This window comes from Ranitomeya imitator, chromosome 4 (assembly GCF_032444005.1).
Source record: "Ranitomeya imitator isolate aRanImi1 chromosome 4, aRanImi1.pri, whole genome shotgun sequence".
In the NCBI taxonomy this organism is placed as follows: domain Eukaryota; kingdom Metazoa; phylum Chordata; class Amphibia; order Anura; family Dendrobatidae; genus Ranitomeya; species Ranitomeya imitator.
This window is the reverse complement of record NC_091285.1, coordinates 87,348,366-87,420,454: the sequence shown is the minus strand read 5'-3', so window position 1 is coordinate 87,420,454 and position 72,089 is coordinate 87,348,366.

Sequence of the window (72,089 nt, the reverse complement as noted above, 5' to 3'; positions counted from 1 at the left end):
ATATGGTATTTTGGAATTTTGGGCAATCTTTTGGTCACTGCACAATTTTCATTTAGTTTTTGTGTCATTTATTTCGAACTGACCTCTCCTTTCAGCCTGCCTGGACATGTCTCAGGAGCTAGCCTCAGGTCTACTCAGGTCAACAATATGATCCTTAAGCCCATCATGCAGTCTACCTGCACACTCTTCCTCTCTATGGGTAAATTGTGCCTCTTTATAAAATATCCTCAGTATGGTACTACTAGCAATATATTACAGTGCTTAGTATGACATTGCACATCACTACATCATTATCTGTTCAATCAGACCCGAACTGATGCCTGCACCTTTTGATGTAGGGTGGCACTCAGGAAAGCTACCGTTCTCAGCTCATAGCTATGCTGACAGAATAAGCTGTTTGCCAGCCCTTCTATTATGAGTTAAAAAAGCACTCCTCTCATCACAATTTTCATTCCTTTAACATATTACAATCATAATATTATATGACACTGTTTACTTACAATTGCTCATTGTGCCCTCTACCCTTTTATTTTCATTAGGTTTATGTCATCATGTGATTAAAAACAGGCTAGCGCAATCCTTGTAAACTTTTATGTATAAACAGGAAGTCTCTTTTCCCTGCATGAGTCCCCTTCTTCAACTTCAGACCCAGCTTCCTCACTCCATCCCCCGCCAGAGATTTTGCAGTGATGAAAAAAACTTCCCTGCTTAGAAGGATTTAGCTAGTCAGTTTTCAATCATATGATGTCATAGACCTAATAGAAAAGAGAAGAATTAACTGTATACAAGGGAAAATGAGTAATTGTAAGTACATAGTGCTATATAATATGATGATTGCAATATACAGTATTAAGAGGATAACATTTTTGATGGGGAGAGTGCTTTATTTAACAACCACCCACAGAGTATACACATAACAATGACAATGTAACAACAATGTTTCTCTTAATGTGACATACACAGTTTTAACAGAAGAGGGGAGAATGTGAACTTCATTCATTACACTTATTGGGAGGTGGACAACACAATGTCATAATTAGTGACTAAACTTCATCCACCTTTAGGTAACCCTGTCTCCAGCTATGGGAGTATGGCCAGCATTTGTGAAGGGGATACAAAATGGCACCAAACTCTTATTTCTGTTACAAAACTAAATGCATATGCAGCGCCCCAGAGATCTGGTCGTTGCAGTATGACACTCTGCCGCTAAGGGGAGTGATGGTACGTCTGATGGCACTGAAGGAGTTCTCCTGACCAGGTATCACCAGCACACATTACACTTCACACTCCGGCCACTAGGGGGAGAAAAAGGCTTTATTTATTGGGCCACTCCTCACACTGGTAAAACTAGGGGCTGGATAGAAAGTTAGTCAGAAGCTGACTGAGTCGGAACCGGGCAACATCCCGTGAGAGGGGGTGTTGCAGGGAGAAGATTCAGGGGGGTGCCTGTCAGGCGTGGGAACCTGGCAGGTACCTAGCGAACAGAACAGAACGTTACGGAACCGCGCCTGCACTACCTTGCGGCGGTATCCTAAGAAAGAGACATGAAGCGAAGGATATTGTGGAACAGTGAGAAACGAGATCAAGCACAAAGGAGAGCCAGTAGGAGTCATGCCCCGAGAACGGCAACATCCTACTGAGGCGCGTAGCCGGTGGCCGGAACACCGAGGAAGTAACTGACTCTATGCCTTACTTCAAACTCCGTAGGACAGTTAATTATAGGTTGGCTGTCTACCTTAAATTTCCTATGAAGACATAGGGGGCAACGCGTGGAGAGGGGCATCTCTAGGGTCCCGGAAGAGCTCCGAGCCTTCCCGTCATATGGGTGCGTCCTAGCCATAACATACCTGGGGGACGAGAAATTAGTAACATCTGGAACGAAATAGAAAGAAAGAGAAATAACTAGAAAGAACGAACGAACTAGAACAGCAGTTGTGAGGACTATCCCGATTGCTCAGCAGGGTAGCACTACAACACACAGGCGCTATTGGTAGGCAACGATTTCCACCTGCAAAGGGAACTCTGGATGTGCCTTCGGACTGTCCGGTCTCAGACAGCCCTGTTAACTGTGCTCTGGATTGAGGATCCTGAAGTCTTCAGTAAAGAGGTAAAGAGACTGCAACCCTGTGTCCTCGTTATTGTCTGCACCTCACACCATCACCATCCACCTTACTGGATAGCCCTGGGGACATACTTCACCTGTGGGAAGGTATACCATCTAGCTGCCATTTCATCACCCCAGCGGACCCCACAGCAGCGTCGGTCACCCTGACCGAACACCACAGGTGGCGTCACGAAACCTTGACAGACTCCTATCACCTTTTATTGGATGCCCCTTAGCAGGGTCACGGACCGGGTCCAGCCACCGTGACAGCCCCAGAACTGAGACAGAAAGGACCGGTACCGAGTAGCCTGTGGCCCTGTGTCTGGGGGCGATTCACATACACAGTATGGACTTCCCTAAACATTCTTCTTCATAACGCTTTCAGAGCTGTACTTCTCTCAAATAATCTGTGTTTATAAAGGTTGCTTTAGCTCTTAAATGCAATCTCCATTTGCTTTGTATCCAAATATCTCCCTCCAAAATAGTATTTAACATGCGGTATGTGTCAACAATAAAAGGTTGCCGTAGATAAGTGCTTCATATTTGTTATAGACACGCGTCGTTCTCAAGTAATATAGCTATGTAATTTCTACTTAATATGTTACTAAAGTCTAGAAAAAACCTTAATTGTTCTGTAACAACTTGAAGATTCTTTATGTTAGATTGCAAAATAGTAAAATCAATTACAACTACTTGAAGGTGCCAGACTTGCTTCTATCATAATAGTAAAATAAATAATGGAAGTATAGGCTTGGTCTTTTCAACTCAAGGGCTAATAAGTAGTAAATGGATTGTTCAATATGTAAAGGTCAGCATTGTATACAGTAAATCGTTTGTTCTTCAGGTTATTGGTACTTAGCTTTAGTTTGCAAATCTTTCATTGAAAAAATAATTTATCAAATTTTAGATCATTTAAGTACATTTTTACAAGACTTATAGCTTCCATCAACAGTTTGAAAGCAGTGTTACAAATTTCAAGTATATGCTTCAGATGTGAACGACAATATGATCAAAAAACATAGGTCCAAATTTATAAAAAAAAAAGATTTCTAATGCAAATTTATTTAAAATGTTGCAAAATTTAGTGCAACTAAAGGTACCTTCACACATAACGATATCGTTAACGATATCATTGCAACATCACGCTTTTTGTGACGTTGCAACGATCCCGCTAACGATCTCGTTATGTGTGACAGCGACCAACGATCAGGCCCCTGCTGGGAGATCGTTGGTCGTTGGGGAATGATCAGGACCTTTTTTTGGTCGCTGATCACCCGCTGTCATCGCTGGATCGGCGTGTGTGACGCTGATCCAGCGATATGTTCACTTGTAACCAGGGTAAATATCGGGTTACTAAGTGCAGGGCCGCGCTTAGTAACCCGATATTTACCCTGGTTACCATTGTAAAAGTAAAAAAAAAAAACACTACATACTCACATTCTGATGTCGCCCGCCATCAGCTTCCCTGCATTTTCATAAGTCACCGACTTTTGGCAAATTCGGGTTTCATGAAACCCGACCCGATCCCTGTGTGGGGTCGGCCATGCGGTACGCGACTTTCGCGCCAAAGTCGCGTTTCAATGATGCGAAAAGCGCCATTTCTCAGCCAATGAAGGTGGACGCAGAGTTTAGGCAGCGTGATGACATAGGTCTCAGTCCCCACCATCTTAGAGAAGGGCATTGCAGTGATTGGCTTGCTTTCTGCGGCGTCACAGGGGCTATAAAGGGGCGTGCACGCCGACCGCCATCTTACTGCTGCTGATCTGAGTATGGGGAGAGGTTGCTGCCGCTTCGTCAGAAGCAGGGATAGCGTTAGGCAGGGTACATTAACCCCCAAACCGCTTGTGCTGTAGCGATTTCCACTGTCCAACACCACCTTTTGTTTGCAGGGACAGTGGAGGCTAAATTTTTTTTTCCTCAGCGCTGAAGCTCATTGGGCTGCCCTAGAAGGCTCCCTGATAGCTGCATTGCTGTTTGTACGCCGCTGTGCAAACCAACTGCTTTTTTCAAAGCACAAATCCTGTTGCTCCTTCCTTTCTGCACAGCTATCTTGTTTGTTTGTCCACACTTTTGACTTTTTTGTGCTTTGACTTTTTTGTGCAGCAGTCCACTCCTTGTTATTGCTGCCTGCCATACTTTGCTGAGATTACTGCAGGGAGATAATAATTGTAGGACAGTACCTTTTTTTTTCATTATATCTCTTCAAGCCACTTTCTGCCACAGAAAATATACTCTAATACAGTGGCCCAGATTTATTCACTAGTCTCCCTGAAGAAAAAAAAAAAAATAAAGGTGCAGATTAAAATTGACAAATCTGCATCAGTGGCAGTCCTGTGTGTGGCATCTGTGTCTCATTTTCTGGCACAGAAAACATACAGTCTAACAGGGGCCTGATTTCTTGCCAATTCTCACATAAATAAAAAAAAAATTAGTGGGAGATTAAGATTGGCATTTCTGCTTCGGTGCCAGTGCTGTGTGTGGCATCTGTCTCTAATTTTGTGCCACAGAAACCCTAGTGTGTAATACTGGGCCAGATTCTTTTTAAATTCTCCCAGGAAAAAAAAAATAGTGGGAGATTAAGATTGGCATTTCTGCTTCGGTGCCAGTCCTGTGTGTGCCACCTGTCTCTAATTTTGTGCCACATTAAACCTAGTGTGTAACACTGTGCCAGATTTCTTTTAAATTCTCCCGGAAAAAAAAAATAGTGGGAGATTAAGATTGGCATTTCTGCTTCGGTGCCAGTCCTGTGTGTGCCACCTGTCTCTAATTTTGTGCCACAGAAACCCTAGTGTGTAATACTGGGCCAGATTTTTTTTAAATTCTCCCTGGAAAAAAAAATAGTGGGAGATTAAGATTGGCATTTCTGCTTCGGTGCCAGTCCTGTGTGTGCCACCTGTCTCTAATTTCATGCCACATTAAACCCAGTGTGTAATACTGGGCCAGATTTCTTTTAAATTCTCCCTGGAAAAAAAAATAGTGGGAGATTAAGATTGGCATTACTGCTTCGGTGCCATTCCTGTGTGTGCCACCTGTCTCTAATTTTGTGCCACATTAAACCTAGTGTGTAACACTGTGCCAGATTTCTTTTAAATTCTCCCGGAAAAAAAACAAATAGTGGGAGATTAAGATTGGCATTACTGCTTCGGTGCCATCCTGTGTGTGCCACCTGTCTCTAATTTTGTGCCACATTAAACCTAGTGTGTAACACTGTGCCAGATTTCTTTTAAATTCTCCCGGAAAAAAAAAATAGTGGGAGATTAAGATTGGCATTTCTGCTTCAGTGCCAGTCCTGTGTGTGCCACCTGTCTCTAATTTTGTGCCACATTAAACCTAGTGTGTAACAGTGGGCCAGATTTCTTTTAAATTCTCCCGGAAAAAAAACAAATAGTGGGAGATTAAGATTGGCATTTCTGCTTCAGTGCCAGTCCTGTGTGTGCCACCTGTCTCTAATTTTGTGCCACATTAAACCTAGTGTGTAACACTGGGCCAGATTTCTTTTAAATTCTCCCTGAAAAAAAAAAATAGTGGGAGATTAAGATTGGCATTTCTGCTTCGGTGCCAGTCCTGTGTGTGCCATCTGTCTCTAATTTTGTGCCACATTAAACCTAGTGTGTAACACTGGGCCAGATTTTTTTCAAATTCTCCCTGGAAAAAAAAAATAGTGGGAGATTAAGATTGGCATTACTGCTTCGGTGCCATTCCTGTGTGTGCCACCTGTCTCTAATTTCTTGCCACATTAAACCTAGTGTGTAATACTGGGCCAGATTTTTTTCAAATTCTCCCTGGAAAAAAAAATAGTGGGAGATTAAGATTGCCATTACTGCTTCGGTGCCATTCCTGTGTGTGCCACATGTCTCTAATTTTGTGCCACATTAAACCTAGTGTGTAATACTGGGCCAGATTTCTTTTAATTTCTCCCTGGAAAAAAAAAATAGTGGGAGATTAAGATTGGCATTTCTGATTCGGTGCCAGTCCTGTGTGTGCCACCTGTCTCTAATTTTGTGCCACAAAAAACCTAGTGTGTAACACTGGGCCAGATTTCTTTTAAATTCTCCCTGGAAAAAAAACAAATAGTGGGAAATTAAGATTGGCAATTCTGCCTCAGTGCCAGTGCTGTGTGTGGCATCTGTCTCTAATTTTGTGCCACAGAACATATACTGTATAAGAGTGGACCACATTTCTTCAATATTCTCCCAGAAAAAATAAAAAGGGGGAGATTTTAATTGTTAGTGTCTGCATCAGCGTCAGTCCTGTTAGTGGCATATCTGTCTGCCACTGAAGCTGTGTACTGTTATACATTGGGCCTGATTTTCCCTGCAGTCTCACCCACCTATAAAGGGATATATAAATCCAACAGAAGTTTGAGTTCACCTTGTAACTGGTTTTACAGTAACAAATACCGTTAGTTTGGTTACGTTTTTCAAACAATGAGGAAGTCTGGTGGAAGAGGTCATGGCCGTGGGCGGTCATTGCCAGCTGGTAATGATGGTAGTGGTGGTGGAGCATCAGGTGGTCGTGGGAAAAGCAATATAGCACCTAAGTCTCGATTTGTTGAGCCAGGTTCGTCGTCTGGCTACACAAGGCCTCGAACGCTCCCTTTTCTGGGAGTAGGAAAACCGCTTTTAAAGCCGGAGCAGCAAGAACAAGTTTTGGCTTTCCTTGCTGACTCAGCCTCTAGCTCTTTCGCCTCCTCTTCTGAAACTGCTAAATGTAAAAGCAGCGCGTCGTTAGTGGATGTTCACGGTCAGGGACAAGTCGCTTCCTTGTCTTCTTCACCAAGAACAACAGAGAAGGATGCGTCAGGTGACACAACGGGTCACTCCATGGAGCTCTTTACACATACCGTTCCTGGGTTAGAAAGTGAAACAGTTAACAGGCCATGCCCATTACAAGTTGAATCGGACATAGAGTGCACAGATGCACAGCCACAGCCAGATTACTATGCTGTTCCTTTGACTCAGAGCAGAACATTGCCCTCGCAGTGTACTGATCCAGAATCAGACCCTGATGAGACTATGGTGCCCCATCTGTTATGGACCTGGTGGTTAGGAGCACCCGGAACGACCTGATGGTTAAACTCACACAGGACAAGCTCTGGGAAGTGGGAGCTCTGCTGACCGCAACCCCTAATCCTATCACACAACTAGAAATAGCCATGAAGCATACCTAACACGACCTAGACGCCTCTTCACAGCCTAAGAGCTAACTAGCCCTAAAGATAGAAAATTAAGCCTACCTTGCCTCAGAGAAATTCCCCAAAGGAAAAGGCAGCCCCCCACATATATTGACTGTGAGATAAGATGAAGTCACAAACACAGAAATGAAACAGGTTTCAGCAAAGGGAGGCCAGACTTACTAATCAGACTGAGGATAGGAAAGATATCTTTGCGGTCAGCACAAAAAACTACAAAAGACCACGCAGAGTGTGCAAAAAGACCTCCGCACCGACTCACGGTGCGGAGGTGCCACTCTGCATCCCAGAGCTTCCAGCTAGCAAGACAAAATCATGATAGCCAACTGGACAAGGAAACAAATAAATAACTAGCAGGGACTTAGCTTCTGCTGGAGTAGACAGGTCACCAGAAAGATCCAGGAGAAAACTGAACCAGTACAAGAACATTGACAGCTGGCATGGAGTAACGATCTGAGTGGAGTTAAATAGAACAGCCAGCCAAAGAATAAACTACGTCACCTGTGGAAGGAACCTCAGAAGCAGCAGCTCCACTCACAGCCACCAGAGGGAGTCCATGGACAGAACTCGCCGAAGTACCATTCATGACCACAGGAGGGAGTTCGACATTGCCTCCGTCTCCGGGAGAGATAGCGGATAGACCCGACCCCGGGGAGGCTCAGCACCAGGCAAGAGATCAATAGGACAGTCATAGGGGCGATGGGGCGGAAGGATCTCCGCCGCCTTTTTGGAGAACACGTCTGCATAAGACCAATACTGCTTGGGGAGAGAGGAAAGATCTGCGGGTACCTCTGTAGTAGCAACCTGAACGCACTCCCTCTGACACCTACCCCCACAAGATTCGCCCCATCCCAGGATTCTGCCAGAGGACCACTCGATATGAGGAGAGTGGTACCGTAGCCAAGGTATTCCCAACAGGACCTCATCAATTCCCTCAGGAATGACGAGCAGAGATATAATCTCCTGATGAGATGGCGACATGGACAGAGTGAAAGGGATGGTCTGGTGTGTTATCTGTGAGGGCAGTGTCGACCCATTCACCACTCGTACCGTTACTGGTTGAGCTAGCATAACCAGGGGTATTGCGTGACGTTGGGCGAAGGCAGAAGACATAAAATTGCCCTCCGCCCCAGAATCCACGCAGAGCTCTACCGAGTGGGAGAATGATTATGGAAACAGGAACACATGGGCTACTTGCACAGTGAACAAGTCTGTATGATCATGTTCACACACCACCAAGAAACCTGAAGACACAAAAGAGAGTAGTAAAACCAAAAACACTCAGTTTGAAAAAATGTTGCAGTAATCCGCAAGTGCTAGTAAAAGATGTAAAAAACAGGGTATTTGGTTGATATGTTTTTTGCAAAAAATGTATACTAAGCTGCTCTACCAATCTTCACGGTATACCCTTATCAGAGCAGTCCTAACTAATGTATGCAATCCCTATCTGATGTATTTAAAAACCTGATCATCTGTATATAACCTGTGTGAACAGGGTTCAGAGAGGAAAAATCCATGTGTGCATACAGGGTAGAACAGCATTTGTGCAGATAGCCCAAGAGGAGTGGTGGAACTCCCCAGTCTTGTAGACACAAGAGAACAATTATGGAAACAGGAACACATGGGCTACTTGCACAGTGAACAAGTCTGTATGATCATGTTCACACACCACCAAGAAACCTGAAGACACAAAAGAGAGTAGTAAAACCAAAAACACTCAGTTTGAAAAAATGTTGCAGTAATCCGCAAGTGCTAGTAAAAGATGTAAAAAACAGGGTATTTGGTTGATACGTTTTTTGCAAAAAATGTATACTAAGCTGCTCTACCAATCTTCACGGTATACCCTTATCAGAGCAGTCCTAACTAATGTATGCAATCCCTATCTGATGTATTTAAAAACCTGATCATCTGTATATAACCTGTGTGAACAGGGTTCAGAGAGGAAAAATCCATGTGTGCATACAGGGTAGAACAGCATTTGTGCAGATAGCCCAAGAGGAGTGGTGGAACTCCCCAGTCTTGTAGACACAAGAGAACAATTATGGAAACAGGAACACATGGGCTACTTGCACAGTGAACAAGTCTGTATGATCATGTTCACACACCACCAAGAAACCTGAAGACACAAAAGAGAGTAGTAAAACCAAAAACACTCAGTTTGGAAAAATGTTGCAGTAATCCGCAAGTGCTAGTAAAAGATGTAAAAAACAGGGTATTTGGTTGATACGTTTTTTGCAAAAAATGTATACTAAGCTGCTCTACCAATCTTCACGGTATACCCTTATCAGAGCAGTCCTAACTAATGTATGCAATCCCTATCTGATGTATTTAAAAACCTGATCATCTGTCTATAACCTGTGTGAACAGGGTTCAGAGAGGAAAAATCCATGTGTGCATACAGGGTAGAACAGCATTTGTGCAGATAGCCCAAGAGGAGTGGTGGAACTCCCCAGTCTTGTAGACACAAGAGAACAATTATGGAAACAGGAACACATGGGCTACTTGCACAGTGAACAAGTCTGTATGATCATGTTCACACACCACCAAGAAACCTGAAGACACAAAAGAGAGTAGTAAAACCAAAAACACTCAGTTTGAAAAAATGTTGCAGTAATCCGCAAGTGCTAGTAAAAGATGTAAAAAACAGGGTATTTGGTTGATACGTTTTTTGCAAAAAATGTATACTAAGCTGCTCTACCAATCTTCACGGTATACCCTTATCAGAGCAGTCCTAACTAATGTATGCAATCCCTATCTGATGTATTTAAAAACCTGATCATCTGTATATAACCTGTGTGAACAGGGTTCAGAGAGGAAAAATCCATGTGTGCATACAGGGTAGAACAGCATTTGTGCAGATAGCCCAAGAGGAGTGGTGGAACTCCCCAGTCTTGTAGACACAAGAGAACAATTATGGAAACAGGAACACATGGGCTACTTGCACAGTGAACAAGTCTGTATGATCATGTTCACACACCACCAAGAAACCTGAAGACACAAAAGAGAGTAGTAAAACCAAAAACACTCAGTTTGAAAAAATGTTGCAGTAATCCGCAAGTGCTAGTAAAAGATGTAAAAAACAGGGTATTTGGTTGATACGTTTTTTGCAAAAAATGTATACTAAGCTGCTCTACCAATCTTCACGGTATACCCTTATCAGAGCAGTCCTAACTAATGTATGCAATCCCTATCTGATGTATTTAAAAACCTGATCATCTGTATATAACCTGTGTGAACAGGGTTCAGAGAGGAAAAATCCATGTGTGCATACAGGGTAGAACAGCATTTGTGCAGATAGCCCAAGAGGAGTGGTGGAACTCCCCAGTCTTGTAGACACAAGAGAACAATTATGGAAACAGGAACACATGGGCTACTTGCACAGTGAACAAGTCTGTATGATCATGTTCACACACCACCAAGAAACCTGAAGACACAAAAGAGAGTAGTAAAACCAAAAACACTCAGTTTGAAAAAATGTTGCAGTAATCCGCAAGTGCTAGTAAAAGATGTAAAAAACAGGGTATTTGGTTGATACGTTTTTTGCAAAAATTGTTCTCTTGTTGTTCACACAGGTTATATACAGATGATCAGGTTTTTAAATACATCAGATAGGGATTGCATACATTAGTTAGGACTGCTCTGATAAGGGTATACCGTGAAGATTGGTAGAGCAGCTTAGTATACATTTTTTGCAAAAAACGTATCAACCAAATACCCTGTTTTTTACATCTTTTACTAGCACTTGCGGATTACTGCAACATTTTTTCAAACTGAGTGTTTTTGGTTTTACTACTCTCTTTTGTGTCTTCAGGTTTCTTGGTGGTGTGTGAACATGATCATACAGACTTGTTCACTGTGCAAGTAGCCCATGTGTTCCTGTTTCCATAATTGTTCTCTTGTGTCTACAAGACTGGGGAGTTCCACCACTCCTCTTGGGCTATCTGCACAAATGCTGTTCTACCCTGTATGCACACATGGATTTTTCCTCTCTGAACCCTGTTCACACAGGTTATATACAGATGATCAGGTTTTTAAATACATCAGATAGGGATTGCATACATTAGTTAGGACTGCTCTGATAAGGGTATACCGTGAAGATTGGTAGAGCAGCTTAGTATACATTTTTTGCAAAAAACGTATCAACCAAATACCCTGTTTTTTACATCTTTTACTAGCACTTGCGGATTACTGCAACATTTTTTCAAACTGAGTGTTTTTGGTTTTACTACTCTCTTTTGTGTCTTCAGGTTTCTTGGTGGTGTGTGAACATGATCATACAGACTTGTTCACTGTGCAAGTAGCCCATGTGTTCCTGTTTCCATAATTGTTCTCTTGTGTCTACAAGACTGGGGAGTTCCACCACTCCTCTTGGGCTATCTGCACAAATGCTGTTCTACCCTGTATGCACACATGGATTTTTCCTCTCTGAACCCTGTTCACACAGGTTATATACAGATGATCAGGTTTTTAAATACATCAGATAGGGATTGCATACATTAGTTAGGACTGCTCTGATAAGGGTATACCGTGAAGATTGGTAGAGCAGCTTAGTATACATTTTTTGCAAAAAACGTATCAACCAAATACCCTGTTTTTTACATCTTTTACTAGCACTTGTGGATTACTGCAACATTTTTTCAAACTGAGTGTTTTTGGTTTTACTACTCTCTTTTGTGTCTTCAGGTTTCTTGGTGGTGTGTGAACATGATCATACAGACTTGTTCACTGTGCAAGTAGCCCATGTGTTCCTGTTTCCATAATTGTTCTCTTGTGTCTACAAGACTGGGGAGTTCCACCACTCCTCTTGGGCTATCTGCACAAATGCTGTTCTACCCTGTATGCACACATGGATTTTTCCTCTCTGAACCCTGTTCACACAGGTTATATACAGATGATCAGGTTTTTAAATACATCAGATAGGGATTGCATACATTAGTTAGGACTGCTCTGATAAGGGTATACCGTGAAGATTGGTAGAGCAGCTTAGTATACATTTTTTGCAAAAAACGTATCAACCAAATACCCTGTTTTTTACATCTTTTACTAGCACTTGCGGATTACTGCAACATTTTTTCAAACTGAGTGTTTTTGGTTTTACTACTCTCTTTTGTGTCTTCGAGTGGGAAAATGAGCCTATAGTAATTGTCCCCTTAAAGGACAATTTAGAGGCAAACGTCGCCGTGTCTAGTGTACCTCCACCTACTACCACTAGACGCTGACGTTTCCTCGACCGCTGAGAACATCTAGTGGCTAGATGTCCTGACTGCTGGCAAACATGACAGACCTTGAGTGCACAAGCGGTCCGGGACTTAGATCCCGCTTGTGACACTTCCCTCGCCTCATGTGACTCAGGAACCAGGACCGGAGATTCCAGAGGTTTGGCGAAGGTAGGAGCCAGCCGAAACCTCTGCCTACACTGGGCTCGCTCTAACCTCCGCTCGTTAAAACGGAGGCCAATTCGAGTGGAGACAGTTATTAACTCCTCCAGTGTGGCAGGAATCTCCCTAGTGGCCAGAGCGTCCTTAACGTGGTCAGCCAGGCCCCTCCAAAATATGGGGATAAGAGCTTTATCCGACCAATCCAGCTCAGAAGCTAAAGTGCGGAATTGGACGGCAAAATGACTGACCAAGGACTCACCCTGAGTTAATGCCAGCAGTTGGAGCGCAGTATCATGGGTGACTTGAGGTCCTAAAAAGACCTGTTTCAGAGTGCTCAGAAACAGCGGAGCACTCTGCACCACATGATCGCCACGCTCCCACAGCGGCGTAGCCCATTCCAACGCCCTGTCCGACAAGAGAGACACTATAAATCCCACCTTAGCCCGCTCTGTGGGAAAACGTGCAGCCAGGAGCTCGAGGTGAATAGAGCACTGACTCACAAATCCCCTACAAAATTTGCTATCACCAGAAAATTTTTCTGGCAGCGGGAGGCGAGAAAATGTCGGAGCAGGGGTGGCAATGGACAGGGTTGCTGCAGCCACGCTAGCAGCCTGTACAGCAACTGCGGTAACATCCACAGCTGAGGTTGCGCTCTCAAGAGCCGCCAACCTACCCTCCAGCTGCTGGATATACCACAAGGATTGCTGTTTGTCCGTCATTACTAGCCAGACCCTGGCGCTAGTGTAATGTTCGGGCTAGCGGAACGCACCAAATAATAAGACAGATACAGTATGGTGCGTTCGCAGCCCGGGGTCCACCGTGCAGAGATGGAACCTGCTGCCAAGTAATGACGGACTATATGGCGGTACTCATAAGAATACACACGTGGGTTAAACTTCACCCAGCGTGAAGGAAGCGATCCTGTTGAGTCACAGGATCGCGGTACCGCACATAGAGCGCGAGCAAGTAGTCAGCGAACTCAACCCCAACTAGGATTGAAGTCCGATTAGACCCTTGCTGGCACAACACCGCAACTGGGTGTGTAAGGAAGCCAAATAACAATATTAGGGCACAAAAGTGCATGCGGTGCCGCACTGACGAACGCCACTAACCACCCAGGCTTGGGTAAGGAAAGCACAGAGGAAGTGCACGGCGCCGTACTGGCGGTCACAGCAACTGGACGCTGTAATGTGTGATTCGTGCTGTAGGATAAGTTGGGAGCTAGATAGCAACCATACACCTTCCGCGAACAGACATTCAATAGGGAAGGGGTATCCAAGGACGACTTGCACTCACAACAAACACACATATGCAAATGTACACTAGCGCATGGCCGTGCGGTCATGCGCAGTTTATATAGTTGCAGCACAGGAAGTGGCCACAGAAACTTTGCCCTTCCAAGACCTGCCAAGAGGACCAATGGAATGTGCAGCAGGGCCTGAGCACATGACCCTCGATCTCCAACGGGAGATCTTGCCCTGGGCATGCTCAGTGTGTGCAGACAAGGACTTAGTCCCAGAGAAGTCCGCTCGCTGCTGACCAGCACTGGCTTTAATGGCAGAAGCTGAAGAAGCAGCAGTAACTCTCTGTACAGAGTGAGAGTGAGCAAGACGCTGGGACCGACGTCCCTGCTGAGCAGACTCCACTGTGGCTGGATAAGAATGGGAGACCGCAGCGGAGATGGCTCGAGATTCCCCCTGTGCAGAAGCGGGAACTCGAGACCTAACAATATCCTGAACCACCCAGATATCAAGAGGAAAAAAAAAGACAAACCAAAGCACAGAAAAAAAATGGTTCAGAACTTTCTTTTCCCTCTTTTGAGATGCATTTAATTCATTTTTGGCCACTTGTACTGTTATGATACGGTGGTCTAGGCGCAACATGGAACGAGCTCTGAAGGACATGGTAACTGTACTGACCGCAGTCCCTAAGCTCAACACAACACTAGAAGCAGCCGTGGAATACTCCTAACTCTCCCTAGGCATCTCGTCACAGCCTAAGAGCTAACTACCCCTAAAGAAAGAAGCAGGAAAACTATCTTGCCTCAGAGAAAATCCCCAAAGGATAGATTAGCCCCCAACAAATAATGACTGTGAGTGGAGAGGGAAAAGACATACACAGAATGAAACCAGGATGAGCACAGGAGGCCAGTCTAGCTAAATAGATAGGACAGGATGGAATACTGTGCGGTCAGTATAAAACACTACAAAAATCCATGCAGAGTTTACAAAAAATCTCCACACCTGACTAAAGGTGTGGAGGGCAAATCTGCCTCCCAGAGCTTCCAGCAAGACAGAATTAATTCACACTGATAAGCTGGACAAACATAGAAAGCACAGAATGGATAAGTCCACAATCTATGGACACAAAAGAGCAAGCAAAAACTTAGCTTAGCTGAACTGGTCAGGATAACAGGGAACTCCAAAGAGATGTGAATCCAACCAGGAACCATTTACAAGTGGCACTGGCTGAAGAAAGTGCCAGACCTAAATAGCCGAGCAGAAGAGACGATAAGTGGAGACAGCTGATGACAGCTAACTCAAAGGAGCAGCCATACCACTAGAAACCACAAGAGGGAGCCCAAGAGCAGAACTCACAAAAGTGCCACTTACAACCACCGGAGGGAGCCCAAGAGCGGAATTCACAACAGAGCATTGTCTGTTACATCTGTAAATGTTTTACAAGACATGCAGCTATGTGATTGTCTGAATGCATTCGGTGTACAGTATTTAAATCTTGTTTACAAATCGTCATTTCTATATTCGCCATTTGTACATTTGAGGCAGCCAAAGTTATGGCTCTCAAGGAAAGAAACTCATATAGTGGACAAATGTATATTTTTAATGAAGTACAGAGCCAAACTATCAGCATTGCTTTATCAAATTTATATGAAGTGTATTGTGTCCTATTTGAGCAGGCAGCATAAAGAGGAGCTTTTCAAGTGAGCTCTTTAAGGTACACAAAGGTGAAGTGTTTGCCATCAAGGATGTGGTTTCACCAATGGGGGGTACCTTATATAAAAATATACTATTGCCATCACAGCCCCCCTTGCCCAAACTTCACAGGCCTATAACAGTACAAAGCATGTTCACCCAGGTCATGTTATCGGAGATAAGGAAGAAACATTGCAGGAGACAGAGTTAAAAATTAGGGCAAACGTAGTGGTGTGGGTCTCTTAGACTTGTAGTGCAGTGCATGATCTGCCAAACAATTCCCCAATGGGGTACCTTATTTAAAAATACACTAGTGCCATCGCATGAACCTAGCCCAAACTTCAATGGCCTATAACATTACTGAGCACGTTCACCCTGGTGATTTAGTGGCAGGTACATTTTAGATTGCAGGAGACCAAGTTAAGAAGTCAGCCCAATGAAATGTCATGACCAATTCTACAATGTGGGTTCCTTTTTTAAAAAAATAAAAGCGTGCCGTCACAGCCCCCTTGTCCAAAACGCACCATACAGAGGCACGTTCACCCTGGTGGTCTACTGGCAGGTACAGGACAGATTGCATGAGACCGAGTTAAGAAGTAGGCCCAATGTAATGTCATGCCCAATTCCCCAATGTAAAATCCTTTTTTAAAAAATAAAAGCGTGCCAGCACAGCCCCCTTGGCCAAAATGCACCATACAGAACACGTTAACCCTGGTTATCTTCTGGCAGGTACAGGATAGATTGCAGGCGACCGAGTTAAGAAGTAGGCCGAATGTAATGTCATGCCCAATTCCTCAATGTGTTGTCCTTTTTTTAAAAAAAGTAAAAGAGTGCCATCACAGCCCCCTTGGCCGAAATGCACCGTACAGAGTATGTTCACCCTGGTGATCTACTGGCAGGTACAGGACAGATTGCAGGAGACCGAGTTAAGAAGTAGTCCCAATGTAATGTCATGCCCAATTCCCCAATGTGTTGTCCTTTTTGGACTTAAAAAAATAGTGCCATCACAGCCCCCTTGCCCAAAATTTACTGGCCTAAAACAGTACAGAGCACGTGCACCCTGGTGATCTTCTGGCAGGTACAGGACAGATTGTAGGAGGCTGAGTTAAGAAGTAGGCCCATTGCAATGTCATGCCCAGTTCCCCAGTGGAAAATCCTTTTTTTTTCAATAAAGGAGTGCAATCACAGCCCCCTTGGCCAAAATGCACCATACAGAACACGTTAACCCTGGTTATCTTCTGGCAGGTACAGGATAGATTGCAGGCGACCGAGTTAAGAAGTAGGCCGAATGTAATGTCATGCCCAATTCCTCAATGTGTTGTCCTTTTTTTAAAAAAAGTAAAAGAGTGCCATCACAGCCCCCTTGGCCAAAATGCACCGTACAGAGCATGTTCACCCTGGTGATCTACTGGCAGGTACAGGACAGATTGCAGGAGACCGAGTTAAGAAGTAGTCCCAATGTAATGTCATGCCCAATTCCCCAATGTGTTGTCCTTTTTGGACTTAAAAAAATAGTGCCATCACAGCCCCCTTGCCCAAAATTTACTGGGTGCACGTACAGAGCACGTGCACCCTGGTGATCTACTGGCAGGTACAGGATAGATTGCATGCGACCGAGTTAAGAAGTAGGCCGAATATAATGTCATGCCCAATTCCCCAATGTGTTGTCCTTTTTGGACATAAAAAAATAGTGCCATCAGAGCCCCCTTGCCCAAAATTCACTGGCCTAAAACAGTACAGAGCACGTTCACCTTGGTGATCTACTGGCAGGTACAGGACAGATTGTAGGAGACCGAGTTAAGAAGTAGGCCCAATGTAATGTCATGCCCAATTCCCCAATGTGTTGTCCTTTTGAACTTAAAAAAATAGTGCCATCAGAGCCCCCTTGCCCAAAATTCACTGGCCTAAAACAGTATAGAGCACGTTCACCCTGGTGATCTACTGGCAGGTACAGGACAGATTGCAGGCGACAGAGTTAAGAAGTAGGCCCAAAGTAATGTCATGCCCAATTCCCCAATGTGTTGTCCTTTTTTATAAAAATAAAAGAGTGCAATCACAGCACCATTGGCCAAAATGCACCGTACAGACCACGTTCACCCTGGTGATATAGTGGTTCAGGATGAGGTGGATGAGGATAAGGAGGAGGATAACAACAAACAGACCAAATCTGGAAGTGTATACCCATGTGTGGTTGTGAAGAGGTGCATGAGAATACACCTCCCCAAAAGAGAGAATGTATTTGAGGTTATGTTTCGCTGTTTTCACTTGGTGGTGAACAAAAGTCTTTCCCAATCCAGGCCTTGTTCATTTTTATAAGAGTCAGCCTGTCAGCATTTTCAGTTGACAGGTGGATGCGCTTATCTGTTATAATTCCACCAGAGGCACTAAAAACCATCTTTGACAGAACGCTAGCAGCAGGGCAGGCCAGGACTTCCAAGGCATAGAGAGCCAGTTCATGCCACGTGTCCAGCTTGGATACCCAATATTTCAAAGACACAGAGGAATCACGGAGGACGTTTGTATGATCTGCAAGGTACTCCCTCACCATCTTCCCAAACATTGCACTTCTTGTGACAGCACCACTTGCCTCTGTGCCACCACGATGGGAGGGTCTGAGAAAACTGTCCCAGAACTTGGCCATTGTTCCCCTGCTTGAGCTGGATTGTACTTCTGTCTCTCTTGCTTGGAGTCCTTGGTTGTACAACAAACTCTGACATCTGCTGCCAGCATTCTCACATGGGAATTTTCCAAGTAATTCCTCTACAAGGGCCCTGTAGTACTGCAACATTTTAGTACACCTCTCTGCCTCAGGCAGAAGAGATTAAAAGTTCTCCTTGTAGCATGGGTCTAGAAGTGTCACCAACCAGTAATGAGTGTCACCCAAAATTTTGATAATCTGAGGGTCACGTGAAATGCAGCGCAACATAAAGTCAGCCATGCGTGCCAGACTGCTAACAGGCAAGACTTCTGTGTCCTCACCAACAGGAGAACTGACGATGCTGTCCTCCTCCTCCTCAGCCTCATCCTCCTCCTCCCTGTCCTCAGGCCATCCTCGCTGAACAGAAGCTAATACAGATGTGTTTGTAGTACCGTCTATAGCACATGAATGTAGCTCCTGTACTTCCTCCTCCTCATTGCCGACCAATCCACATTGAGAAGACATGAGGCTGGGCTTAGTGTAATCCCCCTGTATGTTTCCTTGCTCCATGTCCTCGTCCTAGTCCTGCAATGCATCCTCTTTGATTGTGAGCAGAGAGTTTTTCAGAATGCTGAGAAGCGGGATGGTGATGCTAATTATGGCATCATCGCCGCTTACCATCTTAGTGTAGTCCTCAAAGTTTTGGAGGATGTTACATATGTCTGACATCCATGTCCACTCCTGAGGTCTTATGTGTGGAGTCTGACCTGAAATTCGACTGTCTTGTTGATGTTGGTAGTCAACAACGGCCCTCTTCTGCTCACAAATCCTTTCCAACATATTCAGCGTAGAGTTCCAGCGCATGGGGGCATCACACAACAGTCGGTGAGCTGGAAGCTGAAAACGCTGCTGAAGCACGGCAAGGGCGACTGAAGCTGTAGCTGACTTTCTAAAATGGGCAGAGAGATGGCGTACTTTCACTAGCAGATCTGGCAGCTTCGGGTAGCTTTTCAGAAAACGTTGAACCACGAGGTTAAGCACATGGGCCAAGCAAGGTATGTGTGTGACCTCACCTTGCCTCAGAGCCGCCACCAGGTTACGGCCATTGTCACACACGACCATGTCTGACTGTAGGTTCAGCAATGTCATCCAAACATCTGACTGCTCTTTCAGCGCTGTCCACAACTCTTCTGCATTGTGCGGTTTGTCACCCTTGCAGATTAGCTTCAGCACAGCCTGTTGCTGCTTGGCTAAAGCACTGCTGCAGTGCTTCCAGCTTCTAACTGATGTGTTGATTTCAGTATGCGTGTGTTGTCAGGCACGTGTATACCTGCAGAAAAGCATCACACAGCTAAGCATACAGGCTCCTCATTTATTTCAACGGCCGGGAATTAACATTCATCTCCTCTATTCACACAGGTACAATCTCTGCTTCTTGTCAACTGCTGTCTATCATCCTGCAACATTCCTCTTTAATGGTACAATCTCTGCTTCCTGTCAACTGCTGCCTATCATCCTGCAACAATTCCTTTAATGTGCCTGCTGAATGTTTGCTAAATTAATTTGCTGTATTGTATTAAATACTTACTGCTGCACATCCATGCTGGGGTCACAGGAGATACTATCTTGTGCAAGGAGGTGTTAGAACATATGGTTGTAGCCAGGCTCAGTGCCTTTGATCATGTAACCTCCCCCGGGGTGTTGACCAATTGCTAATTTATCCCCAATCAGGTCCCACAATCCTTCTCACCTGATCCTTTACTCAGTCCTATAAATTTAGTAGCATCTTAAGGGGTGCACGTGTGTGGGGTCAGCACACGCATCCCTGCAGCAAAGCATCACGCAGCTAAGCATACAGATGCCGCAGTTATTTCAACGGCAGTTAGTCATGGCAGGTGTCAGGACCCCACTCTACGTATCTGTCTCTTTTGGGTATGTCCGCTGAATAACTACTTCTTATTACTTGGATCTAGCTTTTCTATTAACCCCTTAGTGACGGGGCCAAATTTTTTAAATCTGACCAGTGTCACTTTATGTGGTAATAACTCTGCAACGCTTCAACAAATCCCAGTGATTTTAAGATTGTTTTTTTCATGACACATTATACTTTATGATAATGGTAAATTTAGGTCAATATGTTTTGTGTTTATTTATAAAAAGTATCAAAAATTTTAGAAAAATGTTAAAAAATTTGCACTTTTCTAAATTTGAATGATTATCTCTTTAATCCAGTTGGTCATGACACAGCAAACCATTAATAAATAACATTTCCCACATGTCGGCTTTATATCAGCACCATTTGTAAAATGTTATTTTATTTTGTTAGCATTTTACGAGGTTTAAAAATGAAGCATCAATTTTTCATATTTTCAAGGAAATTTACAAAATTTCTTTTTTTAAGGACTTATCCATGTTTGAAGTGAATTTAGGGGTCCTATATATTGGAAAACCCCCAAACGTGATACCATTTTAAAAACAGTATCCCCTGACATATTGAAAACTGCTGTCAGTTAGTTTGTTAACCCTTCAGGTGCTTTACAGGAATTAATGCAAAGTGACATGACAGAAATTAAAATGTGTATTTTTACCACCTAAATGTCTTTAACTTCTGAACAGATTACTACAGCAGTCAGACTCTAAGGCCACTATTTGGTCATGAATTGCAATGGCAAACATCTGGACCACAAAATCATGATCTGAGGGCACCAATTTGGATCAAGAGGATCTGTTAACCCTTTATAATGATGTAGTCACTATTGACAGCAGCATCTAAGGGGTTAAACAGATTTGGATGGTGCAAACACTGATCGTGGCTGATAGAGCAAGTTTTCAGCTATAGTGTACAGCTGACAGCTGCTGAATTGTCACCTGTATGGGGAAGCTATTCTCTTATATCTCTGGTCAGTTAAAAGAGGTATTGGCTGTCATTAAGGAGTTAACCCATCTTACTCGTTCATCGTCTTTACATATGCCCTTATAATGTTTGCTCCACTAATCCTCTCTCTCCTTCACTATCCACAAACCCCAGCACCCTCTAACCAACTAACCATCTCCACTGCACTTTTACCTCCCCACCTGTCCTCCTTTGCTGACCTGCTCCTCAACCATAAACCTGTCCTAATAAAATACAAAACAAGCCGGCCACTATCCTCCTCCCACCTTCTCTCCCTTTCTCTGCTTCTCCTCACTGCTGGCGACATATCTCCCAACCCTGGCCCCCCACAGCTCATACCTCCCATGACTACCCCCTCCTCTCGTTCCCTATCTAATACGAACTACCGCAATCTTTCCAACATTAAACCTGTGGCCCTGACGCTCACCCCCATGCTCCCTCTCTCTGGAGCACTCTGCAATGCCCGCTCAATCTGCAATAAGCTTCATGTGATTCATGACCTTTTTCTCTCTCAAAAGCTTGCCTTCCTTGGCCTCACAGAAAGATTACTAACACCCTCTGACACCGCCTTCCCTGCTGTGCTGTGTTACGGCGGCCTCATATTCTCCCACACCCCTCGCCTCTGCAACAGACATGGTGGAGGAGTGGGTCTTCTCCTTTCTTCTATCTGCACCTTTAACCCAATCCCACCTCCACCCTCCCTTATCCTCCCCTCTTGTGAAGTCCACTCTGTCCGCATCTACTCTCCCTCCAACCTCTAAGCGGCCATCATATATCGACCTCCAGGCCCAGCCACTGCCTTTATTGACCAATTCTCCACCTGACTTCTTCACTTTCTCTCTGCTGACATTACCACCATCATCATGGGCAACTTCAACATTCCCACTGATACCTCTCAGTCAACAGCCTCCAAACTTCTGTCGCTTACTTCATCTTTTAGACTTACTCAGTGGTCCTCCGCAGTCACCCACACAGACGAACATACCCTAGACCTGGTCTTCACCCATCTCTGCTCTCTATCTAACTTCACCACCTCTCCACTCCCTCTATCAGACCACCACTTTCTCATCCCTGTCCTCCTCACCAGTCACCCATGTCCAGCAACATGCGCACCCCCTCAGAAACCTTTCACACCTAGACTCCCACACGCTCTCTGACTCTATCCTACCACTGACATCCATATCCTCACTCCACGACACAGACACTGCCCTGCTTTCTACAAAGCCACTCTCGCATCAGCTATTGACACGGTCACCCCTCTCATTTATGGCAGAGTGTGACATATCAATAGACAACCCTGGCACAATAACACCACTAAAAAGCTCCGGCAACTGTCCAGGGTTGCAGAGCGGCATTGAAAGAAAACACATTCGCAAGACGACTTCACTGCATTCAATCAGGCAACACTCGCTTTTAAATCTGCTCTCACTTCTGCTAAACTGGCCTACTTCACAACCCTCATATCCTTCCTATCCTACAACCCCAAACAGTTATTCAAAACCTTTAACTCCCTCCTCCGCCCCCCACTGCCCCCTCCAACCTCCCTCATCTCTGCTGAGAACGTTGCCACACACTTTAAAAATAAGATCAACCAAACAAGGCAAGTCTTCATTGTTCAACCATCACAACCCCTTTGTATAAAAGACCAATGCCCAAACCCCATAACCTCCCTCTCCAAGATCACTGAAGGGGGGCTTAATTGTCTCCTCTCCAAATCGCACCTCACCACCTGTGCGCTTGATCCCATCCCATCCCACCTCCTCCCCAACCTCACCATCACACTTATCCCATCCCTAACCCACCTCTTCAACCTATCACTAACTTCTGGCACCTTCCCTTCTGCTTTCAAACATGCCACAATTACGCCTATCCTTAAAAAGCCAACCCTCAACTCAACAGCTATGTCCAGCTATTGCTCAATATCGCTGCTCCCATTCACTTCCAAACTCCTGGAGCAGCACGTCCATGCTGAACTTTCCTCCCACCTCTCATCTAAAGGTACCGTCACACTAAGCGACGCTGCAGCAATACTGACAACGATCCGGATCGCTGCAGCGTCGCTGTTTGGTCGCTGGAGAGCTGTCACACAGACAACTCTCCAGCGACCAACGATGCCGGTAACCAGGGTAAACATCGGGTTACTAAGCGCAGGGCCGCGCTTAGTAACCCGATGTTTACCCTGGTTACCATCGTTAAAGTAAAAAAACAACCACTACATACTTGCCTACCGCTGTCTGTCCTCGGCGCTCTGCTTCTCTGCTCTGGCTGTGAGCACAGCGGCCGGAAAGCAGAGCGGTGACGTCACCGCTCTGCTTTCCGGCTGCCCGGCGCTCACAGCCAGAGCAGAGAAGCAGAGCGCCGAGGACAGACAGCGGTAGGTAAGTATGTAGTGGTTGTGGTAGTGGTATGTAGTTGTTGTCACCCAGGTCCCCCCGCTGACACACGCAGTGCGCATGCCCAGGAATCCCAGCCCTGCATAATGCATAACACAGTGCGGGGCAGGGATTACCGAGGTGGGTGGCCGCACTGCCAGCACAGGCGCAGTCTGCAAGCCTGGCTGGGACCTCAGACCGCCAGAGCTTACTGCGCCTGCCCCACAAATATTTACACAGCGCCGGCGCCAGATTTGAAAAGAAAACAGCGCGCAGGGGGCGGCGACCATCGCCCCAGAAGAGATGAGTGACGGCAGTTGGGCGCTTCACAGAGGAGGCTTCAGACCCGCCTCCATGGACAAAGACAGGTATTTCTGCAAAGTTTCAAACTGCTTTATTTTAGTAATACCTGAACACAAAACTAAAAGAGCCACCTTGTTAGAATGTGGCATTACTGCTGCACAAGGTGGCTCTTTTAGTTTATAACGGCTGCAGGGGGGTGACAATGGCCCTTTAAGACAATAGAAACTTTCACGAAGTCCTCAGGGACAGTTTCTTCGCAAAGTCTTCTTTCTTGTAAAACCAGTAGAGAGCACCCTTAAGAAGGTGCAAACTATGTACAAAAAAGTTCTAATCATGCACAGTTCATGATTCCAATGTTCTTTGATATAAAACAAATACGAAAACTTGTGCAAAACTTGAAACAATAGGGATCCCGGGTAAACAAAGGGACCCCTTTAAATGTTAACCCTAAACGGGTTTGAGCAGCAAAAAGAGAATGTTTTTAAACTATGTACAGTTTTTCAGGGCTCCGAGGTTTATTGGAGTTCTGGGGGTAGTACCGGTGGGGGTAGCCCTGTTGGGTATCGGCTACCACCGGGTACTACATAGAGTGCATCCTCACTCCGGATTGGGGTCTGTGTGCTCACGGTTCTCCTGGCCACGGAGGTCTGAGTGCACTTTGAGCACATGGTGACCGGTATAGGGGTCACCTGTTCAGTTGTGGAGTAGTAGGGCGATGATACAGTGATTTTGGGTTTGTACTTGCGGACGTGCAGAGCATACCACCCCTTATCACCCCAATGCTGCGTGTACCTGACACGATCACCCGGGTACAGATCCCGGCCTGGGTGTCCTTCAATGAGGTACGCCTCCACATCGCGCCGATTCACAAAGAGTTTGAGGGCGAGGCCACGCTCATTTATGAAGCCCCAACTCCCTTGCATACGGAAAGTCACCACGGTCCCATAATGCTGTGGGCCCCAGTCCTCCTCAGCCATCTGCCTAGCCTTTGCTTTGGCTTGCAGGTCCCTCTCACGGTCAGCCTGACGTCGGAGCTCCTTCTTCCTAGCCCACTCCTCCTCCTGCTGACGCAGCTGCTGGCGGTATTCATCTGGGCGATTTCCGCCAGACTCTCCCTCCCTGGCTGGTCCTCCCCAGGGAACCCGATCAGGTTGGTGGTGGCGCGGGTCCACTGAAAAGTCACCACCTCTCCCTGGAGGTCCACTTTCTGCCTGAGGGGCTGCAACGGAACGTCCGAGGTCTTCATAGTCTCCCATGGCCTCTCCCACTCTAAGCGACTACTCACCCGGCCGGGTGGTAGTAGTGGGGGTAAATCTATGTCCACTAGCAGGGATCCCTCGGCTACCGGGGCAGGGTTGGTGTCGTTACCTGCCTCCGTGGCGTCTCCGGTGCCGACCTCCTCTGCCACAGGCTGGGGCTCGGACGGTCGGCTGCATGGTTGCTTCTCAGGGCCGGTGGTTGCACGTTGGTACAGGTTCCAGAGCTGCCGACACAGCTCGTCGACTTCCGCTCCCAGATCCTCCTGGTTTGTGCGTCCTGACAGGGTTCCGCTCAGCTCCCATTGGCTGGAGCAGCGATGGGTGTTCTCCGCCTCTTCCGGACTGCCTCCGCTCGCCATGATGCCAACCTGGTTCTGCCAAATGGCGTCCAACAGTTCTTGCTCCTCCTCCTCTGGAGGGTGGTTCCTTCTTCGTCCTCTACCATCCCAGACTAAGAGGCGGACCTTTTTCGTTGATGGGCATATTTCCCGGACATAGTAGTATCTGTGAGGGGCTGGCTTTACTTTCGCACCGTTCTTCCATGCTACGCCCACGATGACACGCCCCACTCCTCCAGCACGCCACATGGTGCTGCAATGGTGGCGGTTTTGGTGGGAATCTTGGCGGCAAATAGCAATACACAGTCTTTAAGTAATTCACAATTCCAATACGATTCTGACACAGTTCTTAGGCGCACATGACCCGATTATTCAGGCTCAAGTAGATCCTGTTCGTGACGCCAAAATTTGAGTCGCCCCCACGTCAGGGCAATGGGGTACTCGGTACCGGGTCCTTCAGTTCCCTCAGCGAGGATGTCACGGACCGTGGCCCTATGAGGGGCGCCCAATAAAAGGCAGAGTTCGTAGATAACGGTAGTGTTCGTGACGCCACCTGTGGTATTCGGTCAGGGTGACCGACGCTGCTTAGGGGTCCGCTGGGGTGGTGTTATGGCAGCTAGATGGTGTACCTTCCCACAGGTGAAGTATTTCCCCAGGGCTTCCCAGATGGATAGATGATGATGGTGGATGATGTAAGGCATGGCGAATAACGAGGACACAATGGGTGCAGTCTCTTTACTTTTACTGCAGACTTGAGCATCCACAGTCCGGAGTGCCAGATAACAGGGTAGGAAGGGTCCGGCCGGTCTGATTACAATTCCAGAGTCTCCTTATCCAGGTGGAAATCAGTAATCTTCCCCTTGCGCACAGTAATGTAGTAGGTCCCTACTTGCATTAGCTACCATAAGGTCCTCACTCTTTTAACTTCTCTCTCTGTCCCCCAGATGGATAGGACAAACCCATATGACGGTGATGGCCTGAGGCTATTTTATAGGGACCCTAGTGACGCCCCTCCTCCGCAGTTGCCATTGTGTCTGCTTTGGAGTTTAGGTCGGACAGTCAACTTGGTATTCACTGCCCTGCCCGTCTCTGAAGTAAAGCGTAGAGTCTATTACTCCCTCGGTGTTCCAGCCATCGGGTCTGCGCTTCAGCAGGAGACAGCCTGCTTCTAGCTGGTCTCCCACCGATGTTTCACTCCTGTTGCTACGACTTCTTTTCTCACTCACTACAGCACACTTCCTTTCTTGTCCTTTCTTAGGATGCTGCCGCATGGGTTGCAGGCGCAGCTCCGTGTCCTTCTTTCCTTCTTCCTCAGACTTCAGCCTGGATGTGACCAGGGATCACCCCAGCCAGCTCGACGGGGAGACCTTTCCTCATCAGTCCCCAGCCAGGAACTCTCCTCTCCTCTCCTGAACTCACTCTGTCTAACTTCCTCACCAACCCACCAGTTTTACCCTATGTATGGAGTGGCCTGGTCGATAGAACCCTTAGCTCCCCCTGGTGGACTGGAATGTGAAGTGTGTGTGGCTGTGATACCTGGCAAGGTGAACTCCTTTGGTGTCATCAGACGTAACATCACTCCCCCTGGTGGAAGAACGATATTACTGCAATGACCAGGACTCTGGGGTGCTGCAGTCCCATATAATGCTCCATGCAGTTATGGCCCCATAGATGCCCCATATAATGCTCCATGCAGTTATGGCCCCATATAATGCTCCATGCAGTTATGGCCCCATATAATGCTCCATGCAGTTATGGCCCCATATAATGCTCCATGCAGCTATGGCCCCATATAATGCTCCATGCAGTTATGGCCCCATATAATGCTCCATGCAGTTATGGCCCCATAGATGCCCCATAGACACTCAAGGCAGTTCTTGCCATGCATTGTGCCACATGTAATGCTGCTGCACTAAAAAAAAAATGACATACTCACCTCTCGTCGCTGCTCCTCAGCGTCCCGTTTCTCCGCAGTGACTGTTCAGGCAGAGGGCGGTGCGCACACTAATACGTCATCGCGCCCTCTGACTTGAACAGTCACAGCAAGAGGACGGGAAGACGGAGCAGCGCCCAGCAGGTGGAACGCGGAAAGGTGACTATGACATACTTACCTGCTCCTGGTGCTCCTGACGAGGTCCCTGCATGTCCCACGGTCTTCGGGAGTGGCAGCTTCCTGTAGTGAGCGGTCACATGGTACCGCTCATTACAGTAATGAATATGCGGCTCCACCCCTATGGGAGTGGAGTCCATATTCATAACATATTCATAACTTTAATGAGCGGTACCAGTGACCGCTGAACAGAGGAAGAAGCTGCAGGCGCCCGAAGGCCGTGGGACATGCAGGGACCGCGTCAGGAGCGCCGGGAGCAGGTGAGTATTTGACAGGCGTCGCTCCCCCTCACCCGCCGACCCCCCCGCTTTCCATAACTCGAGTATAAGCCGAGAGGGGCACTTTCAGCCCATTTTTTGGGGCTGAAAATCTCAGCTTATACTCGAGTATATACGGTAAGTGTTGAAAAAAAATTGTGCCATTTTCTGATACCCGTAGCGTCTCCATTTTTCGTGATCTCAGGTTGGGTGAGGGCTTATTCTTTGTGTGCCGAGTTGACATTTTTAATGATACCATGTTGGTGCAGATACGTTCTTTTTATTGCCCATTATTGCATTTTAATGCAATGTTGCGGGGACCAAAATAACGTAATTCTGGCAGTTTTACTGTTTTTTCTTGTTACGCCGTTTACTGATCGGGTTAATTCTTTTTTTTATATTGATAGATTGGGAGATTCTGCATGCGGCGATACCAAATATGTCTATGTTTGAATTTTGTATTGTTTTATTTTGAATGGGGCAAAAGGGGGGTAATTTAAACTTTTTTATTTTTTTTACTTTTTAATATTTTTTAAAACATTTTTTTTTACTTTTGGCATGCTTCAATAGTCTCCATGAGAGGCTAGAAGCTGCCATAATCTGACCGGCTCTCTTTATTCTCAGAGAAGAAAGGTATTGCTAGGCCCTTGTATACGGGAAATGCCTTATCATGGCTACTAGGTACACATAAATTAGCCAATTTATGCACTAAACTTTCTCAATTTTTCATATTTCTAGTGCAGTAATGCAATTCAATTTTCATGTTTCATGTTTGCAGGTTTTGGCGCTACAGTGTGCTGCCTTATTTATTTGACTACATACAGGCGATGATCAGATCGCTTGTATGTAGCAGAATTGCTCACTTGCTATGAGCGCTGACCACCGGGTGGCGCTCACAGCAATCCCACAGTGACAACCATAGAGGTCCACATCAAAGGGAGGGAGTCCGACATTGGCGTACTATTACCCCTGATGTCGGAAAGGGGTTAATAAATGCAGACCTGTTGATGGAGGCACGGCATAGAATTAATGAAGGTAATGGGATAGGGGCAAAATGTATGGACCCCTAGTCTCATCTGATGTGCCCTATGCCCTATGTTAAGTCTCCTGCCTTAACAAGCACAGTACCCAAGTGATACCTGATATTTGTCAACCCCCCACACACATGACCTATCCCTATGCATTTCGGCCCTCTATTAGTGGCCTCTTCAGGCTAATAATGGAGGTTTTGAGGTAAATAAACAATGGATAGCAGAAAGCATATATGTACAGAGCCATGCAGTGGCACTGGGCCTGATATAGGGCATCTAAAACTGACCGTCAGTGCTGCCAAATGAACCCTATACTGTCTATGACTGTCATACACAAAATAAGGTTCATTTGGCAACACTGAGGGTGCCTCCATCAACAGGTTTCCCAAGATAAGAGAAACCTTATCTTGCCTTGCCAATCTTGCCTTGCGCAGGCGTGTACTATGGAGGACAGAGAATGAACTTCAATCCAATTTTGCAGCCAGCATGCAGTCAGCGGGTAAGGAAAGGGTGAATCAAGCACCCGAAAACCCCACCTTTATGGCTGAAAATTGTTCCCTCCAAATTCAGGTGACAGAGTCCCTTTAATATAATACCCGATTGGGGTATTGACTCAGTCTTTAGGCTATGTGCACACATTGCGGATTTTGCTGCGGATTCGCAGCGGATTTGAATCTGCACTGTACAGTACCATGTAAATGTATGGAAAACAAAATTCGCAATGCACATGCTGCGGAAAAAAACACACGGAAATGCAGCGGTTTATATTCCGCAGTTCTTTGTGCGGATTCCGCAGCGGTTTACACCTGCTCCTCAATAGGCATCCACAGGAGTAAAACTGCAGGTGGAATCCACACAAAAATCACACAAAAACCGCGGTAAATCGGCGGCAAATCCGTGGGTAATCCGCAGTGTGGTTTACCTGCGGATTGTGCAAAAACAGTGCGGAAAAATCCACACACCATTCTGCAACTTGTGCACATACCCTAACTCTATGTATCTGATACCCATTTGCGGGCTTTATCTGGTTGGACTTCATCTATCTAATACCCGATTGGGTTTTTTTTATTTGATTTAATTAAAAGTTATGTTTTAAGGTATTCTTCTGTATGCACAAAATTTCAAGTTTTGACAACATTTCAAGCAGTTTTACTCCCAATTTCTGGGGAAAAAACTGCTTGAGGTATGGAGGCTAAAGTGTATATCCAGTACCGTTCTACTAGCTAATGAACAATCTGTGGGTGATTGCAGCTTTGTGTAATAGGCGCTATTGCTCCCAGTAATGCTTAGATGTAATACAGAGAGCGGCTTATACAATATGTGAAATACATTAAAAAAATGTTGATTAAGAAAATGTTATCAAATTTTTATTTCATTCTGTATTAACTGTGAAGAGGAACAATAGGTGCAATAAAAGCTGAAGAACACATTAATGTAGCTTCACAAACAAGACTTAGCCATCCGTGCTCTGAAATACATTTCAAACCAAATAATTTTCAAAGACGAGTTTAATTAGTCTTTCTTATTAATAACACTCCAACACAATTATTCTACATAGCTCAATGTGTACAAAGTGATAGTCTCCATTACGTGGCATCAGTGGGGAAAATCAATTTCCTAACAGCATGTGATCAACAAATGAAAATGTAGGGATATACAATATCCTCAGGGCCCACCAATATAAACGGCAATGAAAGCACAGAAAATTAATTCCTGCGTTCCTCATAATTCAAAATATGGACATGTTAAACTGCTATTAAAGCTGCCAGTAAAAGTGAAAAGGATAAGACATCTCTTACAGATTGAATAAAGTGTGTGCGCCTCCGTCCCTGCCTGGACGGGCATAAACCATTGCCTGGGTGGGGGCATCCCATATTAAGTTAAAAATATTCCCCAGATCCCGGTCTGTTTCTGGAGAACAGGGTCAAAATTACATTTTTATTTCACATCACTCTTGTGGATATAGTACAGAGCATTTAGTAAAAATGTACAAGGTATAATCATTGTTTAAACCGTTATTTAATATTGATGTAAGGCGCAGTGCTTTGGGGATAATGTAGGCAAAACTCGCCAATTTAATATTGAGGTATACATAGGTATTTACTGTTCTGTAGGTCTGTAGGAATTCAGCAGAAAAAAATAAAGCATGCTACATCCAATGTTTTTCTAGAGATCTATGATAGGCTTTGTTATGGATTATGTCTTCCCATTCCGTATTAGGACCAGAAAAATGAATTTAAAGTGCTTGGCCGTCTATCCTATGCCATGGATAAATGTAATCTCTGGTGAAACATAGAAGTATATGAGCAAGAAGACCTGTGTTGGTGAGTTTCAAGTCAGAAGACACAAGTGTATGATGTATGACTGTGATGTATGACTGTGATGTGTGACTGAGATGTATGTCTATGATGTATGACTCTATGTATGACTCTATGTATGACTATGATGTATGTCTGTGATGTATGCCTCTACACTGCGTGCAGAATTATTAGGCAAGTTGTATTTTAGAGGATTATTTTTATTATTGATCAACAACTATGTTCTCAATCAACCCAAAAGACTTGTAAATATCAAAGCTTAATATTTTTGGAAGTTGGAGTGGTTTTTTTTAGATTTGGCTATCTTAGGAGAATATCTGTTTGTGCAGGTAACTATTACTGTGCAGAATTATTAGGTAACTTAATAAAAACCAAATATATCCCCATCTCACTTGTTTATTTTCACCAGGTAAACCAATAAAACTGCACAAAATTTAGAAATAAACATTTCTGACATGCAAAAACAAAACCCCAAAAAATTTGTGACCAATATAGCCGCCTTTCTTTATGATGACACGCAACAGCCTTCCATCCATAGATTATGTTAGTTGCTTGATCTGTTTATGATGAACATTGCGTGCAGCAGCCACCACAGCCTCCCAGACACTGTTCGGAGAGGTGGACTGTTTTCCCTCCCTGTAGATCTCACATTTTATGAGGGACCACAGGTTCTCTATGGGGTTCAGACCAGGTGAACAAGGGGGCCATGTCATTATATTTCCTACTTTGAGACCTTTACTGGCCAGCCACGCTGTGGAGTAGTTGGAGGCATGTGATGGAGCATTGTCCTGCATGAAAATCATGTGTTTCTTGAACGATACCGACTTCTTCCTGTACCACTGCTTGAAGAAGTTGTCTTCCAGAAACTGGCAGTAGGCCTGGGAGTTGAGCTTCACTCCATCCTCAACCCGAAAAGTTCCCACAAGTTCATCTTTGATGATACCAGCCCATACCAGTACCCCACCTCCACCTTGCTGGCGTCTGATTCGGAGTGGAGCTCTCTGCCCTTTACTGATCCAGCCTCTGACCCATCAAGAGTCACTCTCATTTCATCAGTCCATAAAACCTTTGAAAAGTCAGTCTTAAGATATTTCTTGGCCCAGTCTAGACGTTTTATCTTATGTTTCTTGCTCAAAGGTGGTCGTTTTTCAGCCTTCCTTACCTTGGCCATGTCCCTGAGTATCGCACACCTTGTGCTTTTTGTTACTCCAGTAACGTTGCAGCTCTGAAATATGGCAAAACTGGTGGCAAATGGCATCTTGGCAGCTTCACGCTTGATTTTCCTCAATTCATCGGCAGTTATTTTGCGCCTTTTTTGCCCAACACGCTTCTTGCGACCCTGTTGGCTATTTGCCATGAAATGCTTGATTGTTCGGTGATCACGCTTCAAAAGTTTGGCAATTTCAAGACTGCTGCATCCCTCTTGCAAGACATCTCACAATTTTGGACTTTTCAGAGCCCGTCAAATCTCTCTTCTGACCCATTTTGCCAAAGGAAAGGAAGTTGCCTAATAACTAAGCACACCTTATATAGGGTTTTGATGTCATTAGACAACACCCCTCCTCATTACAGAGATGCACATCACCTGATTTACTTAATTGATAGTTGGCTATCAAGCCTGAACAGCTTGGAGTAGGACATGTATAAAAAGTATCATGTGAGCCAAAAAACAACTTGCCTAATTATTCTGCACGCGGTGTATGTATGACTGTGATGTATGTCTTTGATGTATCTCTGTGATGTATGTCTGTGATGTTTGCCTCTATGTATGACTGTGATTTATGTCTGTGATGTACCACTGTGATGTACTGTATGTCTGTGATGTATGACTGTGATGTACTGTATGTCTGTGATGTATGACTGTGATGCATGCCTCTATGTATGACTGTGATGTATGTCTGTGATGTATCACTGTGATGTATGTCTGGGATTTTTGCCTCTATGTATGACTGTGATGTATGTCTGTGATGTATGTGTATGATGTATGACTGTGATGTATGACTGTGATGTATGTCTGTGATGTATGTCTGTGATGTATGTCTGTGATGTATGACTGTGATGTATGTCTGTGATGTATGTCTGTGATATATGTCTGTGATGTAGGACTGTGATGTATGTCTGTGATGTATGACTGTGATGTATGTCTGTGATATATGTCTGTGATGTAGGACTGTGATGTATGTCTGTGATGTATGTCTGTGATGTATGTCTGTGATGTATGACTGTGATGTATGTCTGTGATGTATGACTGTGATGTATGACTGTGATGTATGACTGTGATGTATGTCTGTGATGTATGTCTGTGATGTATGTGTGTGATGTATGATTGTGATGTATGACTGTGATGTATGTCTGTGATGTATGTCTGTGATGTATGACTGTGATGTATGTCTGTGATGTATGTCTGTGATGTATGACTGTGATGTATGTCTGTGATGTATGTCTGTGATGTATGACTGTGATGTATGACTGTGATGTATGTCTGTGATGTATATCTGTGATGTAGGACTGTGATGTATTTCTGTGATGTATGTCTGTGATGTATGTCTGTGATGTATGACTGTGATGTATGACTGTGATGTATGTCTGTGATATTTGCTTCTATGTATGACTGTGATGTATTTCTGTGATGTATGACTGTGATGTATGTTTGTGATGTATGACTGTGATGTACTGTATGTCTGTGATGTATGACTGTGATGCATGCCTCTATGTATGACTGTGATGTATGTCTGTGATGTATCACTGTGATGTATGTCTGGGATTTTTGCCTCTATGTATGACTGTGATGTATGTCTGTGATGTATGTCTGTGATGTATGTGTGTGATGTATGACTGTGATGTATGACTGTAATGTATGTCTGTGATGTATGTCTGTGATGTATGTCTGTGATGTATGACTGTGATGTATGTCTGTGATGTATGTCTGTGATGTATGTCTGTGATTTATGACTGTGATGTATGTCTGTGATATATGTCTGTGATGTAGGACTGTGATGTATGTCTGTGATGTATGTCTGTGATGTATGTCTGTGATGTATGACTGTGATGTATGACTGTGATGTATGTCTGTGATGTATGACTGTGATGTATGACTGTGATGTATGACTGTGATGTATGTCTGTGATGTATGTCTGTGATGTATGTGTGTGATGTATGATTGTGATGTATGACTGTGATGTATGTCTGTGATGTATGTTTGTGATGTATGTCTGTGATGTATGACTGTGATGTATGTCTGTGATGTATGTCTGTGATGTATGACTGTGATGTATGTCTGTGATGTATGTCTGTGATGTATGACTGTGATGTATGACTGTGATGTATGTCTGTGATGTATATCTGTGATGTAGGACTGTGATGTATTTCTGTGATGTATGTCTGTGATGTATGTCTGTGATGTATGACTGTGATGTATGACTGTGATGTATGTCTGTGATATTTGCTTCTATGTATGACTGTGATGTATTTCTGTGATGTATGACTGTGATGTATGTCTGTGATGTATGTCCGTGATGTATGTCCGTGATGTATGTCCATGATGTATGACTGTGATGTATGTCTGTGATGTATGACTGTGATGTATGACTGTGATGTATGTCCGTGATGTATGTCCATGATGTATGACTGTGAGTACCCAGGAGTACTCTATTGGTAACTATACCTATGCTCATTATGTTATAACTTGTGCATTTCTTGATTGTTATTTGTGCCTTCGTTTACATGGTCACACAAACATTATTATATGTATTCTTATCTGTGAGCTGTAACCTATTGTTTATATGGTACCATTTGTTTGGAGGTATAACCTGGGCTACCCACCTGTTTTTTGCCTGTGCTTTTGGCAAGGTACCTAGCCTTTTATACAGTGGCGTAACTACAAAGTTATGGGACCCGATGTGAACTTTCAAATGGGGCCCCCCCACCATGCCAAAATATTTTCCACCCAAATTCACATTTTCCCTATTAATTTTGCACACTATAGGTTTATTGCAAAGTTGTATAGTGTGACCTTAGTTGCATACCTATCCAGTGCCCCATCCTGGCATATATTTGTCCCCCGTACTGCCATTGTTATGTAATGTATAAAATAAAATAAACCATTATACTCATCAGGGGCTAACATAGAAGTCATGTGGATCCATATAAGACGTATAATGCACCCCCATAGTCCTCCTTATAGTATAATACACTCCCCATAGTCCCCATATAGTATTGTACACTCCTCAGTCCTCCAAATAGTATAATGCACTCCTCCATATATTAAAATACACTCCTCATAGTGCTCCATATAGCATAATACACTGCTCAGTCCTCCATATAGTATAATACACCCCTCATAGTCCTCCACATAGTATAATACACTCCTCATAGTGCTCCATATAGTATAATGCATCGCCATCGTCATCCATGTCGTACAATTCACTTCCCATAGTATGATGCACCCTAGTTCTTCATATAGTATAATATATTCCCCATAGTCCTCAATTCAGTATAATGCAGCCCACATATAGTATAATACAGCCACCCCACAGAGTATACTGCAGCCCTGCCATACAATACAATGTAACCCCCATAGAATATATTGCACCCCCCTCGGTGTAATGCAGCCCCTCCATACAGGGGCAGTGAGAAAGATACAAGCAAATGGTGACTTGGGGGCAAGGGAGAAGGACACAAGGGGGCTAGGGGAGACAGTCACTAGGGTAACATAGGGTGGCTAGGGAGCAAGGAAGACAGGCACAAGGGGACACATGGGGACTAGGAGGCAGGGGAGAAGGTTACAAGGGGACTAGTGGGCAAGGGAGACTGACATAGGGGAGACTGGTACAAGGGGACACACAGGGACTAGTTGGCCAGGGAGACTGACAAGGGGACACACAGGGACTAATGGGCAAGGGAGACTGGCACACGGGGACAAGGGACACAAGCATAAGGGGACAAGGGAGACAGGCGCAAGGGGACACACAGGGACTAGTGGGCTAGGGACACTGACACACGGCTACACATGCGGACAAGTGATACAAGCACAAGGGGACACATTGGGACTAGGAGGAAGGGGAGAAGGGCACAATGGGACACACGGGGACTAAGGGGCAAGGGAGACAGGCACAAGAGGACACAAGGGGACTTCGAGGGCAGAGTAGATAGGGACGCAAGGGCTGCAAGGGGACAGAGGAAGACGGGGGGAGACTTGGGAGGAGGGAAGAAGGGGGCACAGGGATTACAAGGACAGGGTAGATGGAGAACACACGGTGAGAAAGGGGACAGGGAAGACTTGAGAGAAGGGCAGATGAGTCACACGGGGACAAGGGGCAGGGAATGCATGGGGGGTGCAGGAGGACTCAGGGCATGGGAGATGGGGAGCATTGGGGGACCAGGGGAGGAGGAACAAGGTGTGCATGGGGGGTCCAGAGGAGCACAATGACCTGAACCTGGGGACCTACTAGGACATGGGGCACGGGAGAGCAGGGAGGAAATGGGGCTGGTGTCACAGGGGGCCAGGGACGCTGGGGACCGAGACTGCGACACACGGGCAGCAGACACACCTCACTTCTGCTGGTCCTGTACACCTCCATGTTCATCCCCGGATCCTCCACATGGCTGAGCCACTGCAGCATCCCCCTCCTGGGCGGCTCGTTCCACATGCCCCCCACTAGCTCCGGAGCTGCCTGTTCCCGGTCCCAGCAGCCGCCACAGGCTTTGCCAATATGGCGGCCACCATCACCTATGCAGATGCTGCACTGCCTGGGCCCCGCACACAGCAGGTGTGCGATGAAGTGATGTCATCACGCACCTGCAGTGTCAGAGGCAGAGGGGAATGATGGGAGAGGGAGCATCAGCTGACGCTCTCTCCTCCATCATTGCTTTGAACTGTAGCGGCATCATAGATGCCAGTATAGTTCACTGCGGTGGCTGCGACGGGGGGAGTTGTGTGCCTCTGACCTGTCGGGCCCCTGACTTGCCAGACCCAGTTGCAGCGGCGACCGCTGCGACCGTGGTAGTTACACCCCTGCCTCACAAACACTACAAATATCACACACACACACACTACAGATATCACACACACACACACACTACAGATATCACACACACACTACAGATATCACACACACACACACACTACAGATATCACACACACACTACAGATGTCCCACACACACACTACAGATGTCACACACACACACTACAGATATCACACACTACAGCTATCACACACACACACTAGAGATATCACACACACTACAGATGTCACACACACACTACAGATGTCACACACATACACACACACTACAGATGACACACACACTACAGATGTCACACACACACTACATATGTCACACACACACACTCCAGATATCACACACACACTACAGCTATCACACACACACTACAGATGTCACACACACACACTACAGATGTCACACACACATACACTACAGATGTCACACACACACACTACAGATGTCACACACAAACACACACTACAGATGTCACACACACACTACAGATATCACATACAAACAACAGCTATCACACACACACTACAGATGTTACACACACACACACTACAGATGTCACACACACACACACTACAGATATCACACACACACACTACAGATGTCACACACACACTACAGATATCACATACACACTACAGCTATCACACACACACTACAGATGTCACACACACACTACAGATGTCACACACACACACACACTATAGATGTCACACACACAAACTACAGATGTCACACACACACTACAGATGATACACACATACTACAGATATCACACACACACTATCGATATCACACACACCAGATAACAGCTCATAAACACATCTCACACTTTCCTCTTTGGTACAGAGGAGGCTGATATAAACATGCAGCTCCTCAGCTTCTCCTGCTTACAGCAGCTCGGTCCTGTCCCGCACCTCCTCCGCTCTCGCCTTCTGTCCCGGGGCTACAGAGCAGGAGAAGCTGTCTCATCGTGCTGACTGGGGCTGCTTCCTATCTCTCACATACCCCGGCTGCCCCCTCCCCCTAGATACGCCTCTATGACTGTTGCCGTGCGGGAGGAAATGGGATCTCCTGCACTGCAACATGGTGTTGGGTGCCTCTGACCTGCTGGGCTCCTGACCTGCTGGGCCCGGTCGTAGTGGTGACCGCTGCGACCGTGGTAGTTACGCCACTGCTCTTATAGTTGTTTTTATGGTGTTTAATAAAGTTTATGTATATTTTATTGGCTCAGTGTGAAGGTGTCTTTTTCGGTTTGTTATGATTATGTACTTCATGGCCCTGTATAGTGGATATATTTAGGTGTGTCTAGCTTGGATCATAACCCACAAATCCTCCTATTCAGCGAATTTAGCTATGGTCGCTTGTCGACGGGTGGATCTGCGGCAGCCGGCACTATATGCTTGTGAATATTTTACACCAGGTTAGCAGTTACATTATTGGCAAATCTTCTCTTAAATTGTGAGATAAGACACTACCTGCGCTTTTTCTTTCCTACAAGGTATATTACTACTGTGATGTATGACTGTGATGTATGTCTGTGATGTATGACAGTGATGTATAACTGTGATGTATGTCTGTGATGTATGACTGATGTATGACTGTGATGTATAGCTGATGCATTAGTGTGATGTATGACTGTGATTGATACATGACTGTGGTGTATGTCTGTGATGTATGATTGTGATGTATGACTGATGTATGACTGCAATGTATGACTGTGATGCATGACTGTGATGTATGTCTGATGTATGACTGTGATGCATGACTGTGATGTATGTCTGATTTATGACTGTGATGTATGACTACGATTGATGTGTGTGATGTATTAGTGTGGTATATGTCTGTGATGTATGTGATGCATGACTGTGATGTATGACTGATGTATGACTGTGATGCATGAGTGTGATGTATGACTGTGATGTATGACTGATGCATTACTGTAATGCATGACTGTTATGCATGACTGTGAGGTTAGACTGTGATGTATGTCTGTGATGTATGATTATGATGTATGACTATGATGTATGACTGCAATTAATGACTTAGATGCATGGCTGTGATGTATGTCTGATGTCTGTCTGTGATGTATGACTGATACATTACTGTGATGTATGACTGTGATGCATGACTGTGAGTAGCATATGTCTTTTTATTTTAGTGCTGCTAATATACGGGCAATATATAGTGTTATATGTGGTCACTAATATATAATGATGCAGAACACTTTGTCATCAGTATCTTTCATCAGGGCAGTAAAAGTAGTTCAGTTGGAAAACTTCACAAAAAGTCTGGTGCTGAATCATCAATTGGCGTAAAACACAAAGTCACACATTTTTTGCATAATGAAAAGTTGCACTAACATTTGGCCGCTTTTAACATTTTCACAGTGGGTAGTAATGGGTAGAGCAAGGTGGGAGACAATGGGGCTATTCCCACCCGTCAATTTCACCCAATGTGATCACTTCTACCAGAGTAATCTTCCAGTCACTGCCTGGAGACACATTTCTGACGAGGTGCACGGAGGCGCACGCCACTGATATGATGCACCAAATTTATCAAATGGTGTGCGCCTCGATAAATTCAGTGCATCTTCTTCCTGCACATCCTTCATTAAAGGGGTTGTCCACTACTTTCAGTTAACGCCCCAATGTACCCCCCCGGGGCCCCTAATGAATTGTGTAAATACCTTCTGTTGCCGTTTTCGCCTGTGAGCGGCGCTATGGAAGCGGCTGAGTCCGGGTCACATGACCCCCAGGCTGCAGCCACCGCTAATTTCCGCCGACCTCACGTCAATTTCCAGACTCTGGAAATTGACGTGACGTCAGCAACAGGCGTAACCAAGGCTCCACAGGCAGCAGGCACTCAAGAGTGACTGGGCTGTGGGCGTGGCTGTGTGCTGCCTGTGGGGCTGTGCTGGGGACAGGCGGGGCTGTGTGTACTGGGATCTGCGGGCGGGCGGGGCTGTGCTGCGGGCGGGGCTGTGCTAGGATCTGCTAGCCGGCCGCGCTCATGTGCCGAGATGTGCGGCCGGTGCGTCGGTGGCCGGTGCCGTGGCGGCGGCCGGTTCATCGGCGGCTGGTGCGGTGGCCGCTGCGGCGGCTGCGGCGGCGGCCTGTGCATCAGCGGCCCGTGCGGCGGCGGCGGCGTCTGGTGCGGCGGCCAGTGCAATGGCGGGGGTCTGCGCGGTGAAGGTCTGTGCCGAAGGTGCTAGAGTGTGCGGGGCTGGGCGGTGGCATCTCTGTGTGCAGGCATCGTCCGATGGGACTATAAGTCCCATCGGGCTCTGCCTGCTACAGTGACAGCGAGTGACACATTAGCCAATGATGGGACAGTAGTAGCCTCATCATCCGGCTAATGTGTTGAATGTAAAAGAAACAAAAAACACACATATACAATACATACATAGAACACACATACAGAACATGCACCATGCAACATGAGACATGCAACATGCTACGACAAGTGACAACATGCAACATGTGACAACATACACCATGCAGCATGCGACGACATGCAACATGTGACAGCATGCAACATGTACCATGCAACATGTGACAGCTTGCGACATGTACCATGCGACATGTGACAACATGCACCAACGGACATGCGCCATGCGAAGACATGCACCTTGTGACATGTGACATGCAGCATGCGACACCATGCGACATGCAACATGTACCATGCGACGATAATAAATACAGCCCACAGTGGACCAAAACATATGCGATCTCATACACATGCATGTAGCCATGTGTTCATACCATGAAAAACAGAAACTGCATATATGCTAATACTCCGGACACTCCAAGAGACAATCATGAAAACCGAAAGAAAAAAATAGGAGTATACGTCCACAATTTTTTTATATAAAATTATTTTCAAATTTAATTACATGAAATAAATACAAAACACATCACATAACAATACCAGTACTACAGAATGATAATGAGGGAAAAACTAGAGCAACACTGAAAAAAACAACACACATCCGGGGAGAACCCCCTGGAAATGTCCGTATAAACAAGTAAAATGCCACTAGTGCATATCATAGAATTGGGCAAGCAGGAAGTTACTGAGAGAGAGTAAGCAAGCTGTGCTAAATACTGTTACCCAAATCAGGGGTTGCCATACAAAGTAGCATACTAGATGCTCACAATCCCTATCAGGATCTTACCCATTTTCCGGACCACCAGGAGTTACCACCGGAGCCCCAACGCGCGTTTCGCGTCGGCTTCATCAGGGGGCAGTGCTGTATTGTGTTTTAACCCGGTATTTAAGAGATCCGTAAACTCCATCAGGTGCCCCTAATCACGGCGCATGTATGACGTCAGTGCGTCGGAATATACCAACCTTTCCCTCCTAAGAGCATTGTCTTATGGGTTAGTTCCGCCCACATTCTTCTTGTGAAGACAAGCTTCAGTAGCCATTTTTCCTCAGGTCTGCAGAGAGGCATACCTGCTCCTGTCTCGCTTACTTTCTTACCCCTGTTCTAACGGATCTCGGTACGTTTATAAAGGTTTAATGCATCTTATGTTTGTGTTAGTATTTAAATCTTATGCAGCTCCTATAGTCAGATATAGTTAGGCAGATGTGCTTTGCAGCTTGCAGTTAGGTTAATGTGTATTCTGCATTTAGATAGATGCATTCTTGTATAGAATAGGGCAGTGCTGTTAGAATTACTGTGTAATGCACTCTGTATAATTCTTGCTGTTATGTCCCAGTTATTTATGTGATTGCACCCTGTATGTGCATATACTGAAATGCTGTTATTCTTTACAGTTTTTCACCAGTCATCCACTATGATCAGTCATCCACTATGATTATTCACTGAACATCCACTTTATACATCAACATCATTCACTATTCGATCATCTACTATGAATACTGTCCACCATTGTTGTTCAACGTTATAGTTTTGGTTATCATCACCCTAATTAATAAGACTTAAGCATCAACACAGTCTGTTTACTGGGATGTGGATGAAGGTTTAGCCGTATGTTGGAATCCACACAGCATCCTACGTGGAGGAAGACAGAACAATGAAAAACGAGACCGCCAGTCGCAGGCGGTGATTGTAAAGTAAGAACAGATTAGCTGCCTTCAGTGAAACTGATAGCCGGTCGCAGGCTGTAGTTGTTCAGACTGTACGGAACCGCTAACACCCACACTGCTCCGCATTTGGGTATCACAGCAGCCGCCATACAGCCGCGGGACTATACTGCAGCCCGCCAAGAGGAGCTACATCATTCCCGCCACGCGGAAGCTCACCGCACCTAGACTCAGTTTCCCGCAAAAACACTCAGCAGTACGCAGCTAAGTGCACAATGTCTCGAAACAGCACATCCTCACTCAAGATGAGGTCACGAGCAAGCTCTAACAGGTCATCATTAGCAGAGCTGGCTGCTGTCGCTCGTGCTGAAGCTGAAGCAGCCAAAGCGAGGTCCTCCTTTGCCGAGAAAGAAATGCATCTAAAGCTGAGACAAGCAGAGCATGAGGCAGAAAAGGTACGTTTGCAGGCAGAACAAACTGCACGCCTGCAAGCCGAAACCGCACGTTTGCAGGCAGAGCATGAAGCAGAAAATGCACGTTTGCAAGCTGAAACCGCATGTTTGCGGGCAGAGCAAGAAGCAGAAGGTGCGCGCCTGCAAGTGTCTCTAGAAAGGCTTATGGTAGACAAAGAGGCAGCAGCTGCAATAGCAAAGGCAGAGTACTTGGAAGCCATGAAGGATCCTGATTATGAGAGACGCAGCAACGTTCTTGGAACAGATCTAGAGCAGCAAGATCCAGCTCAGCGCGTCGCAGAGTACGTTCATCGACACTCCAGCATGGACAACACCCTCGACAGACTACAACGATCAGCCTACGCCGATTATCATCGATCCAACCCCGAACTTCACTACTACAAACAAGAAGACGTCCAACACAGAGGAGTCGCCACAGCTACCGTTCCACTGAGAAGAAGGTACAGCTCCCACCTCACCTTAAAGAGACATCTTCTTCACCAGAAAGGTACTATGCAGACTGTCCGAAGCCAAGAGCATCTCACAGGTATGGTGACGCACCACACACTAGACATGGCTATAACATACCGGCTCGTACCAACACTGATCAAGCCACCATAGACTTGGCAAAGTTGTTTGCCCGCCGAGAACTGGTAACAAAAGGACTTGTAAAGTTCACTGACAAAGCCGAAAACTACAGATCGTGGCGAGCTTCGTTCCAGAACGCCATTCAGGGACTGGACCTTTCTAGTAGTGAGGAGTTAGATCTCCTGGTAAAGTGGCTTGGAACTGAATCAGTCGAGCATGCTAAAAGACTAAGAGACATTAACATAGAATACCCACACATAGGTTTACGTAAAGTGTGGGAAAGACTTGAGGAATGCTATGGGTCCGTAGAAGTAATAGAGAATGCTTTATTCAAAAGAATTGATGATTTCCCTAAGATAGGGCCCAAGGGTTATCAAAAACTTAGAGAATTGAATGATTTATTGATAGAGTTACAGGTCGCCCAGAGGGAAGGTCACTTGGCTGGATTGGCATTCTTAGACACTGCTAGGGGTGTCAATCCTATAGTACAAAAACTTCCTTACAATCTTCAAGAAAGGTGGATTATACATGGTTCACGGTATAAACAAATTCATAACGTACCATTCCCTCCTTTTGCTGTATTTGTTGAGTTTGTCACCCAGCAAGCCAAGATCAGAAATGACCCTAGTTTTGATTTCACTCTGTCATGTTCCGCTACCCCTGGTGTCAAACCCAGTAAGACACCCGTGGCAGTCCATAAAACTGATATTGATTCCACAGGTCCTCCACACAAGACAACTAAGCCCCCTACGGAAGAGAGAAAACCTCAGGATGTCAGTAAGCAGTGTCCTCTACACAGGAAACCACATCCTCTACTAAAGTGCAGAGCCTTCAGGGAGAAGACTTTAGAGGATCGCAAAGGTTTCCTCAAGGAAAACAACATCTGCTTCAAATGCTGTGCTACGACCTCTCACTTCGCCAGGAACTGTGGAGCTAGCGTGAAATGTGCAGAATGCAGCAGCACGGATCACAATACAGCCTTGCATCCTGGACCACCTCCAGGAGTGTCGTCACAAGCAGAGGAGCACGATGAGAAATAGAGGAACACCGACGAAGACACCCCTGCGGTCACCTCTCAATGTACAGAGATCTGTAAGGGACTCAAGGGAGGAAGATCCTGCTCAAAAATCTGCCTTGTCCGAGTCTATCCAACAGGCCACAGAGACAAAGCGCTCAAGATATATGCAATCCTAGATGACCAAAGTAATAGGTCTTTAGCCAGGTCCATCTTCTTTGACAACTTCAGCATTGTAGGCCCCGGTTCTCCCTACTCCCTTAGGACATGTTCAGGTACCGTCGAGACGGCGGGGAGGAAAGCAACTGGATACAAAGTGGAGTCCATGGATGGCCAGACCTGTCGGTCACTACCGACCATCCTGGAGTGCAACCAGATTCCTGACAACAGGTCTGAGATACCTTCACCAGAGGTGGCAACGTATCACCCCCACCTGAAGCGTATAGCCCACCTGATACCTAAGTTGGAACCAGAAGCGCCAATAGCTTTACTTCTGGGAAGAGATATACTACGAGTCCACAAGACTAGAGAATATATCAACAGCTCACTGAATGCTCCATACGCGCAGAGGCAAGACCTTGGATGGGTCATTGTAGGAGATTTCTGTCTAGGAGGAGCACACAAGCCGGTCTCAGTCAACAGTATGCTTACCAGCACACTAGAAAATGGACGTCCATCTCTCTTCCAGCCGTGTCACAATAGTCTGCTGGTAAAGGAACTACCGAGCAGCACTCCCCTACCTTGCCCTTTCTCAGTTCCTATCAACGAAGACCACGCCTGTGAAGGTGAACAAGACCACATAGGATGTACAGTCTTCCACAGGACGAAGGAAGACAACAAGGTAGCGATGTCTATAGAAGACAAGATATTCCTGGACATCATGGACGAACAAATAGTCAAGGATACGGCGAATAGTTGGGTCGCACCTCTACCATTTCAACCTCAGAGGAGACGCCTACCCAACAACAAGGAATTGGTCTATAGCAGATTCATCTCCCTAAGACACAAGCTTCAGAAGTCACCTGAGACGAAGGAACATTTCTTTACCTTCATGGGAAAGATATTCCAGAACAACCACACAGAGATTGCACCTGCACTTCGACACGGAGAGGAGTGTTGGTACCTGCCCATCTTCGGAGTGTACCATCCTAAGAAGCCAGGTCAAATTAGAGTGGTATTCGACTCAAGTGCCAAATGCGAAGACGTGTCATTGAATGATGTCTTACTGTCGGGCCCAGACCTCAACAACAGACTTCTGGAAGTATTACTCTGTTTCCGTAGAGATTCAGTGGCATTTATGGCCGACATACAACAGATGTTCCACTGTTTTCTCGTCAAAGAGGAACACAGAAACTACCTGAAGTTCTTCTGGTACCGTGACAACGACCCGGACGAAGACATCGCAGAGTACCGGATGCGGGTACACATCTTTGGGAACAGTCCTTCCCCAGCGGACGCAATCTACGGCCTCCGACATTCTGCCAAAAAGGGTGAAGAAGAGTATGGCTCGGACGTCAGGTCCTTTGTGGAAAAGGATTTTTACGTGGATGACTGTTTGAAGTCCACACCGACAAGTGAGGCTGCAATCAGTCTACTAAAGAGGACTCGTGACATGCTCGCTCAGTCTAACCTAAAGTTACACAAGATTTCTTCCAACAGCCGAGAGTTGATGGAAGCCTTTCCCTCTGAAGACTATTCCAGCGATCTAAAGGATTTAGACCTCAGCATCGACCCCTTCCTATGCAGCGGAGCCTTGGATTGCTGTGGGACCTGAAGACAGATACCTTCACCTTTCAGATCAGCAAGGATGAGAAACCCTTCACGCGCAGAGGAGTTCTTTCCTTAGTGAATAGTTTATACGACCCCTTGGGGTTCGTAGCTCCAGTAACCATCCAAGGAAAGCTGATGCTCAGGGACTTCACCCAAGACACTACTGATTGGGATGATCCACTTCCAGCAGGAAAGGCTGACCTGTGGGCAGAGTGGAGGAAGTCTCTTGAAGCCCTGACCAACCTTCGTGTGAAACGACCGTATGCTCCTGTGCCATCCTCAGAGGTCAAAACGCAAACACTTTGTATTTTCTGTGATGCATCAGTCAAAGCGATTGCAGCAGTAGTGTACCTCAAATCCACAGACGTAAGCGGACAATGCCATATCGGGTTCGTTATGAGCCGGACGAAATTGGCGCCACTTCGTGAACACACGATACCCAGACTGGAACTCTGTGCTGCTGTCCTCGCAGTTGAGTTGGCCGAGCTGGTCTCGGATGTGATGGGCCTGAAGATCGGGGATGCAGAGTTCTACACCGATAGCAAGGTGGTACTGGGGTACATCTGTAACGAGACACAACGCTTCTACGTCTACATCAGCAACCGGGTACTTCGGGTAAGAAGATCCACCGACCCTAATCAGTGGCACTACGTACCTACTCACCACAATCCTGCGGACCACGCGACTAGATCCGTTGCACCCAGTCATCTGAAGGACACTTCATGGTTCACAGGTCCTAAATCTTTGTACCGTTCGATGTCCCACATCAGCAGGCCTGAAACTTTCGAACTAGTGGGTCCAGACACAGATGAAGAGATCCGACCTCAAGTGTCTGCTCTACATACAGAGATTTCAAGCTGCCACCTCGAATCTCACCGGTTCAGCAGGTTCTCCACATGGAAGTCACTTGTTCGAGCTATAGCTTGTCTATTTCATGTAACCCAGTCCTACAAGACAGCACTTTCTAGTGATTCTGGAGATCCATCCATCCTTACTCCTGCAATGTTACTCACACAGAAAACCTGTGTCCCGAAAGCTCCACTCGGAGAATTCAATGACAAAGACCTCTACAGACGACAATTGAGGCAAGTACAAAGCGTGTCCAATGTCTTCTGGAATAGATGGAGGAAACAGTATCTCTGCACTCTGCAAAGCAGGACAAAGTGGCAGAAAGACCGCCCAAACATTCAATCTGGCGATGTTGTACTCGTCAAAGACAGTCAGTCACATCGGAACGAGTGGCCACTCGGCCTAGTCATTAAGACCCTGCCCAGTAAAGATGGGAAAGTGCGGAAAGTAGAGGTCAGAGTGTGCAAGCTTGGAGAAAAGAAACTGTTCCTCAGACCCGTTACCGAGCTTGTATTATTATTTTCCCCAAAAGAACCTAATTGTGGCATCTGTTGACGCCAAGCGGGGAGTGTTCTGCCCATCTTAATGTGCAGAGAGTTAATTATCATGTTATTCAAGTTGTGGCCACTGGAGGTCATCAGTTGCTTACTTTTCATGTTGTTTACCAACCTTTCCCTCCTAAGAGCAATGTCTTATGGGTTAGTTTCGCCCACATTCTTCTTGTGAAGACAAGCTTCAGTAGCCATTTTTCCTCAGATCTGCAGAGAGGCACACCTGCTCCTGTCTCGCTTACTTTCTTACCCCTGTCCTAACGGATCTCGGTATGTTTATAAAGGTTTAATGCATCTTATGTTTGTGTTAGTATTTAAATCTTATGCAGCTCCTATAGTCAGATATAGTTAGGCAGATGTGCTTTGCAGTTTGCAGTTAGGTTAATGTGTACTCTGCATTTAGATAGATGCATTCTTGTATAGAATAGGGCAGTGCTGTTAGAATTACTGTGTAATGCACTCTGTATAATTCTTGCTGTTATGTCCCAGTTATTTATGTGATTGCACCCTGTATGTGCATATACTGAAATGCTGTTATTCTTTACAGTTTTTCACCAGTCATCCACTATGATCAATCATCCACTATGATTATTCACTGAACATCCACTTTGTACATCAACATCATTCACTATTCGATCATCTACTATGAATACTGTCCACCATTGTTGTTCAACGTTATAGTTTTGGTTATCATCACCCTAATAAATAAGACTTAAGCATCAACACAGTCTGTTTACTGGGATGTGGATGAAGGTTTAGCCGTATGTTGGAATCCACACAGCATCCTACGTGGAGGAAGACAGAACAAACACGTTGCAGATTTGGGTGCAGAATTGTCTGCACAAAATCTGCAACTCCTTGCAGAAAACGCAGCTGCATTTTGGATGCATTTTTTTCAAGTTTTTTTAATGTTTTTGTGCGGTTTTGATGCAGGTTTTTTGTTTGGTTTTGATGCTGTTCTTGGTGCAATTTTTGTGCTTTTTGCTCGGTTTTGATTCAGTTTTTGCTGCAGTATTTGGTGTGTTTTTTTGTGTGGTTTGATTCGGGTTTTTAATGCTTTGTTATGCAGTTTTTGGTGAAGATATGATGTCGTTTTTGGTGCAGTTTTGATGCAGTATTTGGTGCGGTTTTGATGCAGCTTTTGGTGCAGTTTTTGCGCGCTTTTGATGCATTTTTTAATTTTTTTGGTGTGGTTTTTGCATGTTTTTTGTGCGTTTTTGTATGCATTTTTGAAAGCTAAATAAAGATGTATTATTGAACAAAAAAAAAGATTTGTGATGTCATTTCTGTCCAACCTCCTCTTTTACGTCTGACGAAGCCGACGCGAAACGCGCGTTGGGGCTGCGGCAATGAACCCTGTGTTCCTGTCGCATGGGTAAGAGACACTTAGCCGGATTGAGTATGCTAGCAGCCGTTTTTGGCGTTTAGTATCCCACTATGGGAGATATGCTGAGAGACTTGTAGCTATCTGGTTATATGGTGTCCCTCACATTTACATGCACTATTGGCACTTTATGATGTTGTAACTAACAGGGATTTACAGGGGCTGTCGCCCTGCAGTGACTTTTTTCAGTGCTGTTCTTTGGTTCCTCTCTGAGTATTGTACGTCTGTAATGATTTATTATGTTTTCTATTTGTATGTGTTGATCTTACTAATAAAGATATATATTTACATTTTGTTAAAATGGGACTCATACTCCATGTTTTCTCTGGTGTTTCTCTGTGCAGCATAAAACCCGGCGGATCTGCAACCAAATTCGCAACATGTGCACACAGCCTTAGCATTTAGTGAACCTAGCAAAAAAGCCAAGCAAAAAACAAGTGTCGGATTGCACTTTTTTTGCAATTTCATCCACTTTGACTTTTTTTCACATTTTCTGTTACACGACATGGTATAACCAATGCTGTTCAAAAGTAGAACTTGTCCCGCAAAAGATAAGCCCTCACATGGCCATATTGACGGAAAAAAATTATTGCTCTGGAAAGGAGGGGAGCGATAAACGAAAAAAGCTCCAGGGGTGAAGGGGTTTAGAAACATGGATATGGACATATCTATGGAAATAGATATAGATATATATATATGTATGTATCTATCCATCCCATATCTATCTATCTATCTATCTCTGTGTAATGGAGTGTGGGTTGGATAAATGTAAAAGAGGAGGTTGGATAGAAATGACATCACAAATCTTTTTGAAGCTAGAGCAGGGAGGGGTTTGGGTGTGTTTTTGGAGTGGGTGTGCTAGGTTCGGGCTTAGTGGCAGTGCAAAGAATCATGGAACTTGTAGTATTGGAGCACAATAACTCAGGAGAAAGGAAGTTGTCGATTAACCCCATGAGAGCTGAATCCAGCACTGAAGATGTGCTGCTACAGCATGATAAAAGGTAATATTGCTAAAATAAAGATAGTGGATGTTTTCAGTGGCACATAATAGCAAGATTTCTGAAAAAAAAAACTGGACAGAAATTAGTAAATATTTTACCCATGTGAATGCCACTGTTCTCCTGAATTTTGTAGGGTTTTTTGTTTCTACTCCTCTGTGTTTCTGATGGCACCCTCTTTCCTGTATATCCTGTGCCCTCTATCCTGCAGTGATTTGCTAATTGGATGCCATTGATTTTAGTGCAGTCCGTGTGATGTCAGTTTTTTACAGACAGCACTTGGATCAAAAATATACAGGTGCTTCTCACAAAATTAGAATATCATCAAAAAGTTAATTTATTTCAGTTCTTTAATACAAAAAGTGAAACTCCTATATTATATAGAGTCATTACACACAGAATGATCTATTTCAAGTGTTTATTTCTCATAATGTTGATGATTATGGCTTACAGCCAATGAAAGCCCAAAAGTCATTATCTCAGTGAATTAGAATACTTTATAACACCAGCTTGAAAAATGATTTTAAAACTTGAAATGTTGGCCTACTGAAATGTATATTCAGTAAATGCACTCAATACTTGGTTGAGGCTCCTTTTGCATCAATTACTGCATCAATGCAGTGTGGCATGGAGGCGATCAGCCTGTGGCACTGCTGAGGTGTTATGGAAGCCCAGGTTACTTTGATAGCATTACAACTTTACAAAGTATAGGAGAATTTTTTAGATTACTTATTTCTTTATCCGGCCGTGAAAAACCCTGATGACACATTAAGGCTGTGTGCACACGTTCCGGATATTTCGTGTTTTTTTTGCTTTTTTTTGCTATTAAAATGCGATAAAACCGCAAAACAAATGCATCCATTATGCATCCCATGAAATAGAATGCAATCCACAATGTTTCTGCATATGTTGCTTTTTTCCGCGAATAAAATGCATCGTGGAAAAAAACGCAGCATGTTCATTAATTTTGCAGATTTTTCATGGATTTCCCGCTACTTAATGCATTGGGAAGCTCTGGAAAAAAACACGAAAAATCCGCACAAAAAACGCACCAAAAAACACGCAAAAACACATTTTCAAAATTTTAGATTTTATGTCCTTAAATCAGAGAGTCATAGCGCACAAAATAGTTAATAAATAACATTTCCCACATGTCTACTTTACATCAGCACAATTTTGGAAACATTTCTTTTTTGTCAGGAAGTTATAAGGGTTAAAAGTTGACCAGAGATTTTTCATTTTTACAACAAAATTAGCAAAAACATTTTTTTAGGGAACACCTCACACTTGACGTGACTTTGAGGGGCCTAGGTGACATAAAATACCCAAAAACGACACCATTATAAAAACTGCACCCCTCAAGGTGCTCAAAACCACATTCAAGAAGTTTATTAACCCTTCAGGTGCTTCACAGGAATTTTTGGACTGTGGAAGGAAAAAATAAACATTTACTTTTCTTTCACAAAAAAATTCTTTTAGACCTAATTTATTTTACTTTCACAAGGGTAACAGAAAATGGAACATACATTTTATTGTGCAATATCTCCTGAGCATGCCGACACCCCATATGTGGGCTAAATCTACTGTGTGGGCACACGGCAGGGCTCAGAAAGGAAGGAGCGCTATTTGACTATTTGAATGTAAAATATGCTGGAATAAATAGAGGTTGCCATGTCGCGTTTGGAGAGCCCCTTATTATTATTATTATTATTATTTATTGTTATAGCGCCATTTATTCCATGGCGCTTTACATGTGAGGAGGGGTATACATAATAAAAACAAGTACAACAATCTTAAACAATACAAGTCATAACTGGTACAGGAGGAGTGAGGACCCTGCCCGCGAAGGCTCACAATCTACAAGGGATGGGTGAGAATACAGTAGGCGAGGATATAGCTGGTCGTGCAGCGGTTTGGTCGATCGGTGGTTACTGCAGGTTGTAGGCTTGTCGGAAGAGGTGGGTCTTCAGGTTCTTTTTGAAGGTTTTGGTGGTAGGCAAGAGTCTGATGTGTTGTGGTAGAGGGTTCCAGAGTAGGGGTGATGCGCGAGAGAAATCTTGTATATGATTGTGGGAAGAGGAGATAAGAGGGGAGTAGAGAAGGAGATCTTATGAGGATCGGAGGTTGCGTGTATGTAAGTACCGGGAGACGAGGTCACAGATGTATGGAGGAGACAGGTTGTGGATGGCTTTGTACGTCATGGTTAGGGGTTTGTACTGGAGTCTCTGGGCAATGGGGAGCCAGTGAAGGGATTGACAGAGGGGAGAAGCTGGGGAATAGCGGGGGGACAGGTGGATTAGTCGGGCAGCAGAGTTTAGAATAGACTGGAGGGGTGCAAGAGTGTTAGAGGGGAGGCCACAGAGCAGGAGGTCGCAGTAGTCAAGGCGAGAGATGATGAGGGCATGCACTAGGGTCTTTGCTGATTCTTGGTTTAGGAATGTACGGATCCGTGAAATATTTTTGAGTTGAAGTCGGCAGGAAGTGGAAAGGGCTTGGATACGTGGTTTGAAGGAGAGATCAGCGTCAAGGATTACCCCGAGGCAGCGAGCTTGTGGGACCGGGGAGAGTGGGCAGCCATTTACTGTAATGGATAGGTTCGTTGGGGGGGTCGCGTGAGATGGGGAAAGATGATGAATTCTGTTTTGTCCATGTTAAGTTTCAGAAATCTAGCAGAGAAGAAGGATGAAATAGTGGACAGACATTGAGAGATTCTGGTTAGTAGGGAGGTGATATCTGGTCCAGAGATGTAGATCTGTGTGTCATCAGAATAGAGGTGATACTGAAAGCCATGAAATTCAATGAGCTGTCCCAGGCCAAAGGTGTAAATGGAGAAGAGCAGGGGCCCTAGGACTGAACCTTGTGGGACTCCAACAGATAGTGGGCGAGGTGAGGAGGTGGTGTGTGAGTGGGAGACGCTGAATGTCCCTCATATGCCTAAACAGTGAAAGCTCTCAACAAGTGACACCATTTTGGAAACTAGACCCTTTATGGAACTTATCTAGATGTGTATTGAGCACCTTGAGCCCACAGCGTAGAGCCGTGGAAATTTAAAAAAATTACATTTTTCCCAAATAAATCTTTTTTAGATCCATATTTTGCATTTTCATAAGGGTTACAAAAGAAATTGCTCCATACAATTTGCTTTGCAATTTCTCCTGGGTATGCCAATACCCCATATCCAGGGCAACACCACTGTTTGGGCACACGGCAGGGCTCGGAAGGGAAGGAGTGTCATTTGACTTTTTGAATGCAAAATTTGATGGAATAATTAGCGGATTCCATGTTACATTTGAAGAGCCCCTGATGTTCCTAAACAGTGGAAACCCCCAACAAGTGACATCATTTTGGAAACTAGACCCCTTTTGGAACTTATCTAGATGTGTATTGAGCAACTTGAACCCACAGGTGCTTCACATAAGTTTATAGAGTAGAGCCACGGAAATAAAAAATCACATTTTTCCCAAATAAATCATTTTTAGCTCCATGTTTTGCATTTTCATAAGCGTAACAGGAGAAATTGCTATATAAAATTTGTTGTTTCATTTCTCCTGAGTACGTTGATACCCCATATGTGGGGGAAAACCACTGTTTTGGCGCACAGCAGGGCTTGGAAGGGAAGGACCGCCATTGGACTTTTTGAATTTAAAATTTGATGGAATAATTAGTGGACGCCATGTCCCGTTTGAAGAGCCCCTGATGTACCTAAACAGTGGAAACCTCCAACAAGTGACACCATTTTGGAAACTAGACCCTTTGGGACCTTATCTAGATGTATATTGAGCACTTTTAACCCCCAGGTGCTTCACAGAAGTTTATAACATTAAGCCATGAAAATAAAAAAAATAACATTTTCCCACAAAAATCTTTTTTAGCTACAATTTCTGTTTTTTCACATGGGCAAAATTTAGAAAATGGACCCCAAAGTTTGTTGTACAATTTCTTCTGAGTTCACCGATACCCCTACATTGTTGAAAACTACTTTTGAGGCACAGTGCAAAGCTCAGAAGGAAGGTATTGCCATATTACAGTGCAGATTTTGCTAGAATGGTGTGAGGGTGCCATGTTACATTGACAGAGCCCCTGAGGTGCCAGAACAGCAGAACCCCTCATAAGTGACCCCATGTTAGCAATTAAACCTCTCAATGAATTTATCTAGGGGTGCAGTAATTATATTGACACCACAGGTGTGTCACAGGCTTTTATACCATTGAGAAATGAAAATAAAATAATTTACATTTTTACCACCAAGATTGTGTTTTAGCCCCAAGTTTATGGCTATGTGCACATGTAGCAAAAGAGGTGCAGAATTTTCTGCACAAAATCCGCATCTCCTGGCAGCATCTGTAGCTGCGGATTTGCCGCCGTTTTTATGCGGATTTTGTGCGGTATTTATGCGGAATTGATGCGGATTTTCTGCAGATTTTGCCACTGCGGATTTTTTACATGGAGGGGTGCAGAAACACTGCAGATCCGCACAAAAGAAGTGACATGCACTTCTTTGAAATCCGCAGCAATTCCACACTGATTTTTCCGCACCATCTGCACAGCTTTTTTTTTTTCCTATTGAACAACGTTGTACTGTACATCACAGTGCGGATCTGCAGCGTTTCTGCGTGGAAAAATCCGCTGCGGATCCGCAGCAAATCCGCATCGTGTGCACATAGCCATACATTTTGACACTGGGAAATGGGTAAAATGGTGCCAGAATTTGTCCCATAATTTCTGCTGAATGTAGAAATACCCCATATGTGGCTGTACAGTACTACTTTGCCATACGGAGTGATTCATGCAGGGACAGAGCGCTATTTGCCTCCTGGAACGCAGATTGTCCTAGACTAGTTTGTGGATTCCATATAAAGAGCCCCTAAGTGTTATAAAAGGAGAATTCCGCCAACTGACCCCATTTTGGAAATTATAACCCTTTTTATTTATGTCCGTTTTTTATTGGGTTTTATTGCACTTTTTGTTCAGCTGTATTCTGAGGAAGCATTGTTTTTGCCTCATTTTTTATTTATTTTTATTACGGTGTTCACTGAAGGGGTTAACTAGTGGGACAGTTTTATAGAGCGGGTCGTTACAGACGCAGTGATACCAAGTATGTGTACTTTTTTGTTTTTTTTATTTACATAAATAAATGTATTTATTGGTAAAAAAAAAAAAATGTCTTTATTTGGGGATTTTAAAAAAAAATATTTTTACACATTATATTTTTTTTTACTTTACTACATTGTCCCAGTATGGGACATTACTAGTTTACAGCAGATCACTGATCTGACACAGCACAGCAAAATGTCAGATCAGGATCTGACAGGCAGGGAAGGAGGCATGCCGGTGCCTGCTCTCAGCAGGCGCTCACAAGCCACCTCCCTGCAGACTCGGAAGGACCCTGTGACCATCTTGGTGCCGCGGGTCTCCATGGAGACCATCAGAACAGCACGATCTCATTGTTCTGAGGGAAGCATGCAGGGAGCTCCCTCCCTGCGCGATGCTTCTCTGTGCCGCTGTCACTGCTGACAGCGGCATCAGAGGCATTAAATGCCCACGATTGGTGTAAGCACCAATCGTAGGCGTTGCTGCGGGCTGTCAGCTGCCCAATACTGCTGACACCCGCACGCGTTCACTGCAGCGCTCAGTGTGAGGCCGTGGCCATCGCGGCGCCATACTAGTACTGCTCTGGGCTCAAATGCACCTCCCGCAGTGCAGTACTAGTAAAGCTAAGGTCGCAAAGGGGTTAATTAAAAAAACAAGTGCCATTATACACAGGAGCTCTGTATATAGTGTCAGTGTACAGATAATACAGGGATCAAAAATGACATTATACACAGAGGCTCTATATATACTGTCTAGTGTACAGGTAATACAGGGATCACCAGTGACATTATACACAGGAGCTCTTTATATGTCAGTAACAGGTAATACAGGTATAAAAAATAACATCATAGACAGGAGTTTTCTATATAGTGTATAGTGTACAGGTACTAATGGGATCACCAGTGACATTATATACAGGAGATCTGTATATAGTGTCAGTGTACAAGTAAAACAGTGACTCACAGGTGACATTATACACAGGAGCTCTGTATATAGTGTCAGTGTACAGGTAATACAGTGATCACCAGTGACATTATACACAGGACCTCTGTATATAGTAAACAGGTATACAGGTAACACACTGACTCACCCTTGACATCTCTAGTTGAAGTCCTTCATGTGCGCTTTTCTTCTTCATCCTGTGTAGACCACCATCACTTCTTCCAGCTAGGACTCGTTACTACAGAAAATAACATCCAGGTATGTAGAGCACCAATTCCAGAGCACATTCCCCACTTTTTCCCCAACTTCTACTATACACAGCTGAATACAAACGTGCACCCACCATTAATATATAATTACTTATTATGAAAACCACCATTTCAAATATAAATTGTAATCCACCACTGTGCCACAACTAACTATAAATAGCTACTTTCCCCACCTAATAAATATATAAATTAATTAGCACCTGTACTCTTCCCCAATTCTATACCAGTCACACTCATGAATCCTCAACGCCCTCCACCTCCAGCTCCCTCGATCTATTATATTTACATGCACCCAATGTCCTCTCTCTCCCCCACCCTCCATTCATTATCAAGTGCTCTCCACCACACTCAATACATCATTTTCTCTCCACCACTCTCAACTTATTATTTCCTGCCCCAAAACCCAATTCATCATTTGTTGTCGCCATGCTCCACTCGCAATTCATCATCATCATCATTTACTGTCCCCATCCCCTAGTCTCAATTCATCATGTACTCCCACCATCCTCAATTCATTATTATTTGCTCTACCCCACCCTAAAGTCATAATTTGCTCTCCCCACCCCCTACTTTCAATTCATTGTTTGCTCTCCCCACCCCCACCTTCAATTCATAATTTGCTCTCTCCAGCCCCACCCTCAATTCATAATTTGCTCTCTCCAACCCACCTTCAATTTATCATTTGCTCTCCCCTCCCCCACTTTCAATTCATTGTTTGCTCCCCCCATACCCACCTTTAATTCATTTGCTGTTCCCTGTCCCCCCACCCCAAAATCATCATTATTTGCGCTTCCCCATCTCAATACATCACCATTCACTGTCCCCGTCCCTCACTCTCAGTTTATCAACATTTGTTCCCCCCTACACACCCATTGAATTCTTTTTTTTTTCTTTACGTTTTTCATACTTATCTCTCATAGGATCCCCTGCAGGCACAGCTTCCTCCACTTCTAGTGTCCTGGCAAGTGGCACGTGTACATGCTGGTGTGTACGTGATGACATCATCGCATTAGCGCTGTCACCAGGCATCACAGAAGAGGTGGAGGTCGCTGGAGATGCGCAGTCATTCAGTTTTGATGGCTGTGGAGCTCCGAGAATGCTCCCTGAGCCAAGATGTGCACCACGGATGTCGGCGTGCCGGCGCACAGTACTTTAGAAGCAAAAGAGGGGGACCCGGAATGGGTCTGAAGCATACACCAATAAGGACAAAACCACTTCAGCATGCTGTAATTGTCTTCTTTATCGCCATGAGAAAATCACAGATCTGCACTGCCCCATAGCATAACATTGGGCCCAGTGCTATCCGGTAAGGCCCCTTTCACATATCAGTTTTTTGCCATCAGTCACAATCTGTTGGCTCAACGGATCCGTCACAGATTGTGTAAAACTGATGCGACTGATTCGTTTTTTTGAGGGATCCGACTAGCAGATCTGGCTAATTGGATCCTAAAGAAATCGGAGCATGCTCAGTTAAAAAAAATGGAATCCGTTGCTGGATTCCATCATTTGATGGATCCGGTGCCCATAAGCTTCCATTCGAGTAAACGATGGACGGCGACGGATCCGTTGCTGTCCGATTTTTCGACGTACACAAAAAACGTTACTTTGTCTGTTGTGTTCGGCCGCCAGACAGACAATTTTCGATGGATCCAGTGAACGATGGATGAAACGTGAAGCCATCCGTCGCAATCCGTCGCTAATAGTGTTGAGCATTCCGATACCGCAAGTATCGGGTATCGGCCGATATTTGCGGTATCGGAATTCCGATACCGAATTCCGATACTTCCCGCGTATCGGATACCGGAATCGGAAGTTCCCAGAATTCAAACTGAACGCAGCAGCCAATGAGGAATGATTGGAAGTGTGGGCACATCCTGTTTAGCATGGTGGGCATGTAAGTACTGGCAAGGCTGGGATTGGCTGCTGAAATGATGTCACTCTGCACTATAAAAAACGCTGCCGCCATTTTGCGCTCACTCTGCTGTGATTTCAGTTAGGGACAGGACGCTGTGTTCTAACTGAGGGCCAGTCGAGCTAGCTAATTGCTTTATTTTCCTTTCCAAAGGCTAATTTAGCAAAACGCTGTGTGTTCTTCACTGTTCACCTTGCTCTTGCCTTGCAGCGCTGTTTTAACAGCGTTCTGCAAGGTCTCTGTGTGTGTGTGTGCAGCTCACTCTGTAGTCTGTGTGCAGCCATATACCCGGTTGTATTCAGCTCAGGGGGGGTTCACACTGCCTCACACAGTTGTCCTTTTTTGCTCTTAGTGCAGCCTGCTGCACATTTTTTCTCAAATTTCCCATTAGTGTTTTTCCACCAGTCTCCAGCTCTATTGTGGAAAAACACTACATAGGATAACCTAGAGGGGGGTTTTTGGGCCTTGCAGCGCCGTTTACGGCTGTCTGCACGGTCTCCGTGTGAGCCCAGCTCGCCCTGTAGTCTGTGTGCAGCCATAGCCGGTTGGATTCAGCTCAGGGTTCGTTACTGGCTCATACCTTGAGAAAAATTTTCCTTTTTTTCAAATAGTGCAGCCTGTTTAAAATTTGAAAAAAAAAAATTCCTATTAGTGTCTTTCCACTCGTATCCAGCTAAATAGTGGAAAAACACTATATAGGATAACCTAGAGGAGGGTTTTTTGGCCTTGCAGCGCCGTTTACGGCTGTCTGTAGGACTGTAAGTCTGTCTCCTGTAGGACTGTTGGGGTTCGGTAACTGCGGCTGCCTCGCGGCCTAGCTGTTCTCTCCTCTCCTGTGGGCCTTCGGGTTCACCACCTGGTTCCAGCACCGTCAGCTGGTTCTCGGCAGTGTCTTTTGCTCTTGTACCTTCTGCTCCCCATCCTGGTTCCAGTACCGTCAGCTGGTTCCGGGCAGAGCCTTTGGCTTAGGTGCCTCCTTCTGGGTATCCAAGTTCCACCAACGTCAGGTGGTCCTTGGTAGTGCTTTCAGGCACGGGTACCTCCTGCTTAGTAACCGGGTTCCAGTAACGTCACCTGGTCCTCGGTAGTTCCATTGGCTCTTGGACCTTCGGCTACCCATCCGGGTTCCAGTACCGTCAGCTGGTTCTCGGCAGTGTCTTTTGCTCTTGTACCTTCTGCTCCCCATCCTGGTTCCAGTAACGTCAGCTGGTTCCGGGCAGAGCCTTTGGCTTAGGTGCCTCCTTCTGGGTATCCGAGTTCCGCCAACGCCAGGCGGTCCTTGGTAGTGCTTTTTAGCACGGGTACCTCCTGCTTAGTAACCGGGTTCCAGTAACGTCAGCTGGTCCTCGGTAGTTCCATAGGCTCTTGAACCTTCGGGTAGCCATCCGAGTTCCAGTTCCATCAGCTGGTTCTTGGCATTTTCTCAGCCTTCTTGTACCTTCTGCTACATTTCCAAGTTTAAGACCCTAAAGTCGACGACCCGGAAGACCACCCCGATGACGACGACCCGGAAGACCACCCCGATGACGACGACGACGACGGCGGAGACAACGACGGCGGAGACGACGACGGCGGAGACGACGACGGCGGAGATGACGACACTGAAGACGACGACCCTGGAGACGACGACATGGAAGACCGAGAAGCAGAAGAACAAGAGGCTGCAGAACAAAGAGCAGAAGAACATTAAGCATAAGACTTAATATCAGAGCAAAAGATATTATCTAAATTATATGCAGAAGAAGACTAAGCAGTGTATGGGGGTGAGTCCGTTCCTCCTCGTGGTGCCCCTGGATAAAGCCTGATGCTGCAGGCCAAACTGAACGCGGACAAATGTAACTTTTGTGACTGGCAGAACGGAAGGTGTAATCTTCCAACTTTTATAGATAACAACTACGGGAATGCCTGTCACAAATGAGAATATGATGAAGAAGTAGAATAGGAAGAATAATAACAGTGGAATAAAAAGAATATGTAGAATAGGAAGAATAATAATAGTTGAATAAAATGAATATGAAGAATGTAATAAAAAAAAAAATAGGTAGAAGATGAAGAAGAAGATGAATAAGGTGAAGAAGAAGTTGATGTCAAAGATGCTGATGATGATGAAGATGAAAGTGTGGGAAAAGTAAAAAAAAAAAATAAAAAAAAGAAGGGGAAGGGCGTGGAATAGTGAAACATCAATATCTGACAAAATAAAAAAAAATTTACATAGTCAATATCTTTTTCACTCCGAACGTCTTTAAAAAAAAAAATTCATGCTATTCTATTTGATTGGGCTAAACCTCATTGCCTTTAATGTCTCCGCCACCTCCCACAATACATCCTACATTATTCTTAGTTGTTTTCCTTGATGTAGAATGAACCTACAAGGAAAGAAAGGGTTTATTTTAACCCCTTTCTGCCATTAGACGTACTATTGCGTCCATGTGGGGTGGGCTTTACTTCCCAAGGACGCAATAGTACGTCATATGCGATCGGCAGCGCTCACGGGGGGAGCGCCGCCGATCGCGGCCGGGTGTCAGCTGTTTATCGCAGCTGACATCCGGCACTATGTGCCAGGAGCGGTCACGGACCGCCCCCGGCACATTAACCCCCGGCACACCGCGATCAAAGATGATCGCGATGTGCCAGCGGTACAGGGAAGCACCGCGCAGGGAGGGGGCTCCCTGCGGGCTTCCCTGAGCCCCCCGCAGCAACGCGATGTGATCGCGTTGCTGCGAGGGTCTCACCTCCCTCCCTGCTCCCTCCAGCCCCGGATCCAAGATGGCCGCGGATCCAGGTCCTGCAGGGAGGGAGGTGGCTTCACAGAGCCTGCTCAGAGCAGGCACTGTGAAGGCTGCAGCGCTGCATGTCAGATCAGTGATCTGACAGAGTGCTGTGCAAACTGTCAGATCACTGATCTGTGATGTCCCCCCCTGGTACAAAGTAAAAAAGTAAAAAAAAAAAATTTCAAATGTGTAAAAAAAAAAAAAAAAAATATTCCAAAATAATGAAAAAAAAAAAAAAATATTATTCCCATAAATACATTTCTTTATCTAAAAAAAAAAAAAAAAACAATAAAAGTACACATATTTAGTATCGCCGCGTCCGTAACGGCCCGACCTATAAAACTGGCCCACTAGTTAACCCCTTCAGTAAACACCGTAAGAAAAAAAAAAAAAAAACGAGGCAAAAAACAACGCTTTATTATCATACCGCCGAACAAAAAGTGGAATAACACGCGATCAAAAAGACAGATATAACTAACCATGGTACCGCTGAAAACGTCATCTTGTCCCGCAAAAAACGAGCTGCCATACAGCATCATCAGCAAAAAAATAAAAAAGTTATAGTCCTGAGAATAAAGTGATGCAAAAATAATTATTTTTTCTATAAAATAGTTTTTATCGTATAAAAGCGCCAAAACATAAAAAAATGATATAAATGAGGTATCGCTGTAATCGTACTGACCCGAAGAATAAAACTGCTTCATCAATTTTACCAAACGCGGAACGGTATAAACGCCTCCCCCAAAAGAAATTCATGAATAGCTGGTTTTTGGTCATTCTGCCTCACAAAAATCGGAATAAAAAGCGATCAAAAAATGTCACGTGCCCGAAAATGTTACCAATAAAAACATCAACTCGTCCCGCAAAAAACAAGACCTCACATGACTCTGTGGACCAAAATATAGAAAAATTATAGCTCTCAAAATGTGGTAACGCAAAAAATATTTTTTGCAATAAAAAGCGTCTTTCAGTGTGTGACGGCTGCCAATCATAAAAATCCGCTAAAAAACCCGCTATAAAAGTAAATCAAACCCCCCTTCATCACCCCCTTAGTTAGGGAAAAATTTAAAAAATGTATTTATTTCCATTTTCCCATTAGGGCTAGGGTTACAGTTAGGGCTAGGGTTAGGGCTAGGGCTAGGGCTAGGGTTAGGGTTAGGGCTAGGGTTAGGGCTAGGGTTAGGGTTAGGGCTAGGGTTAGGGTTAGGGCTAGGGTTAGGGTTAGGGTTAGGGCTAGGGTTAGGGCTAGGGTTAGGGCTAGGGTTAGGGCTAGGGCTAGGGTTAGGGTTAGGGTTAGGGCTAGGGTTAGGGCTAGGGTTAGGATTAGGGTTAGGGCTAGGGTTAGGGCTAGGGCTACAGTTTGGGTTGGGGCTAAAGTTACAGTTAGGGTTTAGATTACATTTACGGTTGGGAATAGGGTTGGGATTAGGGTTAGGGGTGTGTCTGGGTTAGAGGTGTGGTTAGGGTTACTGTTGGGATTAGGGTTAGGGATGTGTTTGGATTAGGGTTTCAGTTATAATTGGGGGGTTTCCACTGTTTAGGCACATCAGGGGCTCTCCAAACGCGACATGGCGTCCGATCTCAATTCCAGCCAATTCTGCGTTGAAAAAGTAAAACAGTGCTTCTTCCCTTCCGAGCTCTCCCGTGTGCCCAAACAGGGGTTTACCCCAACATATGGGGTATCAGCGTACTCAGGACAAATAGGACAACAACTTTTGGGGTCCAATTTCTCCTGTTACCCTTGGGAAAATACAAAACTCGGGGCTAAAACATATTTTTTGTGGGGAAAAAAAAGATTTTTTATTTTCACGGCTCTGCGTTATAAACTGTAGTGAAACACTTGGGGGTTCAAAGTTCTCACAACACATCTAGATTAGTTCCCTGGGGGGTCTAGTTTCCAATATGGGGTCACTTGTGGGGGGTTTCTACTGTTTAGGTACATTAGGGGTTCTGCAAACGCAATGTGACGTCTGCAGACCATTCCATCTAAGTCTGCATTCCAAATGGCGCTCCTTCCCTTCCGAGCTCTGCCATGCGCTCAAACGGTGGTTTCCCCCAACATACGGGGTATCAGCGTACTCAGGACAAATTGGACAACAACTTTTGGGGTCGAATTTCTCCTCTTACCCTCGGGAAAATACAAAACTGGGGGCTAAAAAATAATTTTGGGGGGAAAGATTTTTTTTTTTAATTTTCACGGCTCTGCGTTACAAACTGTAGTGAAACACTTGGGGGTTCAAAGCTATCACAACACATCTAGATGAGTTCCTTAGGGGGTCTAGTTTCCAAAATGGTGTCACTTGTGGGAGGTTTCTACTGTTTAGGTACATTAGGGGCTCTGCAAATGCAATGTGACACCTGCAGACCATTCCATCTAAGTCCTCATTCCAAATGGAGCTCCTTCCCTTCCGAGCCCTCCCATGCGCCCAAACAGTGGTTCCCCCCCACATATGGGGTATCAGCGCACTCAGGACAAATTGGACAACAAATTGTGGGGTCGAATTTCTCCTGTTACCCTCAGGAAAATACAAAACTGGGGGCTAAAAAATAATTTTTGTGGGAAAAAAATTTTTTTTATTTTTACGGCTCTCCATTATAAACTTCTGTGAAGCCCTTGGTGGGTCAAAGCGCTCAGCACACATCTAGATAAGTTCCTAAGGGGGTCTACTTTCCAAAATGGTGTCACTTGTGGGGGGTTTCTACTGTTTAGGTACATTAGGGGCTCTGCAAACGCAATGTGACACCTGCAGACCATTCCATCTAAGTCTGCATTCAAATGGCACTCCTTCCCTTCTGAGCCCTCCCATGTGCCCAAACAGTGGTTCCCCCCACATATGGTGTATCATCGCACTCAGGACAAATTGGGCAACAAATTTTGGGGTCTAATTTCTCCTGTTACCCTCAGGAAAATACAAAACTGGGGGCTAAAAAAATAATTTTTGTGGGGAAAAAATTTTGTTTTATTTTTACGGCTCTGCATTATAAACTTCTGTGAAGCACTTGGTGGGTCAAAGTGCTCACCACACCTCTAGATAAGTTCCTTAGGGGGTCTACTTTCCAAAATGGTGTCATTTGTGGGGGGTTTCAATGTTTAGGCACATCAGTGGCTCTTCAAACGCAACATGGCGTCCCATCTCAATTCCTGTCAATTTTGCTTTGAAAAGTCAAACGGCGCTCCTTCCCTTCCGAGCTCTCCCATCCACCCAAACAGTGGTTTACCCCCACATATGGGGTATCAGCGTACTCAGGACAAATTGTACAACAACTTTTGGGGTCCAATTTCTTCTCTTACCCTTGGGAAAATAAAAAATTGGGGGCAAAAAGATAATTTTTGTGAAAAAATATGATTTTTTATTTTTACGGTTCTACATTATAAACTTCTGTGAAGCACTTGGTGGGTCAAAGTGCTCACCACACCTCTAGACAAGTTCCTTAGGGGGTCTACTTTCCAAAATGGTGTCACTTGTGGGGGGTTTCAATGTTTAGGCACATCAGTGGCTCTTCAAACGCAACATGAGGTCCCATCTCAATTCCTGTCAATTTTGCATTGAAAAGTCAAACGGCGCTCCTTCCCTTCCGAGCTCTCCCATCCGCCCAAACAGTGGTTTACCCCCACATATGGGCTATCAGCGTACTCAGGACAAATTGTACAACAACTTTTGGGGTCCAATTTCTTCTCTTACCCTTGGGAAAATAAAAAATTGGGGGCGAAAAGATAATTTTTGTGAAAAAATATGATTTTTTATTTTTACGGTTCTACATTATAAACTTCTGTGAAGCACTTGTTGGGTCAAAGTGCTCACCACACCTCTAGATAAGTTCCTTAGGGGGTCTACTTTCCAAAATGGTGTCACTTGTGGGGGGTTTCAATGTTTAGCCACATCAGGGGCTCTCCAAACGAAACATGGCGTCCCATCTCAATTCCAGTCAATTTTGCATTGAAAGTCAAATGGCACTCCTTCGCTTCCGAGCTCTGCCATGCGCCCAAACAGTGGTTTACCCCCACATGTGGGGTATTGGCATACTCAGGACAAATTGTACAACAATGTTTGGGGTCCATTTTCTCCTGTTACCCTTGGTAAAATAAAACAAATTGGAGCTGAATTAAATTTTTTGTGAAAAAAAGTTAAATGTTCATTTTTATTTAAACATTCAAAAAATTCCTGTGAAGCACCAGAAGGGTTAATAAACTTCTTGAATATGGTTTTGAGCACCTTGAGGGGTGTAGTTTTTAGAATGGTGTCACACTTGGGTATTTTCTATCATATAGACCCCTCAAAATGACTTCAAATGAGATGTGGTCCCTAAAATAAAATGGTGTTGTAGAAATGAGAAATTGCTGGTCAACTTTTAACCCTTATAACTCCCTAACAAAAAAAAATTTTGTTTCCAAAATTGTGCTGATGTAAAGTAGACATGTGGGAAATGTTATTTATTAAGTATTTTGTGTGACATATCTCTGTGATTTAATTGCATAAAAATTCAAAGTTGGAAAATTGCGAAATTTTCATAATTTTCGCCAAATTTCCGTTTTTTTCACAAATAAACGCAGGTACTATCAAATAATTTTTACCATTGTCATGAAGTACAATATGTCACGAGAAAACAATGTCAGAATCACCAGGATCCATTGAAGCGTTCCAGAGTTATAACCTCATAAAGGGACAGTGGTCAGAATTGTAAAAATTGGCCCGGTCATTAACGTGCAAACCACCCTTGGGGGTAAAGGGGTTAATTCCGATATTTTGGTCCCATTGACTTGCATTGGGATCGGGTATCGGTATCGGCGATATCCGATATTTTTTGAATATCGGCCGATCCAATCCGATACCGATACTTTCCGATATCGGAAGGTATCGCTCAACACTAGTTGCTAATACAAGTCAATGAAAAAAAACAGATCCGGCGGCATTTGTTTTTTTTCAAAATTCGACGGATTGTGACTGATGGCAAAAAACTGATGTGTGAAGGAGGCCTAAGGGTATGTGCACATGTTGCGGATTCTCTGCGGATCCGCAGCGTTTTTTGAGGTGCAGAAACACTGCAGATCCGCAATTGATTTACAGTACAATGTAAATCAAAGAGAAAAAAAATGCTGTGCACACTTTGCGGAAAATCCGCTGGGGAAACGCTGCGGTTTAAAAGAAGTAGCATGTCACTTCTTTTTTGTGAATCTGCAGCGTTTTTGTACCCAAAACCGCAGCAAAAACGCACAAAAAGCGCTGCGGAACCGCAGGTGCGTTTTCTGCCAGGAGAGGCAGAATCCGCACCAGAAATTCCTAAGCCTAATCCGCAACGTGTGCACATAGCCTAAACCTATGGAAAACAAAATCTGCAGTGCACATGTTGCGGAAAAAATGCGCAGAAACGCAGTGGTTTCTATTCCACAGCATGTCAATTCTTTGTGCGGATTCCGCAGTGGTTTACACCTGCTCCACAATAGGAATCCGCAGGTGTAAAACCGCAGGCGGAATCCACACAAAAACCGCGGAAAACCCGCGGTAAGGCTGCCATCACACGGTCAGTATTTGGTCAGTATTTTACCTCAGTATCTGTAAGCCAAAACCAGGAGTGGGTGATAAATGCAGAAGTGGTGCATATGTTTCTGTTATACTTTCCCTCTAATTGTTCCACTCATGGTTTTGGCTACAAATACTGAGGTAAAATACTGACCAAATACTGATAGTGTGACGGCAGTCTTACAAATACTGAGGTAAAATACTGACCACATACTGCTAGTGTGACGGCAGTCTTACAAATACTGAGGTAAAATACTGACCACATACTGCTAGTGTGACGGCAGTCTTACAAATACTGAGGTAAAATACTGACCACATACTGCTAGTGTGACGGCAGTCTTACAAATACTGAGGTAAAATACTGACCACATACTGCTAGTGTGACGGCAGTCTTACAAATACTGAGGTAAAATACTGACCACATACTGCTAGTGTGACGGCAGCCTCATAGGCGAAGGGGAGTGCTCATTGGTGGTAGCTGTAGAGTCGTATTACGTTTTTGGAAATAGCAGATTGGGGTAATCACAAAATGTCTCAATGGTTTAGACGGCCAGCAAAATGGAAAGTTTCCATGCAGCAGCTTGCGGTGTGCTGTGTGATGTGTGGGTGGGAGTGTATGTATTATGTATGACTAAAAACACATGTATTGTATTTAGAGAGGTCTGTTAGGAGAACAATCCGCTCCTCATGTTCCTGGTAGATTGAGAAAAGACTCGGCCGTAATTGTCTCCTTAATTGCAGCAAAGCTGTACAATATCCACACATCCCACTCTATAGAGAGCATCACAACACCATCAATATTTAATCAGGAGACCAACGCTTCTCAGGACACAAATAGTGAAGGCTTGTGTCAGAAAGAGGAGCGTTTAGGAGCAGACGGATACTTTATAATATAGTTTCCATTTTTCTAAATAATATAGATATCTTTTGAATATTGTAATAAAAACATACGAGCGCCTTTTAAACGCACTATTACTTACCAGGCCTTTTCATATTGTACTATCACAGACACTTAGAAATTGCTTTAAAAGCACATCATTCATTATTCAGAGCTCATCATTGCATATTATTCCAGCTCAAGTCTGCCAGGCTCCCTGTGAAATTGTTCACGAAATTGATAACAGCAGACACACATGCAATAAAGAGATAGCCCTGGGCATGTAGAGCGCCATTATGCAGATTTCTCTAACAAAGCCTGGCTCATTCACCACCAGCAGCATCTCTGGGCCTCCCATCCCCAAGTATCAGGTTGTAGGCTGGACCAGAGGCTTTTAGCAGTGCTGCCCCCAGGCCAGGAGGATTGGGTGACCCCCTAGGCCCCTCCTCAGCACTCTGCTCCTGTCTAGCACTGGCCAGGGCAGGGATGCTCTTTCCTGAGAGCTGGCACAGCAGCTTGCTGGTATCCTGGAAATCCAATTAGCTCCACTCTATAGAAACTCAAACTAATGACCAGTCAGCTTAGACACGCCAGTGCAAATGGAGAAAATCAAATTAGGGCTTTGTGAGGCTCCCAGCGCTGAGCGCTCCGCCGAATAATAGACCCACAAGCTCACATGGACTTTGTCATAGGAGACCGCCTGGAACATTGCTGCCCCGCATCCATCCATCCATCTCTGTCATATCTGCCTCTCACAGCTGATGTATGGCGTTATCTGCCCGCTGCTACCTATCCGTCACATATCTATCTGCCTCTATCTGGGCCCTATCTGCCGCAGATCTATCATGTGTGGAGCCATCCCGTCCCTATCTGTCACACTTAGCCACGTCCCAAAAGTCATCATCAGTAAATCTATGCGTTGTCCATCCCGTCTCTGACATCCATGCTGTGCCCATCTACTATTTGTATTATTATTATTATTATTATTATTATTATTATTATTATTATCTCTGACATCCATGCTGTGCCCATCTACTATTTGTATTATTATTATTATTATTATTATTATTATTATAATCTGTGACATCCATGCTGTGCCCATCTACTATTTGTATTATTATTATTATTATTATTATTATTATCTCTGACATCCATGCTGTGCCCATCTACTATTTGTAGTATTATTATTATTATTATTATTATTATCTCTGACATCCATGCTGTGCCCATCTACTATTTGTATTATTATTATTATTATTATTATTATAATCTGTGACCTCCATGTTGTGCCCATCTACTGTCTGTATACACTTTCATATTAATCCATCATCTTTGTATATATCCATGAGTTTATATATATGTTATTCCTGTACATGAACCCTATTTACTGTGTACAACTATTGTGGCTCTAAACCAGCGCTTGTTCACACATTGCTTCTATTTTGCCTTTTTAAAATGAATTTTTTTTCCAACACTGAATTTTCTAAAATCTAATTCACATTTTACGATTGTTTCAAAACATCAGTTTGTCGCTTCTTTCAGAGTTTGCATGAAGCAGTGCAGCACAGATATGGGCAGTTCATGCAGTTGTTTTTTCAGCCAAAAATCTGCGGTTTTCATTTCAGGGGAAAAAAAGCTACAAAACACCACTGTGTGAACATAAACTAACAGCAAAGCAACAAAAGAGGACTGAAATCCTACAAATATATTGTGTGACCACTTAGCCTCTGTAGACTTCAGGCTGGAGCCGCGTATGAGCAGGAGCAGCTACAACCTGTAGTAACCACAGGAGGCTTAGGCCACACATCAGGTTTTTGCCGTCAGGCACAATCCGGCAAATTTTGAAAAAACGGATTCAGCAAAATTTGGTGCCAGATCCGTTTTTTTCCCTCATAGACTTGTATTAGCGCCGGATGGCCTCATGTTTCATCTGTTTTTCCCCGGATCCATCAAAAAATGTCGGTCCAGCGGCCGGAGAAAACGCACAGTGGAACATTTTTTGTGTAACGTCGAAAAATCAGACAGCGACGGATCCGGCCATGCGGCTTCTGCTATAATGGAAGCCTATGGCGCCGAATTGGTCAAATGAGTGAATCCGGCAACTCTCTCTCTCCCCCCCCCTCCCCCTTCCTCTCTCTTTCTCTCTGTCTGTCTCTCCCTCCCTCTCTCTCTCCCTCCTTCCTCCCTCTCCCTCTCTCTCTCTCCCCCCCTCCCCCTTCCTCTCTCTTTCTCTCCGTCTGTCTCTCCCTCCCTCTCTGTCTCCCTCCCTCTCACTCTTTCCCTCTCTCTCTCTCCTTCCCTCCCTCTCTCTCGCTCCTTCCCTCCCTCTCCCTCCCTCTCTCCCTCCCTTTCTCCTTCCCTCCCTCTCTCCCCCTCTCTCTCCCTCCCTCTCTCTCTCCCTCCCTCCCTCTCTCTGTCTCACCTTCTCTCCCTCTCTCTCTCTCCCTCCCTCTCTCTCTCCCTCTCTCTCTCCCTCCCTCTCTCTCTCTCTCCCTCCCTCCCTCTCTCTCTCCCTCTCTCTGTCTCACCTTCTCTCCCCCTCTGTCTCTGTCTCCTTCTTTAGACCAGCTAGTGCCCGGATGTCAGCTAGTTGGATCTGGCAAAAAAACGGATCTGTCGCATCAGTTTTTCACAATTTGCAACGGATCCATTTTTTTTCAAAAGTGGCCGGATTCAGACTGACGGTAAAAGCCTGGTGTGTAAAAGTAGCCTTAGTAGTGGCAGTGACACTCAGTCATTTCTGCACTTTCTCTTCGGACTGACCTTGGAAAGATTACATAACCGCTGCCACTAATTAGAGACTATATACACTGAGCAGAGACCCTGCCACCTGGAGTGATTGCAGCCTAAGTACATTTTAAATGACTCCATAATGTGGAGTGAGCAGTAGATCTGCGCTGTGTGACCAGAGATCCCCCTCCCCACCAGGGCTGCCAGGGTTATCCAGAGATCCCCCTCCCCACCAGGGCTGCGCTGTGTGACCAGAGATCCCCCTCCCCACCAGGGCTGTGCTGTGTGACCAGAGATCCCCCTCCCCACCAGGGCTGCGCTGTGTGACCAGAGATCCCCCTCCCCACCAGGGCTGCGCTGTGTGACCAGAGATCCCCCTCCCCACCAGGGCTGCGCTGTGTGACCAGAGATCCCCCTCCCCACCAGGGCTGCGCTGTGTGACCAGAGATCCCCCTCCCCACCAGGGCTGTGCTGTGTGACCAGAGATCCCCATTCCCACCAGGGCTGTGCTCTGTGATCCAGAGATCTCTCTCCCCACCAGGGCTGTCAGGGTGATCCAGAGATCCCCCTCCCCACCAGGGCTGCCAGGGTGATCCAGAGATCCCCCTCCCCACCAGGGCTGCGCTGTGTGATCCAGAGATCCCCCTTCCCACCAGGGCCAAGCTGTGTGACCAGAGATCCCCCACCTCAACAGGGCTGCGCTGTGTGACCAGAGATCCCCCTCCCCACCAGGGCTGCGCTGTGTGATCCAGAGATCCCCCTTCCCACCAGGGCCAAGCTGTGTGAACAGAGAGGCCCCCTCCCCACCAGGGTTGCGCTGTGTGACCAGAGATCCCCCTTCCCACCAGGGCTGTGCTGTGTGACCAGACATCCCCCTCAACACTAGGGCTGTGGAGCGCCCCCAGACACAGAGCCACGCGTTCTCGGTACCGGGCCTCTCTGGTTCGGTTCTGATGCTGTCACGGTGGCTAGACCCGGTCCGCGACCCTGCTAAGGGGCGTCCAATAAAGGTGGTACAGTCTGTCAGGGATTCGTGACACCACCTGTGGTGTTCGGTCAGGGTGACCGATGCTGCTGTGGGGTCCGCTGGGGTGATGGAATGGCAGCTGGATGGTATACCTTCCCACAGGTGAAGTGTGTCCCCAGGGCTTCCCAGTAAGGTGGATGGTGATGGTGTGAGGTGCAGTCAATAACGAGGACACAAGGTTGCGTTCTCTTTACCTCTTTACTGAAGACTTCAGGATCCGCAATCCAGAGCACGCTTAACAGGGCTATCTGAGACCGGCCGGTCCGATGGGCACTTCCAGAATTCCCTTTGCAGGTGGAAATCGTTGCCTACCAATAGCGCCTGTGTGTTGTAGTGCTACCCTGCTGAGCATTCGGAATAGTCCTCACAACTGCTGTTCGTTCTTTACAGCTCTCTCTCTCTTTAATTCCAGATGTTTCTAGTTCAACGTCCCCCAGGTATGTTATGGCTAGGACGCACCCAATGACGGGAAGGCCTGGAGGTCTTCCGGGACCCTAGAGACGCCCCTCTCCCACTGTTGCCCCCTATATCTTCGTAGGTGTTTAGGTTAGACAGCCAACCTATAGTTAACTGTCCTGCAGAGTTTGGAGTAAGGCGTAGAGTTGGTTACTCCCTCGGTGTTCCGGCCACTGGCTACGCGCCTCAGTAGGATGTTGCCTCGGTCTCACGGCACGACTCCTACTGGCTCTCCTTTCTGCTTGATCTCATTTCTCACTGTCTCACAATATCCTTCGCTTCGTGTCTCTTTCTTAGAATACCGCCGCGAGGTGTTCAGGCGCGGTTCCGTAACGTTCTGTTCTGGTCGCTAGGTGCCTGCCAGGTTCCCACGCCTGACAGGGACCCCCCTGCGTCTTCTCCCTGTAACACCCCCTGCCACGGGATGTTGCCTGAATCCAACCCAGTCAGCTTCTGACTAACTTTCTATCCAACCCCTAGTTTTACCAGTGTGAGGAGGGGCCCAATAAATAAAGCCTTTTGCTTCCCCTAGTGGCCGGAGTGTGAAGTGTAATGTGTGCTGGTGATACCTAGTCAGTAGAATTCCTTCAGTGCCATCAGACGTACCATCACTCCCCTTAGTGGCAGAGTGTCATACTGCGACGACCAGATCTCTGGGGCGCTGCACTCCCCCCCAGTTAAATCCAGTCCT